Source organism: Manis pentadactyla, chromosome 7, assembly GCF_030020395.1.
Source record: "Manis pentadactyla isolate mManPen7 chromosome 7, mManPen7.hap1, whole genome shotgun sequence".
NCBI lineage: Eukaryota > Metazoa > Chordata > Mammalia > Pholidota > Manidae > Manis > Manis pentadactyla.
This window is the reverse complement of record NC_080025.1, coordinates 2998769-3070857: the sequence shown is the minus strand read 5'-3', so window position 1 is coordinate 3070857 and position 72089 is coordinate 2998769.

The following is a 72089-nucleotide window of genomic DNA, read 5'->3' as shown; positions in this document are numbered from 1 at the left end:
ATGAATGCTTGGAGAGAACTAAGCAAAAGCACACCTCACCTAGTCTTTGCAGGTTGGCTCTGTGCTGAGGCCATCCCTCACCACTCAGCATGACTTGCAATGAGACTAACATCAGCCCAAGGTGGACACTCAAGGACTTCTCAGACCTTTGGGAGCCTGCATCTTGCCCTGGGCATCACGGAACTTTGAGAACCCCTCTTAGTGCATGTTGCTTTTCAAAGTCCTGATTTCCCACAGTAGTTTTTTCTCCCAGGACTTACATTGTCTATAGTGTGTCTCAACTATAATCTTTTAGCTCAGGTGTCTGTAGGTTTGTTCAGCCATTTTATAACATTTTCAATTAATATCCTTTGCTTTCCTGGCCTGCTTGAGTTCTGAGTTAGGCAAAACATATAAGAGCAACTTGCATTAGACCCTTTAGCCCCCAGACAGACCAGAGCAGACCTGCATGCTGATTTGGGAATGAGGTCTGCCTGCTCCGTCTGGAGTCTGGGACTCGGGTCCACACTGGGAACTTGACCTGCCATCTTCAAAGCTTCAGCTCTGCTGTGATGGGGTAGGTCCAGGGCAAGTAGAAATGACACAGAGGTTTTCTGCATTGCATTTTTCTTCATTTAGGGTTTGCTTGGTTGTTTTGAACCTTTGACTATTGTTCGTAGTTCTGACAAAATACGTTCTGATAGTTTCTGCTGTGGAACTGCCTAGCTCACTATTTTGCTGACATTACTCTTCTGTTATAATTCATTTTTAAATTCTGTCTACTTCAATGGCAACTAAAGTTTTTATACTATACATTTTTATGAGATAGAACAAAGGATTTTTAACAAAAAATGACTTTTCTCCTACATTGAAATCAAAATTGAACATATTAGAAATTTATTCAGTGATCCGAAGCAGCATTCTACTCACTTCTGTTATTAGCTTTTGAGTCATTTCTTACAAGTTTATTTCTAAATAGCTTATGTGATATTTTTCATGTCTCATTTCTGGTAAGGAATATAATTCAATACTATAATAATTTTTATTTTATAATTTTAAATATATACCTATGTATTTTAACATGATATATAATTAAAATATTAACTATTAATATTTCTTACTGTTTAAAATTAGTACTTTTTCAATGTGTTTTAGATATACTATTTTTAGTGGTCTTCATTGATCAAAAACTATTAACAAATAACAATATTGGGCATAAGGTAGATACCCTAAAAATGCTCATACTGTAAGTAAATGATAAATTCACCAGAGAGAAGTGCTCCCCCTCTCCCACCTTCCAACCTCGGGCTATTTATTTTACTTTTCTTATAACAAGGTGGTGGCACATTTCTATAAAACTTTGTAAAATATAAAAAAGTACAAAGTAAAACCTCATGTTTTAAAATTGAAGGATAAAGAAATATGAGCACTTTCTCTTTCTTCTCAGGAATTAACCAAAAAGCAAGGGGAAGAGTGGGAACCATCCCTCTCAGGATGGGCTAAGTGTGTGTTTCACAGATACAGTCCCGGAAAGGACACGGCAGAGCACAGGCCGTGACCGGCATACGAGAAGCCAGTCCCCACGCTCCTGGGTAGAATCCAGAGGAATCTAGCACCGGGGGTTTCTGCAAGGGAGGGGATGTGATCTGCAGTGCAGCCTCCCTTCATAGCCGTGCATGGGCACGGAGGCTGGCCGGGAGCGTTCTTGGACTTTGTCTGCCAGCTAGAATAACTGGAAGCTCACGTTTTCAAGGACAGCAGGGGGAGAGAGCTTCTGCTGTGTGAGCTAGCCGGAAGTCCTCCATTTCAGCCATGGGGAAAAGTAAAGGTCAGAATTCCTCATGCTCCTAGAAATTCCAGGTGAAGTAAGATCCCTCTCGCCAGGCACACAGCCCTGACCCGTTCCATCACCCATATCTTTTTTTTGGTAAATAGCTCATTCAAGAACTACTAGGAAACAAACGAGAAAGAAAAAAAGACCCAGCCCCTGATCACTATGTAGAAATCACCTCACAGAATGGGAAAGAAAGAGGAAAAGCAACTTGGCAACAAAGACCACTGCATTTGCAGTTCTTGATGGAAAGCAGATGACAGTTGGGTCTAAATATGTTGCTCTGAATTAAGGGAATAAAAATTTAATGAAGCAATCACTTTCATAAAATAAGAGAAAGATTCCCCCAATGCAAAAGCTTAGGGAAGATACGGTGCAAAAATGAAGCTGAAACATGAACTGGCAGAACTCAGCAGACGTAGAAAGAATAAAACTGTAATTGAAATGGAAGTCGCATTGACAGCTAAAACACAAGCAATGCTGCTGAGAACACAGTGCAAGATAAAGTGGAAAGGACTCAGAAACACCAGGTTAACAAATCAAAAATAAACATGTAGTTAGTAAGTATAGTGAATGAATTACACATAGAGAAGAGAGGCCAAGGATATTCATCCTATACAGGTTTCTTGTATTGAAGCAATGCAAGAAATGCCTGCAATTACAATTTAAAGATCATTTTTTAAAAAAGATGTGATGCTTCCAAGTATGTGTTGCAAAGAGAACAATGCAAAGATATTCTAGTAAAGTTGCTGCATATCAGAGTTAAAAGAAAAAAAGTTCTTTGAGCACCAAATCAAAAAAAATAATCAACCTAGGAGGAAAAAACTACCAGGCAGGCTTCATATTTCTTGGCAGTAACCTTCAGTGTTTGAAGAGTAATGATGCTTATAAAACAGTATCAGTTAAAGTGTCAGTAATTTTATAACCAACCAAATATTCATTCACTTACTAAGATCACCCTACAAGTATGAAAGAATTTGGGGAGTATAGTTGCAAAAACTCTTCTTGTAGAAAATACTAGGGGGGGAACCTTGCTAACAAATAACTGGATACAATTTTGGAGACTAAAAATAATTATAGGGTTAAAACTAATAGAAATGGGCACACATGTCACATGTAGAATACAAATGTAACAAAAGGTAAAAATGTAAAATAAGTAACAAATGTTGAGAGGTGTAAAAGGAGAGAAGTTGGGAGATTGACAGGGTCGTGTAAGTTCATTAATTTTTAGAAAGGAGGTGCTAAGGGAAAACAGTTGACTGAGTGGAGGGAAGGATTAAAAAACAGAAATATGTGATTGTCCTCTTTGCCCACAAAAGTGAATCAGTAGATGCAAAGTGAGAATATAAAGAGCAAGTGTAACGATGTAATGCTAATTTGTAGAAACAATTGTAACAAAAACAGGAATCAAAACTAATATGAAGGCAAAACTAACAGAAGCACAGGTTATACCATGGAAAACTCTTAAAAGAAAAACAACATAAAAATATAAGAAAGAATAAAATTAACACCAAATATGTGTGTCTACTCTGTAGAAGTTAATTGCTTAGATTTAATAGGTAAATAGTAAGAGTTTCTGGATTATATCCCTAAGTAAATTCATCCGTCCACTCTGAAAATTGACTTATAAACATTGAAAATCCAGAGTTAGCAGATTATAAGAAAATGGAAATAGAGACCCATAATCCTGGTAGTGTGAGAGGCTGGATTCCGGAGAAAAGGCGATCAAGCGTCAAGGAAAGACACTTCATGAAGAAATCGACAATCCATATTGAAAGTAAAGACTCAGTATTCTTGGACAGCTGAGTACCAAATAACATGGTATTCACTGTCATCAAGCAAAAACCAGAGGAAATATAAGTAAATACACAGGGAAACAGCTTAAAACAGGGATCGACAAACAGAGCTTACCAGTGTATTCTGCCATCTGCCTTTGTAAAGAAAGTCTTACTGGAACACAACCATGTCCCTTTGCCTATTTGTCAGCAGCCTTTTCCAAGCTACAGGGAAGGGCTGAGTGGTTGTAACGGAGCCTGCAGAGCCCACAGAGACTACGGTGTTTCCCATCTGACCCTTCATGGAAACGGTTCGCTAGCCCCGTCCTAGGAGACTGAGCCCGATAGTTAGAGTAGAGAGGAAACACAAAAATGAAAACAGTGCTAAATAATAATTAATATAATACAGTATTATTATATTATTTATAGGTTTATGCATGAGCATTATAAATTCAGAAAATACACTGTCTTTCAGAGTGCCAGTCACCTTCAGGAAAAAAAAACTGCATATGAGGATACAAAAGTAAATATTTCCTACAAAGTAGAAAAAGACATTTATTTGTCAAGTTCTCTGAATACAATTCAGCAAGCTAAAAATAACAATATTAATATATATAAATACATAAAACAATATATTAATAGATAAACAGAAATGATGCTATGACTTGGGAGTTCAAAATATTTCTCTTAAGTAGTACTTGGGTATCTGGTGCTCTGCGGCAAATCGGAACAAATGAACACGTAGCGGTACTTGGATTCTCTGTCAGGGTGACTTCACCCATGTGGCGGGCCCCTGTTGGACGGTTTAGACGTCATATCCCACATTTAGAACTGCCACATCGATTGCTCCTTCTGGGGGGCAGGTTCCTTGAAAGGTAGGAGCTTTCATCGGGCCCCTAAGGTCCCCGGGTGGTGGTAAGATTGGCTGGCCATCTCCCATCTGGGGCAGGTGGCAGCCGCAGGTGGGTGTGGTGTGGCCTGGTGCCATCCCAGCCAGATGCTCCTGCCGGCTCTGCAGTGTCCTTGGTTTGGGGCACTTCCCAAGTCCTGTCTCCCAGGTCACCGCCAGTCCTGCAAGCCTCCCCGAGCCTTCCACTCAGGTCCCCTCAAGGTAAGACAGGCAGCGTCCATGCCTAGGACACACTGCACCCAGGAGCCCTGAGGATGCCCTGTGCTTGAGAGCTTCAGCCTTGTGTTCTGTTCGGATTTAGGAGAGAACAGAAACAGAATCTGTTGACATCCCGAGTGTCATGGAACGTGTCCTTGACGAGTGATGCTCGTGTTGAAGAGACGTTTGTTAGGTAGAAAAAATTAAGAAAGCCACTTGGGACATGTGAAATAGTCTGTTAGAATTTTCTTGATTGCATTGTCATAAGCTTCTTGAGGACCGATGGCATAGCTAGTGAGGACTGACCTCTTGCAGATGGTGCCGAGTGCACAATGTTTTCTCCCAGAAAAATGAAGGACCAGTGATGCTTAATCAAAATGGAAGCTGGTGATACAGGTGTATTAATTTTGCCTTTGTCATATGTATTTCTTGCACAGTGGATATTTTATTTTTCCTGGCAATAGTTTAACCCCATAGTTCCCATTCCTAACTTGTATTAAAATCAATTACAAAGCTTGAAAAACTATAGGTTTTGGGGATGAACACTTGATATATAAAAATCAAAATTTCAGAGCCAAGATATCTAGGATTCTGTATTTAAAAAGAGCTTCCTGTGGGGTTCTTATTAGTAGACATCTTTGGGGTCCGTTGGGATTTACAATCAATTATAACTGTAATTTTGGCTGCATAATTTGACATCAAATTCAGATAGATAATAGATTAATTAACTTGTACTGGCTGACTTTGGTAATGTTAATGCAATTATCACTAGTAACTTTCTTGTCTCCAGATATTAGCAAAAATGTAATATTTGATAATATTTTCCTTGTTAATTATGTTATTTGAGAAATCTTTTAGTTTTAATGTGAATAGCTTAGTGACTTTACCTGAAATATTTTTGGAGGCATGCCAAAGCCTTTATGTATACTCCCTAAATTACCATATTTATTTCCTATGATTTGTGATATATTGGCAATGAGTGTATGATTTTTACAGGTTTTCTCTTTGAATTATCCATTATCATATTAATGTTAACACTTTAGAGGTATATATTAATATATATGCATATATATCCTAACATACATAGATATATAGATACAGTGTGTGTACATATATATATATATATATGATAGAGATCTGTATCGATATGGCTGAGATACCAGCCTAGGTCCACAGGCCCAGTTATACAGGACCATAAACCAGTAGCTGAATATAAAACATCGAAACAGCTTCCTGAGTTTTGCACTCAGATAGAAACTATTTTTAAAAAGGAAAAAATTGCAAGTGCAAGATTTGAGTGGTTTATCATTCATACTATAGTTGCGCTGTAAAAAAAATGAATCTTGAATTAACACTGTAAACTTGTTCAATATTAATGAGGTATAACACATTTTCATGGTTGGTGTTAAACATTTATAAACCACCATATATCTGTACTAGGCCTGACTTACAACTTCATGTACACACACACACACACGGCGGGACTACAGGATGAGACCGTTGTCTGAATAAGTGGCAAGGTTCATAACTAAATGCATATTTTGAGTTTCATAATTTTGTTATCTAGTTTACAGCCCTTATGTAAAACCCTAAGAAATATTAATATGCCATTTTGTCACCTGATGTAACAAGATAGAAGGATGAACAAGATGTGCTTCTGCTCACCTAAGTTATTTCAGTGTGTGGATCTTGCAAACAGCTATAAAGCTTTTTAGATTGGAGTTTGGTAAAAGATACTTTATTTTGTAACGGGAAACTACAAATTCCCTGCCACAGATGACATAAAGGAATGTCATCCATTGGTTGAAAGGACTCCAGAGAGACTTGCTAATATGAGGGTAAATACTCATTTTTTTCATTTTTCAATCATTTAAAAATGTATTGTCTCCATTTATCTTCCTAACACATTTTGAAGAAAGTAAAGCTTTATTTGCCTCATGAACTTAAATTTGTGAAAAAGAAACCCTGCCTAATTTAAGTGATTCACTCAATTTTATACAGAATATGGAAAATCGTTATCAACTCTAGAGTCTAAGATGCTTGAAATTAAACAAAGTGCTTTTCCAGATAATTTTCTTTTCTGCCTTCGGGAGAAAAGAATAGAACCAAAGCCCATACAAGGATGTCATTCTGACGCTCTTACGTTTGGGCACGTTGGAGATGCGAATTTCTGGAAGTGGGTCAGCCACTAACGGGGACACGTGGAGGCGGAAGCCCGGGCAGTGCGGAGCTTTGTATGTGCCAGACCCCGTGAGAAACAGGCCGGGGACAGAGAGCAGGCCCCGCACCGGCCACGGTGGTTGTTGAATGATGCCAAGGACCCTACGCCTCCCCACCCCACCTTTCCCCACATTTTAAAAATAATTATATTGAAAAGTAAATGCACGTTTTGCAATTTAAATAATGTGGGGAAGAACGTCAGCAAGACGGCTCCCAGGCTTCGGTCCTCTTTCTCCCTCAACTAGTGATTCTCTTCTTTCCCACCTAGGGGACCTCTGGTCCAGGACTGTCTCCCTTGTCTGTCTTCCCAGAGCTGTTCTGTTTTATCTGTACCTCACATAGCATAACAGGCCCCGATAAAGTTACTCTAGAAAATACAAAGGTGATTCAAGGCTGAGAACATTCTGTCCTGTGTGCTGAGGCCAAAAAGCTGAGACTCTAAACCAAATGGACTCTTTTCTATATTGAAGTAAAGGAATAAAAAAAGCAAAATATATTCTCCCTTAGTGAACACAAGTCCTAAATTTTTAGTTATATCCTTTGTATAGGAACAGAATAACCGAGAGCTGTTCATTTCTTCCGCTACTTATGTTTGATGATTGAGTAATTGGTTTCTTTAAGTAGTCTCGTTTAAATATGCCTCGGCTGTGTCTCTGGGTCCCCGCTGATGCTCTGTCCCCAGCTCTCTTTTCTTTTTGCTTTATGGACTCTCTGAAGATCGGCTCATTATTCACAGTACTTAATAATTATTGCCTATTACAGGCTAGGATCTCCCATTGCCCAAAAAATATGTCCATATGGATTCACTCATACAATACCTAAATCAACCTGTTTCTTCCTCCTGAATCTGCTGTTTAGCATTTGTAACAAGTTTCAGGTAATGACACTATATTCTTCATACTTTCAAGACACTAGGAATGTCAGTATTCCTTTCTGTTTCCCGTAACTCAGAGGTGACTCAGTTCTTCCAGTTCTGTAACAATACTTGCAGGGCTTAAAATACAAACGCTTACGATGAAATGGACCTGTTTTTATCTGGGGTGCTAGGAGCAGAAGTAAGCTAGTAAGCGGTGAGTGACCCACTCCTGGTGCTCAGGGATGATAGGGCCAGGTGGGGACTTGAGCAAACTGGAAACCATGCACGCATCTGAGTATTTCCTATGAGGACACGAGAATTTTGTTTTGTCTTACTCGCATGTCTCTGCATCCCCTGTTACTGCCTTAATAAAAAGAATCAAGAAATTCTGGATTCTGTTAAATCTGTGGTGTGGATTTCGACTTCGATGATTCCTTCTGGCAGGACCTTCTTCATCCCTTCTTCCTCTGTCCAGACACCTTCTTCATTCTGCTGCCAATTACTTTCTTAACAGGTTCAGTCATGCCCATCTGCAGACATATCTCTGTGGCTCCCTTCTGCTGGCAAACTAACTCCCAACCGCTTGTCTCACGGTGAACCTCTCTCTGTAGCTGAGCCTCATCTGTGCAGGCCAGGGCCTCTGCCCCAGAGCATCTCCCCTTTGACAACTGCAGTCCGTGGCATGCCCATCTTGGGTCACATCACTCTGTCAGTATGAAATGCTCTTCTGTCTTTCACAACTCAATCTCCACTTACCTGCATGTGCTTCCTCCTCCTCCATGTCCTTCTTGACTGATTGCCTGCACCCAGGAAGGCTCAGAAGTTGGTTAGAGACCCATCTCCTTGTGTCCGTGATGATAATGTGTTTGATAAATCACTCTGCCTTTAGAGTTACTAATTAATTCCACCCTGGACCACCTGAGGGTCTGCAGGGCCTCCCAGACCCTGAGTCCAAGCCCCACGCATGTTTCCCCTCATCCTGTGAGCGTCCACCTCCGTCGCCCCCACTGAGGCCTGCGCCTCTGGCTTCTGATATCCTCACTGTGCTACAGCTCCCCCCACCTCAGAGGCTTGGTGCTCAGAAGGCCCTGCAAAGGGCCCATCACTGATTCACAAATTACAGTAAGAATAGCAATTCCAGCATTTTGCAAAGTTATGCCATCTTATATAAAGTAACTCTGCTTATTTCACATGTGACTTAGTCCTCCGTGGAAAGCCAGAAATGTTCCCTGGTCCCTGCGTCTGGTGGCACCTGGCCTGTGGGGGAAGAGGGTAGGTCCATAAACTCCGAGTTTGGAGGTGCTCATGACACACCATCTGTGATGTGATGCGATGAAGTGATGAGTATTCGAGAGGCTCAGTGATGTGAGCAAAGTCCCTCGGGTGTTACATCATGTAACTGGGATTCAATCTGTATTTATCCATCTGTCCCCCTAACACGTACTTGCGTTGAACCTATTATTACCCCATTTGCTGTGGCTATCTAATAACCATATTCATAGTTATTTTTAATTTTGGGTGTCATATATGTGTTTCATTTATATTTTAATAATCAGTGGATGACTGAGTTTCTATAAATCCTACCAGAAAAAGAGAGTGCGTATTTGATATTCTTGAATCCACTTCTGCTCATTTTATAAATGATAAAAGATTAATCTTTTGAGAAGAACCAATTGAGTAAAATGTACCCTTAAACATAATGATATCTTTGTTGAGTACAGTAGAAAAGAGCTCAAGGAAAGGAAATTAGACTTAAAGTGTAACAGTAATAACCATTCACTGAACAGCTATGAAATTTGAGTGTCTTCTAAATTATACTCACGACCGCTCCATTCTCTTGGCACAGAGAGTGTGTAAACGTTTGATTAATCAGGCCTCCGATCGCTGTTTCCATTGCAAATCATTTGTTCAAATCGAACATACCAATTCCAAAGGATAGTTTTCATAAATACATCTTAAGTTATTGTTAGATTTGCAAATCAAAATCCAGTTGCAGTTGAAAATGATAATTAGAATGTTACATCTCCCACTTAATATTTTTCTTTCCTGTTTAGATGACTTTCATGATTTTTTGAACTCCCGAAGATTTAGTTACCAGAGCCTAATCTTGTCTTAGTCAAATTATAACTTGGTAGTCATTTTCCGCATTATCTCATAAACTAAACATTTCTTAAAAATTGACCTTTAATACTTCTTTCACTGCAGGTAGGTCAGTGTAAAAGTGAGGCATTCTCTGCTGTTATGGTCTCTAAATTTTCATCATTTTTTATTCCCAGTGACAAGGAATTGCATTTGCCTGTTACCATTATGGTATAACATTATAATAAATTACACAACAACATTATGCCAAATGTGAGCATTAATACAGACTATGACTGAAATTCATGTACTTTAACTTGAGTGGATGGCAGAAAAGGCTGACAATGGAAAAGTGTGCATTAATAGATTTTTAGATATACAGAACACATCCGTAGTTTTTTTTAGTCTCATTTGGTGCTTACAATTGCCTTATATAATAATGGCGAATTTTTCATTATATAATTGTTTTGAGCAGGAAGCTGAGACCCCTAGTGTAAAAATGCTGTCCAGGTCATTCATGCAGTGAGCTTCGGAAGTGGGCTCAGGATGAGATGCCGTGCTGCTTAGTTTTAGGTCATTTGGTGAAGCATTTACTCCCCTCTCTTTCTAACAGAACTTTCTGAGATCATTAGAAACCCACGTGGGCATGTTTCACCTCCCTGGGTGGCCTGAGATTCAACGCCTGTGGAAACAAGATGCTGTCATCTATTTTACAGACTATTGTGGGCACTTCCTGTGTTGCACACATGAAATGTTTGGGTGAGCCCTTCGCGCACGGTCAGCCCTCACGAAGGTGAGGCTCTCGTGGTGGCGGCCTGCGTATAAAAACAGCAGCACCTCGGCACGTAGGAAATGAGCTCATTGATGCAGTTACTTCTGTTACAGAGTAACTGGTACACATTCCCTCCTCATTCACTTAACAAAAAAGGACTTCAATTTGGCATAAAGTGGTTTTTCACATTAAGAAAAAACCAACAACTTGAACTTATTGATGGGAATGGCCTTAACCATTTTGAGGAGGACGTGAAGATACTCATGACCTCATTAAACTTAACCCAAAACTGTGGGAAGTGAAGGAGTTCAGCCCCATATAAGAAAGAAGGAAACTGATATGCAGAGGATTGAATAACTTTCCCAGGGTCACATGACTAGTAAGAGGTTGCACAGAATGGAGACATGGTTTTCTTTTTCATTTCTCAAGACTTCTAAGAAGGACAGACAGCCTTGACTGTCTGCTGTGAGTGGATATAGTGTCACGTGACTGTGCATGAGCTTGAAGATGTGGGTGTGCATGAATACACCGACAGCTGGGGAGAAAGCATCCCTTGGATGACGAGTCTGTGGGTTTGTTACCTCTGTTTCATGGCCCAGCAATACTCAGTCTGGACTTAATATCGTGTGCACAGAGAGCGGGGAGAATTTCACGTCACCGCATTCTACTGCGTGAGGTTGTTGATGACCGTGCTTCATATGGGTTGGTACGGACACACACACGGGGTTGTCTGCAAGAGTCATGGTCCTTAGTAAATCTCATTCGGATGAGCTTTGAGTTTGTTCTTTTTTGTCGTCCACATAACTACCCAGTGCCAATTAATTTTGCTTGAACACCATGAGGTTCTGGCAGAGTTTCATGTATTTTGCTCTGGGTAAACCATCATGGCCAGAATGATGAGTGGGACAACAACATACTCTCTCCCTGGGCACCAAGGAAACAGGAAGGGCCGATTTCTGAATAGACTGAATGTTTACTCAGAAGATTAATAAAACAAATCTAAAAACTGACCAAATTTACCTTGAATTGGCAAGATTGTTTTCCACTACCGAGCAGAAATGATGACCCGAGGTTTAAGCTATCTTCAGTTACAGGGAAATACGTGCGTGCTGTTTTTACATCCTCAGATCTGAGCTGAAATTCATTCCTTCTATACAAGCTTTGCATATGTAAATATATACACCCAATATATTGATATTTGTATGAAGGTCTATCTTAAAAGAATGCAGGTAAACAAAGTTTTTATTTTCTAAGTGAGAATAAGTTACATAACAGAAATAGGAGAAGGTGAGAAGCCCTGGATCAGGTTCTGACCTTGTTTCCGGAGACGTGGATACAGTGTCGCCTCCTCTCCTGTAGCACTGCTGCTTCTGCTGGCTCTTCACTGGCCACCTGTATCCCACCCCAGCCACCCACGCCCCCTGACCACCCCCCGAGCCCCAGCACCTCCCTCCTGTTGCTTCCCCCACCCCAGATGTCTGTCGTCACTGCCGCTGTTTCTCCAACCAGGGCCTGTGCTCTCACCAATGAGCACTGAGCTGTCTAGGAGATGATTAGCTGGTCAAACAATGTTCAATATTATATATATGTTCTTGAACACAGACTCACACAGAAGGCTCAGTAAAACGCATTATAAGAGCAATTTAGTTCCAGAAGTTTTCTTAAATGAAGAAAATGAGTTGTTAAGCAGAAGAACTGGCTAACATACTGTCACCTGGCCCCGGCTTCTGTCGTCGGCTTTGATCCTGTTCATCTCAGTGCGGGCAGATTCCGTCCTTGATTTTCTCTGGAGTCTCTCATCCACGACCGTCCTTGTCACCTTGATCAACCTCATGCATGAATTAGCAACCTATTAGGGATCCAGGGTCAGAATGGATATTGTTAGGGAAACTTATCACCACCACTCAGAGAATTACTGCCATTTCAGAAATAAGCATGACATCTTGAACTGGCAGGGAACATCTTCACTGGTGTATTACTGCTTTTTGAACGTGAAATAATTCATCAAGGTGCCTTAAGTCTAGCTTCTGAAATATTGATTTGTGCTCTGAGCAGAAAGTTCTATCTTCTCAGGTAAAGAATGGCTGGACCCAAATTTCTGAAAATTGAAGTAAGGCTTTATGTGAGCCAAGTGAGGGGCAGAAACACAGCCCTGTGACACTCTGCGTTGGCGGCCGGGGTCCCAAAGCACTTCTCCGTCATCCCCCAGGGCCGCTGGGACAGCCCGAAGCTGGCCTCTAGCCTCACCCGCTCCGGCCAGGGTTCCAGACCGTCTTGCCCATTGCTGCCAAGTCCGTCCTGTGTACACGCCGCTGTCTCAGTGTGACAGCACCCCAGGGGCAGGTGTGCTGGATGCTGGGCTCTCTGCCCATCCCTCGCACAGGGCCACGCGTCTGTCGGGATCGCTTGTTATTTGCACGTGCCGTTCCCTCTACTTGCAGCACCTTTCTGGTTCTCAAGGACAAGCTCTGAGTATTCTTCAGGTCTCAGACCATGTCACTTACTCCGAGACCTTCCTCATCTCCCACAAGGGGAGAAGGGAACACGATGCAGTGAGTCTCGTGTCTGTGCTCACAGTACTTACTGCAATTGTCATTCTATAGTTGTATGTGAACATTGCAGTTAATTTGACTAATGAAATCTTCCTGCTGGACTGTAAGTTCCATGGGGACCATGGGCCAAGCCCTTCCTTGCCAATAGAATCTGATAATTCTTGGCATAAAGTAGACCCTCAGTGACAGTTCTGGATAAAGAATGAATGAAGCATTTAAAGGCCATCTGAGGAACAATAGGAGTCTAGGTATGTCCTCTGACTTGAGAAGACACATTTCTACCATGTTGGCATTTAACATGGAGACTGTTAAAGATGACACCTGGCAACCCCCAGCCAAGCTACATCCTTTCCCTGCACCGTGGCTTTGGCATATCTGCACTGTGTGCACGCTTCTGCTGTGTCCATCAGATCCTGTTTCAGTCTGCTCATGTATATCTATTTCCCGTCTTGTTGAGCCTACAAAGAACAGGCATTGAGCATTAGGTTTCTCCAGCTTACCCTCTGCTGCCATATTTCTGGGCAAGCATCATAGACAAATGGACCATGTCTTGGTTGAATAAAGGCGAGGACACATTTCTGACACATGAAGTACGTGCAGGTAGGTTTCCTGAGTCTATTCCTGCAGTGTTGCAGCCCCTTGTGATGCTGTAAGAACCACGGTAACATGCATCTTAGACTGGTATATGTCCTGGCCAGGGACTCTGGGCAAAGAGAAGGTGAAGAGGTCATTCCCTTTTAATTCTGGGAAATGCATTTAAGGGAGAAAATAAGCAAATTTGGCTGGCTCTTTGGCCATGAATGTGTATAAAACATCTTCTCTGTTGTAATTCCTTTACCTAGGAAGTTGACGGCAATGAAAGTGAGATGTATTTTTAAAACCTTAAACTATACAAAGCTTGATGTCTGTCCCCCATTTGCTACCAGTAAATTCGGTGAGTTACTCAGCCTCTGTGAGCGGCAGTGTCCCCTCCTCTGCAGATCCTGATAATACCTAACCTGCAGAGCTCTATATCTCATAATTAATGTATACAAGGGACGTGTCCCTACCCGTGGGCAACAGAGGGGATGGTGTGCCCATATCTCATCAGGATAAAGTGAGGTAATAGGTAATAATAATTAATCAATTGCTTGAGAAACAAAAAGAGTACATTAAAAAATTTCACATACAGTAATGAATGGATCTTCTCCAAGAGCAACCACATTGTTTGATAGAATAAATCTGTTGCCGCTCAGCAGATAGTCACAGAAAATGGAACACTATGGCTTACACATTTGGAAAGAAATTCTGCTGGATCTAATTATCAGTGTGCAAGTGAGCTGTTCACAAGTACACAGTCTCCTGAGACAAAACAGAGGTACCAGGCACCCTGGTTATGGTGGCTCAGTCATGTGTGAAGAAGAAAACAAGCAATTTCTAGCGTTTCTGGAGAGTTCCGTGAGATTAACTATTCAGCTCCCTTTTCCTGCACAAGTCCACAAGCTCTGTAGGTCCTCTTATAAAAGGAAACATCTTTATTAAACAGAATTATTTAAAATAGTTTCAATGTCTTGTTCGCATGTATTGGAGAGAGACATCTCTGTCATATGATGCACATTGACGTAATGGACTAAATTGGGATGGATGGGTCACTTTTTCTCCCAAACACATAGTCATGCTTGATAAAATGTAAAATAGCTGAGTTCAAAAGAAGGGAAGTTAATTTTTTGAGTGTATATTAAAAACTAAAAAAACAAACAAACACAAACAGTATTTGCAGAAAGGGGTTTTGGTCTCCCATGTAGGGATTAGGGGAGTCGGTATTAATACCGAGCTGGGTGTGGGGAATGAGTCTGCAGGACGTGTGCGGTGGGGACTTGGAACAGACGCCTGGTATGAAGCCGCAGCCTCTGCGATCTGCAATGTCCGGGAAGCTGGGAAAAGACAAAAACAAACAGGCTCCGCATCCCAAGGAAGGGGAGGGAAGATGGTGAGCAGATGAGAACCACATCTTGAAACAGACTTAGCGGTAAGAAGAAGAAGTCCTAGATTGCTGTTAGCTCGCAGAGGGGCAGAAGTTAGATCGTTTGCATGGTGTAATCACCTTTTCACAACAGTATAAAAATGTGTGTAGCTCTGGTAAAATCCTTACTGCCTAAGCAGAAACAAGCTACAAATATTTCAGTAGAGTGTTTTCCACCATGAAATCCTGAAGGTAACCTCTGCTGGCGAGGAGGATGTGAGCACGAGAAGGACAGGGAGGGAGTCAGGGGGAAAGTCCAGCTTCCGACAGTGGGAAAATAGCGATTGCAGGATGAAAGCAGGAGACTGTACATTTTCTAGGCTTGATACTAGGATTCTTGGATGAAAAGAATATTCTGGGCATGAGTCCTGAGTTGGGGACTCAAAAACAATCCCGTATCTTAAACTGTAAGACTGACTGTGAAACTTCAAAGACGTTGTGAAAGTTACCAGGACCCATGGACAGTGTGCACGCCTTGCCTTGTCTGGCCCTGGATAACCTGATTCCTTACCTTTCTCTGTTGCTGACCTAGACTTGGAACCCCAGGGTGTGACCCCTACCGGCCGCATGCCCTGGGGCTGCTTGCTCCTGGCTCCTCTGCTTCCTGCCAGTGGGACAACGGACAGGGCTTGCAAGGAGGAGGGCTGGGCAGCACACATGCTTAGCGCTGCCTCCTCTCGCCTCGTGTGGTCTGAGGGAAGCTACATCTCTGGTTGAGACTCAGTGGCTCTGAATCTCCACAGTGGGAACACATTCTCTCAGCTTCTAGACTGAGGCTCATAGGGTTCTCCTCGGGTTTTGAGCCCCAGAGTCCCTTGTCTGTTCCCCAGCCCCACCCCCCATCCTGCCATGGACATACATAGTCCCGTCATCAGACCACTTCCAAACCCCAGTTGAGTTTGTTCCTCCTGCTAAGACCGCGGTCAGTTCCAACAGACTACTTACAGGGACGGGAAAAATAGACAATGTGCTTCTCATCAGAAATAACAGGAACCCACAAAAGGCAAGGACTCTGGGGAAGGGACGGTTATAAAAAAAGCACTCAAAACAATGCAGAATTTCAGGGACGCATCATCTGAGCTGGAAGCAATGCCTGTGAAGAGCGAATAGCAGATGCAGTGTTGCTGCCTAAATTGAAGAGCATTATTTGAAGCTAATAATGTCTACCAGCAACTGAGTTTGTGAGCACTCTTACTGCAATTTTTCAAAAATCTGTGTTGATAAAAAATCAGAGAGAATGCAATGAAATGTGATGGAAGGCGTCAACAAACTAAGTGGACTGTCTAGAATAAGAAGCATAGAATAGAGTATAAACATGCAGAAAATGATTGACTCACTTTGCTAAGACAGAGAACCTGAGACAGCAGCGTCCAGGTGAGGAGGGACTGAATGCCGTCAGAGCTCGATGGGGACGCAGTGATGGTTAGTATGTAAGGAAACAGGAGAGCCCTACAGCCGGCTGTACAGTGGTCCATTTCAGAGGGAGAGGCCAGGCATTTTCACAGAATCTCCTTACCCCCAACCCCCACCAAACCTTAAGCCACCACCTTCCCTGCCTGGTATTGCTCAGAGAGACTCATCAGAAACAGAAATCTCTCTAAGTTTCCAAGAATGGACATCCCGGATGCGATTTCTCTCTCATATAACTGGTGCTCTACCAGACTGGGCCTCTGATCAGGCCTCTGCATTTCATTTCCAGTGAGTCAGCCCTTGTGTAGCTGTGAGTATTCTGACATGTAGGTGTTCCTACACCTTACTCTATGGATACTAGTAACTATCTGTTTATGTTTTTGTAATGCCTGGAAAAGGAAGGAATTTGTGATAATAGAAAAAGACAAACAAGTCTTCATATTTGTGTGTAATTGAATGGAAACCTCAGTACCTCTTTAATTTAGGGAGATTTTTTTTTACTTACCAACACAGACTGGTTTAGTGCCATTCATTTAGCCTTACTGTATGACTTGTTTGAGAGTAAAAGGTGTTCTTAATGCATGAGTAGTTTTCTCTAAAGAGCCCTGAAGGTCAGAATGACCCATGGTAACACTCAGAACTATATGATGGAAAGTTCATTTATTCTCATGAAACATGAATGCCTAAGAAATACAGGTGTATGCTTCAAGTTTTAAGTCTGTACATTTGTTTTTAGTGATAGGTAGATGATACATGACAGGTAGGTAGGTAGGTAAATAGAGATATATATTAAACATGTTTGGTTGATTTATTTATTGAAAATACAGACCAATAAAGCCATTTATTCCCCCACCCAGATCACACAATTGACTCTTCTTCTCTATTTGCTTCAACCAATGATTTACCAAGTAAAAACCTCAAACACAGTATTGAAATATCCTTTGACCCTGAGGTCAGTGTGTATCTTTCCTGCCATCCCGTTGTACTTTCACCACACGTGGACTTCTTTTTAAGCAATGCATTTACTACTTCTTTGTATTCTTTGGAGGCATATGATAAATATCAACTCAATGGACCTACTTTTTGTGAATTTTGCTCTTTGCTTAATCAATACAAAACAAGGCATGAGAGAGATATTTAGATCCAATTTACTTGTCTATGCGTCCTTTGTTCACTTATCTATGAATACTTTGTTGCTTTATGCATTTCAGGTAGGTCCTAATGTGCTTATTTTGTCAAAAACTTGTAAGTTTTAATGGCTAATTTATCCATGTTTCTGTTATTCAATATGTATTTTCTGTTTTACTCAAGGGATTCTTCCATATTCTAAGTGTATTCATATAAAATTATTTTTTCTGTCCTCTTATTTTTTTAAAAGTTTTACATTTATCATGTCATACGTTTAGGAATGTATTTTCTGAGCCGTGTGATGTGGGAATCGAGTTTTATTATTGTCCACGTAGTGAGCCAGCTCACGCGCCCGTGTAATCCAGTCTGTTCCCATGGGTGGGTAATAGAGTACGTCGCATCCATTCCTACCAGCTTGCGTTTAAGAAAGGGTCTAGAGAGGTTTGTCTAATCCGCCTTTTTCAAATATAAATTTGCATGGGGCTTGATACAGTGGTTGCCACCATTGCACGTTTCTAATTTTGCACAAAGGGAACAGTACCTTAAATGCCTCTGAGAAGAAGCAGTGTTATTAGGTCAATTGTTTCCCTTGGGCTTGGTAAATACACGTGCCACAGTGTGTCTCTCGCCAAGTGGCACCTCTCATTTGAGTTTTTCCTGAAGAAATGGCTGATTCTGTCCCTGGGAGAGGACATGTACAAGGTGAGCCCAGAGCATCATGTGGCACCGGAAAGGAAGGGCTGAAACACACACACCCTCATACACATGGTGACGGGGACATGGCAAACAAACATGGAGGAGACTGAAGACGCTGGCCGGTGGTCACACCTGGAATGATTTGGGCAACAAGTACAGTGATAGTAGGCTGGGACCCGAAGTATAAAATAAAGATCCACGAGTCCATCCTGATGTAACTAAATGATTGAACAAATCAGCTAATGGGGGAGGACAGACAAATCTCATGTGCGGAAGAATTCAAAGTTACTCACGTAGGTCCTGTGCGCTAAGGGCGGTGCACCAAAGTGCTCGTTCGGTTTGGGCTGTGCAGAGTGGCTTCTTTCCATGGAAGACGAGGGGGTGTGACTTTACCCTGGGGAGTCCCAACAACACTTAGCCAGCTGTCCAGGTGAGACCCAAGTCACGGCCATCCTTTCTCTACAGGAAACCTGCTCCTTTGTTATAACTTGGTTCTCATTAGCCAGTCGAGTCACACACCAGGGACTCAAGCCCTCTGCTGAATCAGTGTCTTGAAATGATGTGGTAAAAATGGTGCTTCACCTCTGTGGTCTTCCTCTCAAAAACCCGTAAGTCCCATCTAATGATGGGAAACAACAGCAGGTAAATCCCGGCATTCCTCAGTTTACCTGACCATTCTCTTCAAGCCCACCAAAGTCAATTAAATTGAGAATAGTCAACGGCCAAGAGGAAGCTGAGATGGTGACCATGAAATGTGATGTGTGTGTTGAGTGAGATTGTGCCACAGAAAAAGGACACTGAAATGTGAAGATCTAGGGGAAGTACTGGCTTCTGCCAGTAGTAAAAAAAATGATAGTAAACCGCTAGCTGGAGACATCATGCGGACTAGAGCAAAAGGAGAATTAGAAGGAAGGAAGGGGAATAGATCAGTTTGTTTATAATCACCTGACAAGAGATGAAATGAATTTGTAATATTTGTTTTTCCTTTGGAAGGTAAATAATTTAGAAATATTTCAGTAACATTCTCATAATCCCAGTGAGTGTTTTATTTTATATATGAAATGTACGTAAGTTCTTTAGAAAGTAAAAGGCACTCTGTGGAGGAGACTGTGAATGAACAAGGGTATTTGAAGGTTCCATGTACATTTAAGCAACTTTCAGCTCTTTGCCTTCTTCTTGAAACACTGTTCCGGGGGTGTCTGTGGAAGTTCACGTCCTTTCTGGGACTTGGAGGCTGTTGGTGCTTATCGTCAAGCTTGGCAAGATGAATGCTTTCAAATGAAGAAAGCCGCTGTCCACTAAGCGTGCCCTTCCCCTGCCGTCAGGAAGCAGAGCTGACTTACCAAGCAGCGGGCTGCTTCTTTCACAGCCTGAGCTTAATGATGGCATTGATCAAAATGTTAATTTATGTTGATTTATCAAGACAGGATGATTGTAGTGAGAAGCCTTCATGATTGGTACTTCCAAAGTAAATGTACTGAAATGATAAATGTTTGTTTCCCCGGCCACAGAAATGGATTTTGCCTCGCAGTTAATGTTTCATAGAACCCAACTTCATTAGGCAGAACTCAGCTAATGACATCAGGAATTTGTTTCATTTTATCAAATTGCATTAATTAGGGAAATGTGCTGAATGTTGATTGTGAAGAAACATGCTCTTTTTCCTTGGAGTAAGGAAAGAAAAAACAAGGTAATTGGATTAATTTGTCCTTCCTTCCTTTTTTATTTTATTTTTTTTTCTTTTAAACCTCCATTCACTAGCAACTTGAAAATCCTTTCTCAAGATCCTTTCTCAACGTGAAAGCCTGAGCAACTTTGTGTTCCCACGGTTCTCTTTCGCTGCTTTAATTGTAGGAATTTTAAGTGAGAGTTCAGCTGGGCCTCTGCCACCTGAGGGCCACACGCAACGTTGTATCTCCAGGGAGTTGCACCTCATAAAGCCCAAGGTTTCCAATAGTGGCAAAAGAAAAGAAAGAGAGAAAGAAAGAAAGAAGTTTGTCAGTACCTGCAGCTTTATATTAGTGACTTCTGTACATGGAAGGCTCACAAAAATCTCAAAGTTGATGTGTCCGAATGTGTGGCCCTCTCCCCACCACTGACTGAGTTCTCTCTCACCCATCATCAGTGGTAAACTGGAAACTCAGCCTTTCCAGACACACAGGGGAAGGCCTGGGGGCATATTAGACTTCCGTCTCTCTCACACGTGCCTCCAGTCTATCAGGGAGTCCAGAGGACTTGAGCTCCTTTGCTGCCTCATGGCACATCCACCTTCGGCCGTAGCCCAAACCACTGCCTGCTCTTCCAGCCCCTGATTTCCCTGTAAAGGCTGTTTCTTCCCTCGTACTCTCAGACCATCCCCAGAGCAGCCACCAGAGTGGCTTTTCATAACACATGTGAGATAATGTCACTGCTGTGCTCCAGCCACCCAGAGGGCTTCCTCACTGATCTGCGTGAAGAGAAGTGTGTTCCCAGTGGCCTGAGCTCCTGACCACGTGTCCAGTGACGCTCCTCCCACCAAGCCCAGGGCTCTGTTCTGTCCGGGACACATCAGCGGGTCCCCACTGCAGGGTCACTTGCTGCTTCTCTTCCTGGAATGCCTTCCACCAAGAACAGCGCAGTCTGGTCCACGGTTGAGGTCTTGGCTCAAATCTCACACTTTCATTGGGACCTTCCCTGACCATCCTGTTTTAAAATTGCAGCCTGTCTCCCTACCTTCTCTGCTTATCTGCTGTCACAAGAACAAAATGCATGGAAGCAAATTTTTAAAACATGAGTTAACATTCTCAATTTCCAGGAAGCCCAGCCCATGGCTGCTGCCGACAGCTGAACTGTGTTCGGAAGCCAAGTGTGTCCCCGCAGAAGGCATCCGATGGGCAGTGCAGGCTGCCTGGTGCCCATGAGCTGCCTCGGCTGTTGCTGGTCCATGTAGGCAGACTGCTGTCGCCTCCCTGCTGTGCAAAAAAGGCTAATTTTAAAATGAAGCACATTTTGTAGCTGCAGAATGCCCCTGAGCTTATTCCAAAGACTTATGAAAAACACCGATGTAGATTCACTCTGCCCTTATTCTTGTCATCTGGACTGTATGAACATCCTCTTTCTTCTTTAAGTAAAACAGCACAGCCAGCTCTAGAGATAGTAAATGATCTCCAGCTTCACCTTTTACGTATCTTTCACTAGCTCTCTAAGAACGTTGTTCCTCTTCTAATCAAGACCTTTCCGACTCCCTCCCCAGACCTATGAAGGAGGCACCTTCTGCACTGGAAACAGCATGGTTATCAGCCACGTCACCTTGGCATATAGATTCTCATATTCTGCCTCTGCCGGTTAGTGGCAATTGATGACTTCAGAGAATTACAATTTCTCTGAACGTTTTTTTGTAGAATAAATACACCATCATTGCCTTCTTCATTTCTGTAACGGTTTACTGGAATAAATGATGTGAAAGTGCTATACAAACACAAATTATTATCATCAGCATTCATTTGCAAGTGTTAATAGCCCAAAACATTTCCTCTAATTAAAAGGATTTTCATTTTAGGAGAAATCAGGTCTTAGGCTGCAGGGATAAGGCGTAGAAATCGGGGTCTTAGTATCACAGGGTGGAGACATAGAGGTTTCTCGGGCACCTTTCATTTCATACGTATCTGCAGAAAAAGAAGCGGCCTTAGGAGGACTCACATGTATGTCCTGGAAGTGAATAGAATCCAGGAAGCTCAGCTCAGGGACCCAGGAGGGAGCACCCAAGGCCCTCAGGGTTTCGTTGTCTTGTCAAATCATCTTACCCCAGACTTTTCGGACCCGGCATTTTCTAAAAGTTAAAGAGGGACTTGAAGGGCACTGCCAGGGAGCACCCCTTCCTTTCCTGTGTGAGCTCAGCAGGGGCAGGGGGCACGGGTGGTGCCTGTGTCACTGATGCTGGTCAGGGCTGATGCCTGGGAGGAGCTCAGGCCACAAGGGATGAAAAGTAGGTGTCATTGCTTAGTTATAAAATACCGTTTTCCAGAAGCCCTCACATCACCTACCAAGAGGAAATCCTCAGTCTGAGATTCTCAGTGTTTTAGGAAAGCCTATGACTTGTCTTGCTCAGCTACTTGCAAACGGGGGACAAGAGAGCCTTAGGGGGTTGGTGACTTGGGCAGAGGCTGCAGCTCCGGAGAGAGTTCAGGAGAAGCAGGGGGGATGGCTACCCTTCTTCCCTGCATGTGTCTGTGGGGCCTGGAGGGGGTACAGAAACCGTGTCTGTGCTGATGGCCACTGAAATCTGAAGACAGCAATGACCTGCTGAACGTTGCCTAAGCAGTAAATGACCAGGAGGAGAGGGAATAAGTACCATTTCTTCCCAACCGCACAGCTTTGTCATCTCCTTCCACTTTGAAAAACACTAAACCATTTTCCCTGACTTTGAACTTCAGCCTTCATTTACTCATCTACCTAACGGGAAAGTCACGATATCCGCCTCTGACTTGTAGGCGTGTGTGTGGTCCTATGAGCATCCGTGTGAACACATGCTTGGGGGAGGTGAGGATGTCGCGGGATACGCAGTGCACCAGCTCCTCAGGATGCAGCGATGAAGCGGGTGCCGCTTTCCCTGTAGAGCCACCGATGCGGGAACCAGAGTGACGTGGTGACCGTCAGGTCCCTCAGCGTACCTAGGACCTTGGAGCTGGGGCCAGGGACGAGCGGGTTGTAGGTTTCCTCTGGAGCTCTAGAGATGGCCGCTCGATGAAGGAGACGTTCAGCGTCCCCGGGCTCGGGATGGGTCACTGGGGGCAATGAGCTCCATCCGCAGCAGGCCAGGGGAACGTGTGGGTCATGAAGGAAAGGAAGTATATCTGATGCTTTCTGCTTCTGTAAACTTCCCTCCTTCTCTTCTGCTCATCTCCTTCCTTCCTTTCCCTCTTGCCCTCTCCTCTCTCATTTCCCAAACAGTCCACTCAGAGAAAGGTAAGTGTCCATTTCATAGGGAAGACCCACTCAAGTGCTAGAAGTTGTTGGAGCAGATTCTGTCATCTCGAGAAGGTAGAAAGCAGATAATTAAGTAGATTGAACCAATAGCAATAGCTGAACGCTCAGAACTTACGGAACTTGGGAAGTTAGGAAGAGAACTTAGGAAGAGCTGCATTACAAAGGGAAATATAGACACTAAAAACCACCAAGAGTGACAGGTGCTGTGGGGAAGGAATGATGTCATTATGGTCCATGGCATCCGCTGGCCCGGAAGAGTCAGGACGTTCTCTGCAGAAGGGAACTGCAAGCCACGGGGCAGTGCGGCTCCCCGCTAGGAAGACAGTGGCTGGACGGTAAGCGTCAGGAAGGCTAGTGCACAGGTGCTGGGCTGTAAACCCAGGAGGTGGGTGTCCGTGGACGAGGCTGCAAGGTCTCAGCAGCTGTATCTTGCTGATTCAGAACTTTCACATTAAGAATGTTGGACTGCTTTATAGGATAACGTGGGGAAGCCTTTTCTCCTTCAGGGCAACTGCTGTGACTCCCTGTTTGCAGAGTGGAAATCTCTTTCCTCTGTAGCCTCTTTTTTATCTTGGCTTTTCCCCTATATGATCCCTCGTCCCCTACAGGGACCTTCATGGGCGGCCCTGAGGTCCTCTTCTCTGCAGACACTTGGAAAATACCAGTGTGTTAGTGTTCGTGGCTACAGTTCTCATCCGAGTGTCTGTGTGTCTAAGATGTCACCACCCCAGGTCAGGTCTCCCTCACACCAACCTACTTTTACTCCGTAGTGCGTATCATCTTCCAGCACAGTATATGATTTACTTATTTAACATGCTCTGTTTATTTCACCAAGTCATATGTAAAGGCACATCATTTTCTTTTTTCTCCCCACTAATATGTGTGTGTGTACAGGTGTCTACAGAAGTCCTTGTATACAGTAAGTAGGCTTTTGATAAATAGTTTCTGAATGAGTGACTAGATATCAAGAGAATAGTTCCCAGATTCAGTTCCAGTTCACCTCCGTCTTCTGATCGCCAGTCACATGTATTTGGCCATTTACAGGACGTTCCTGTTCCAGTGATGGAATTCCGCAGGTCTGAAGTGCTGCATCCCTAAAACGGCTTCTGTTCCATGTGCAGTGTCTCAGAAGCACCACTACCGTTTGCCAGGTTGTTCTGTCTAGAAATCTTGCAGAACCTCTTGACTCCCCCCTCCCTCTGGCCCAGTGTCTAACCACGCCCGTTCGGCCTCGCTCCCACACGTTTCTGACATCTGCACCCTCACATTCATTCCATCACCACATCTAGTTGGCTACACCAACATTTCTTGACTGACCAACTACATTAACCATCTAAATCACCTTAATCAAGATCCTATAAAGCTTTAAGGTTGAGCAATCTCACCTGACACCCCATCCAGAGCTATTTTTTGAAATTGCAAAGTTGGACAGGGTACTGGAGTGTTCATGCCTTGAGTAAGTCTGTTCATGTTGTTGCGTGAAGTCACTCTTGACTAAGGAAGGGTGGTTTTTGGGGGATGTGGGCACAGAGTTTAGACTACTTGGGTGGAAGTGTAGTGGGTAAAGAAGTGGTTAATAAACAGCATTTCAGGAGCTTTTGCTCAGAAGGGAAGTGCTGAGATAGAGTTGTAGACAAGGACGTGGGTTCAAGCAGGTGAGCCCTCAAAGGCCTGGGAGAGCAATTTGTGTGGTGAGGCCAGCGCACTGCTGAGGGATTAAGTGTGATGAGGACTTTATGGAATAAACAGCACAGAGTTCTTGTTGCTTCTCAAGAACTCGCTGGAGTGATGGGGTCAGGAGGGATATTGGAGTGGTTTGAAGAACAGGGGATTTGGAATTTGTAAAACAGAAGATAAAACTTAAGAAACTTGACTATAAAATGAAAGTATTATATACCATAGTACTCAGAAGGGGATGTTGGTTCAAAGGAAGATGGTGTGTGTGTGTTTAAGAAAAAAGCAGATATATATATATACACCTATAAATCTGGAAGGCCTCACTGCTAATGTAAGATTTTCTCAGACACAGGAGGAAATATGTACTTTAGGTAAGAGAAGTGAAGCCTGCTTTTAATATCAGGAGAAAAAAAAAGAGTGAATGCAGCCACAGGTAAAGAGAGAGGTAGACAGACAGCCAAGCAAGACAGAGAGAGATGACAGATTGGTGGGAGGCAGACAGCATTGATATTTGGGCAAAGAAGTTGACTTCAGTTTTTTTTTACGATAGTGGTAAGTAAGGTCATCACTTAAGAGTAGAGAAGCATTAGGGCTTTTTAAAGAGAGGAAGATCTGTAGTTATGGTTAGTATTTTACTGGTGTTATTTTAGGCACAGTACTTACTTTCTCTGACCTTCAGTATCTCTTATAAAGTGAGAGCATTTGATTACATGTCCTCATGATCCTTTACATTTCTAAAATTAACTTCACGATTTGCATTTAAATGAGAGACACTTGCAATCTCAAAGTAATTCATCTCAATTCATCAAACACGAGATATTTTATTTTATTATGGATGTAAGGAAACTGTTCATCAGACACGGACCCATGAGATGGGTAACGGAGTACTCGTGGGCCAGCTCATCCCCTCATCGGCCCTCTAACTTACACTTGCCCGCAGTGCACGTGTGTGTACCTGTTGGGACGTGAGGGCCATCGACAAGCCTGTATCACTCTAGATTATTGCTGTCATCCCCCATCATGAGCATGTTGAGCCAAAATATAAAAATTCAGTGTATGCACATATACAGACAAAATCAACTCTAGGTATTAGATGGAGTTGAAGCTTATAACAGTCTGAGCTGCACGTGACTCTCCATCACTCACATTTCTTTTAGCCTGTAGCTAACTGGTTTCCATGTTCGCTTCTCTCCCTGCCATGTATACTGTTTCATTAAACATTTATTAAAAATGTAGTCATTTTTAATGTAGAGATTTTTTGGGGTGATATGACTCTGCCCTCGTTTCTGAGGGATTAACTAGTGAGTGTGAACAATGTGGCCAGTTTGGAGGTCTTTCCTCTGTAGCAAAGATGTCAGTCATTGAAGGCTAATGTTGTGGGTTTGCTTGTAATGCATACATTTGAAACAGTATTTAACTAGATATTTCTTCACAAAATAACGGGGGAACATAGAATCCCATGGCAGGTCCTCTGCCAACAGGGAAAGTATTTCTTGTTGCAAAATAAATACGGTAATCTCCCTGAAAAAAAGTCTGTTCATGAGACTGTGTAGTAAAAAGACCCATGTCTCATCCAGCCTGGGGGACGGGGGTCCCTGGGCTCCTCGGCTTCCTGTGGACAGGGCAGCTGCGGGCACCTCAGCCCATCTGTCTGGAGCCTCAGAGTGCCGCTCAAACCAGCCTGGTCGGGCAGGGCGCGTTAGGTGCGGGGGCACCCCGAGCTGACTCTCCACTGGCCCTGGTAGCCCACAGAATCGTGCCTGGAGTACTGGGACAGCAGGTCAGTGACTGCATTTCCAAGCTCTGCATCTCAGAGCTACCTCTGCAGCAGGGAGTGGCTTCACAGAAGCATTTGTCACCGCTGTGCGATTTAGAATCCTTCAGGTGCACGGTCCTGCTCACGGGAGCTTGTCATGGCCGGAGCGCAGCAGCCCTCGCCACAGACGGGCTCTTAGCCCTGACGTTCTCCAAATGCTGGAGCACCTGGCCATACATATTTCACCAGGTTGTCCAGTTAATCCTCGACAAGGCGGCGAGACTGTCAGGCTGGGAGGAAGCCATTCTCTTAGAGGCTATAAAACCGTATGAAGAAGTAGTTGTAAATGGCTTGAGTGTATAAATTATGTACACTGGCAATTAAAAACTACAAAAGGAAAGGACTGGGCTCTGTCTTTGCAATGATGGAGAACCTCAGCTGAGTGAGTACTTTGGAAAACCTCTGGAGCATTTTGGATTTTTTGTGGATTTGATACTAATCATTCTCTGAAGCACAGGTGACACAAATTTTCTTTCTCTTGCAGAAAATAATATGAAAAGGTACAATGAATCACACTGAAATGTGATTTATGGAAACAAATCAGCTTTTAAGTATTATGATGGATTTCAAAGCCACCCCGGCTGTGAATAGGACAGCAGTTATGTACTGTGAATTATTTGTTTTACAGAAGTTAGAGGATTTTTTAAAAAGCCTTTACAAAACTGCCTGAGTTCTTAGTCCTTAAAGAATGTTCTTTGGCCAAACACAGCATGTTTGATATAGCCTGTTAAATATTTTTTTATTAAATAATTGTAAATGTTGGTACCAAAATGTATCATCCATTTGAGAATTAGGACCCATGGATTATAATCAAAATGCTTATATTAAGTACCTGAGTGACCTTGAACATTGTTTTTCACCTCTATAGAAACTGAATGAACAGATCTTAAAAATGCGAGAGCGGGCCATCCACCTACAAGCTCACTGTTGTGTATTCACTTGTTCTCTTACTGTAGCTCACCAACACTCAGACAAAACAAGATGATGTTTATTTTTGGCTGAAGTATATTTCATAGTCAGGGTATTGGAAGCATGTAATGAGACTTCCTTTCAGCTTTATTAAGGGATACTTTTGAAGTTCTACATGTAGTTTGTAGTATGCCTATTGCTTCATTATTACAACACATGATAATATTGATACAAGCCAGCATTTCTCGAGTTCTTACAGTATGCCCCTGATTTTGCATGTGCTATTTCAATTTAATCTTTAAAATGACTATATAATGTAAATCTGTTATTCTGTTCATTTACCACCAACAATACTGGGACTTAGGAGGCACATTTGCAAATCTTAAGAAGTTATTAAGTAAATAACAACAATTTAAAGATTCATCCCAGAATCAGAATGCCCTATTTGTTTAGTGATACCTAATTCTGATATGTACATTTTATAATCTAGATAGGGTTCTATAAACTGACAGTCATTGATAGAAAAGCTTTAAAATAGGGAGTGTATTATGCATACAGGAAAAATGTAGTTTGAGTTTAATACCTTCATAACTCACACAATTGTATTCAAAGCTCGGGTAATTCTTTTTTTGCTAAGACGTTGAATCCTGAATTTTATTTGGAAAATATGAGCACCTTCTTAAGTCCCCATTATGCACTGCATACAATAAAACAGAAAACGATACTCCAGTAGCACAGGCTGCGTCCGGTGTAAGTCACCTAAAATGGACTTGCGCGCACTTTCCTAGATGGATGAGCACGTCAACCCATGGAGGAGCCGTAGCTGGGGGGCCCTGTCACAGCCCTGGGGTGCGGGGCGCAGCATGTGAGGAGACCAGCCTGAGTGCCATGACAGATGGCAGGAAATGCATCAGGCTGATGAGAAGAGCTCACACAATAATCCCCAGACAGGGGAGGAGGCTCTGTGGGGACGAGCTCTCTGGGGTTCTGACAGCAGCAGTGCCGGTGGGAAGAGAACAGGCCCGGTGTGTGTGGGGGCAGATAGTTCCTCATCTCTCCTAATGTTTGTCTGCCATTCAAGAGCCTCCATGGTGTTGGGGGACGTCCTGATACCAAACGCATCTCTCTCCAAATACGAGTTCAGCTCAGGGCTCTTACATGCCTTGTTTATCCTGCACTAACTTTAATTAATTTATTTTTTGGTCCTTTTAAATAGATTAGTAAATAATAATTTTTTACAAGTATGAATAGTCTATTCATGCAGAATTCAGCATGGTACAATAGAAAATGGATTTGAATCCTGGGAGTTGGTTCCCGCCAACTCTAAGATTACAAAGCTGCATAAACCAGAATGAATAGTTTTTTCAAGTGCAAATCATTAGGGAAGTCAGGCTGATTAACTTTTTCCATTTTTTAAAAAATACATTCATAAGACTGTGTTTACAGTTTATTTTATTTTGTGTATATTAGGCAAGTACTGGAAAGAGCATGAATAATATTCAAAAAAGTTTCTAGAACTGCCTTCTACTACTTATTAACTCTGGTTATTGGAGAAGCATTACACTGTATGATAATCTTGCTATAATTGTTTCATATTCAAACTTCTCTTCTGCAATATGAGAGCAAAACCCAAATAGTGTAATCACTTTGCTGTGAAGTTTGAATCATTTTAAGTAATGGAAAAAGGTCTTAGTACAGCATTTGATTACCACTCTATAAAACTTCGTAACATTTTCTCTCTCTTGTGTTAGTCCAATTTTTGTAAGGTTGCTTTCGTTAACTACTGGTTGAGGTTTAAAATGGTCAATTTCATGTATTACAATGAAACTCCAGGAAAATTTAATAACACTTGAAAATAAAAAGCTTTAAAAAAATGACTATTAAGCAAACTAAGCCTAAAGGGCCTTAGCTTAATTAGAGAATCAAGTGAAAAATTATCTGGAATTTCTGTAAACCACACTTACATGTCAATGCCAGTAGGAAAGTGCCATCCTATAAAGATTGTATGCCTATTTTATTTATAAAAGTCTTCAGTTTCACTTGTGATCAAGAGAGATTTTATTTAGACTACAGACAACTGTCACACTGTGCAAACTAGAATCAACTCTATGTCACATGACAGCTAAGGTGTAAAATTAATCAACAGGTGAGGAATTTTGAGGTCATGGAAGATGTGAATGGTCGAGGATAGCTTTATAGTTTTTCTTTTTTTTTCTATTTGCTCAGTTGTCCTAAAATCAGGTTATCTGTGTGTTTTTATTGTACTTTATTAAATCAACCTATTAATTTTCTAAGGCAAATATTACAAAAAATAACCATTTCCAAGACGGAAGCACTGCTTTTCTAATTACATGTCACCCAGTTGTAGGCTAGTATCTGACTTCCAACACTGCATTATTGCTGCATTGTTTCTCTGCTTCAGGAAATGCCAGGAGGGCGTTCATTTGTATCAACCAGTTCCCAGATACAGAACAGAAGCCTGTTTTCCAACTGGGAAAACCCAGAGGGTCCCTTCGGTAGTGGACTGAGCCTAGAGGGAAGGGCAGGCGTCGTGCAGGTAGCCGGCCAGGCAGGAGCTGCCTCCGTCGTGTGAAGCCCAGGGAAGGGAAGGCACCTGGCGGGAGGGGACAGCCAGGAGCGCCGTCTCAAAGGAGCGGTAGCGTCTCGTGAAGGGACGCAGGCAGCCTCCAGGGAAGGAGCGGGCAGGACCAGCAGCCTGCCTTCAGTCCTGCGGCACTTCATCTCCTGGGGGGGCCTCCGTGTGGGGGACACCAGGGAATCCACGGGCCTGCTCTTGAGCCCCACCACAGCAGTTCCCTGGGGCTGCTGGCAGGTGCGGGAAGGACAGTCTGAGGGCAGACAGGAGCGCTCTGGCCCTGTGAGGGGCATCCGCCTGTGCATATTCAGAAAGCCATGAATCATCTAAAGTGTGTGTTCTCTGCAAAGAAAGGAGAAAGGAGGCCTTGGCGAGCATCTGAATGTTAGGAAGGCGAACCAATGAATAAAGAACCAGAAGAAATGACAAGAACAGGGGCAGAAAGCAACCCTGGAGAGAGAGGGCAGGCACAGAGGGTGCATCTGAGAGCTCATGGAGCCTTTAGGTCCCCTGCCCTTGGTTATTTCCACTAAGGTTTACCCTTTTTAAGAACTCTTTTTCTCCTGTCAAAGTAATTTTCCTGTCAAAGTATTTTCTCTGAGCAAGTTTACTCCTAGAAATACACCTCATAGATTTTGACATACTTTTCTTTTAGATCCTGTGGTCCGTGCAAACTTCAGAAACCAGGTTAATATTCTATTTCCACCCAGAAGTGGCTCATGGTAATGTTAATCTGAACAGCTGAGTAACCCGTCTGCATGGACGTCTGGAACCCATTCGATTTTGTCCTCTTGAACACCAACAGATCTACAGGACCTTGGAAGGATCGCTCATAGAATATACACCTGGGGGTTTAGAGTAGCCACCTGTGTTTAAAATGCCCTCGGTTATTTCATATTTGATTAGGAGAGGAGGCACGGAAAGAGATTTCTTCACTTAAGTTGAGGTATATTCCAACCAGTAAACTTATGAGTCTAAAATTTGTTGATTGGGTCCCCCAAATCCTTACATGAATGACTACAGCTGTTTTGCTCATGCCTGTACAAATTGTATGATTTTAAAGATGTTTTTACATTCAGTAGCTGATTCTGAGAGCCGGTCTTCGTGTGAAGCCGCGAGCGGTGTGGTGAGTGGTGCCCTAACACCCACCACTGTACTGGCTGCTGTGGCCTGAGTAGAAACTTCCTTCATCGCTTCAAGGAAAGCCAAGGGGAGAGGCTGAGAGGGGGTGTGGCGCAGGGCGCACTGTCAGGCCATCCTTCCCAGATGCTCCAGAAATTTAAGCTGCCCACCTCCTGTAAACTGACTTACAGAATCACAAGTTTATAGAAAGTTAGGGCTGAAAATAGGAAATACATAGAATTTCAGAGTTGTAAAAAAACAAAAATGGGGATCCAAACAAACTGTAGTTTCCATGTCTTGCTCAGTCTTGATTGAATCTTCATTTCCTTTCAAGAAATGTTTCTCAAGTGAGAACGCTGGAAGGGGGCTCCGGGCTGAGGATGAAGGGCCTGCAAGTCCCCGTCACTGCAGACCCTGTGCTCAGAGCCCACATTCATCAGCAAGGATCTAAAGTACATTTGACGTTTTACCATATAAGAAGGTAAAAAAAAACAACTTTATTTACCTGAAATAAACTACTTCCCATTCCTATATTTTCTACCAGAAATTGAGGAGCCTCTATGCCAGTAAGAAAGGGAATGATGCTAATTAAGAGATTTTGAAATCTTTTTAACGAGGTCTTTTACAGTTATTTCTCCTATATTTTTATTATGTGTCTCACATGTGCTTTATCAAAAAGGGCATGTAAGTGATATAAAACATATTCTTTTTTTTATTAAGGTATCATTGATATATATTCCTATGAAGGTTTCACAAGAAAAACAATGTGGTTACTACATTCACCCCTATTTTAAAGTCCCCCCCCTCACCCCATTGCAGTTACTGTCCAGTGTAGTAGGATGCCACAGAGTCCCTACTTGTCTTCTCTGGTCTACACTGTCTTCCCATGACCCCCCCACACCATGTGAACTAACCATAATACCCCTCAGTCCCCTTCTCCCCCCCTCCCCACCCACCCTCCCCCACCCCTCCCCTTTGGTAACCGCTAGTCCCTTCCTGGAGTCTGTGAGTCTGCTGCTATTCTTTTCCTTCAGTTTTGCTTTGTTCTTATACTCCACAAATGAGGGAAATCATTTGATATTTGTCCTTCTCCACCTGGCTTATTTCACTGAGCATCATGTCCTCCAGCTCCATCCATGTTGTTGCAAATGGCAGGGTTTGTAAAATGTATTCTTGACACCTTTTCATATTCATGGTCCAGCTCTCAGAACATGTCTAGTAGTCCTTAAACTGAGCATCTAATTTGTTTTCTCATGATACCATCCTTTGCTGTATTCATAGTGAGATAAGTGCCCTGCTGTCGACTCACAGGAAGTGGGTGCTTGCATTCACCCTCCTGGGAAGTGTTGATAGAAGATGTCTAGGCAGTCCAATTTTTATATGCCTTCCTAAAATGGTGTCAAATCATTGTGTCCCTCCTTGCTTTCCCAGTCATAGGGCAGGAATAGCAAGTGGCGTCACCCATGGCACACTTGCGTCTGTGTTATTACCACTGCCCACCTGAGGCACAGCACACACTTCAGAGAAATTGATAGAAACTGAAAGAATAAAGGAATACAGCTTACATGGGAGTCAATATGGTAGTTTGATTAACAGAGCTGGTCAAATTCTAAGAATTTCCAGACAAATCAGACATTTTCTGGCAGGACTACATCTTGGATTCAAAAATACTCACTTACATAGTGCTTATCATGGTGGAGCAATATTATAGAATCTTCACCTAGGTTGACCGTATGGCCTAGTTTACCACCATTGTCCTAATACCCAGACACATCTAGAAATTTTTTTTTAGGAATTCTCGATTTGTAATCAAGTTTGTTATTAACAGATACATGAGAATATGTGGGGTGGCTTTAATAAGATTTCATTTTCCATTTCTTCTTTCAGAAGTACATAATTATTTTAAGAAGTCTGGCCCCAAAGATGATTACGTAGCCCACATGCAGCTGCATGAAGCATGTTTACCCAGCACTGTGGAAAGCATGTTTCATTCAGATCAAAAGATTGTTCTAGATGCATGGTGCTCATTTTGGAAATGCTTTCCTGTGTATATGCAAGAAGGCATTGAAGTCGCAGCTGCTGACGTGTCGGCTGCAGGGGCCGAGCAGCGCTCATGGCCCTGTGCAGTGATGGCAGCTTTGTACCCGTTTAATTCCAATAATTTCCTCTCACTCACGCAATCACTGAATAGCATAATGCTTTTGGAGTTCATTCTATCAAATGTAAAAACATTCTAAGTGCTACCATAAATTAAGTTAAAAAGTCTAGCAATGGAAATGAAATTATTTGTTTTTTTTCAGAGATAACAAAAAATACACTCTTTAGTAGAGCAGAGCCCCTGTGGTAAAAACTCTATTCTTGCTAAAATAGGATGTTTATGAAATAGAAATGTGTTCAAATTGGTTGTGAGGCATACACAATTCATAGTTCCAACAAATAACTGAAATATATTTACTGAGAGATTGAGCACTTTGTGTCTAACCATAGTGAAAAAAAAAAGAAAATCTGGCCTAGAATAGAGAAGGACCTACAGGAGGCACGTGGTAGTCTTTGGATGAAATGAGTGTGTTATTGGGCACTTGGCCCCGAAGTCCTGTTGCCTCCGTAAAATAAACTACTTTCCACTCTGGTATTTTCTGCCTGAAACTCCCTCTGTTTCCCTCCCTTTGCGGGCAGTGCTTTCTGAGAGGTTTCCGTTTTGGGGTTCCACGTGCGTTTTCCCACCCCAGGCAGTGAACCTCGGTAAGACTCCAGGTGGGAGGGAGGCGTGGTTTTATTTGGGTGAGTGGAGGTGTGAAGGGGAGGCGGGCAGGCGGAACCTCAAGTGGAAGGTGCCGTCTCAGGACCAGGTAGGACAGGGACTGTGGAAAGCGGGGCTTGGAAACTGATCCCCAGAAGCTCTCCGCAGTCACGTCCCCAGGATGGAGCTGTCCCGGAGGGATCAACACCGTACATCCACGGCTGACCTTTGAAATGAAATAGAGCTCAAGTGGTGGGAGCAGAGCCGGACTTCCACAGGTCCCATTATCTGAATATGGCAGCTACATTCCAAGGACTTTCTGGGGTAGTTTAGGGATTTTCCAAGAAATGTTATCCAGAATTTAGGTTTAAGAATTTAGTAATTTATAATGCCTCTAAATCACCCAGTCCTATAGTTTGATTTGGCATAACCACATAAACAAACTTGGTGCTAATGTGTGAGAGTTGTTCCTTGATTGATACTGACAGTCAGTGTCGAATGTGGACTTCTGCTCACCAGCAGTCGTGTTCTCTCTGTAGAAGCCTCTTAAATAAGGCAAATTATAATGCGTCCTGTGGTCGGTGACCACAGAGTCTATCAGTGCTAGGGTCTGGTCCTGTTAGCCACTGTCACGAAGCCCTAGTACATGAACACAACCCTCTTTGACACAGGCGCATGTGTATCTGTCATACAAAATCACTGTCCCATTCGCCCCTAAATAACCCTAAGGACTCCTTCCCCGTGCTTACATCTCTGACTTCCCTCCCATTCCGTGAGACCACATCCTTCCTGGATGCATTATTTCCTCATGCAGATACTGCAAATACATATGACATTTTCTAGTAAAAGTCACCATCTAATTTCCCTACATTCAGTTTACATATACATACAAAGTACCTGGGGTAATTTTATAGATGCCTGATCTCACCCTTTGCACTTGATTTTGTCTAATTCCATCCAGAGAGATGGTTTAATTTTAGTTCTGGTGATGTTGCTTCCCCTCTGGTTTGAGGAAAAAGCTGCACCACCGTCTGAGTGAGCGAGGCCTGAACCGACCAGTGTGCACCCTGAATGCCGATCCCAGTAAACTGCCGGAGACTTCGTAATGCCCTTGGGGGGTTAGTGACGCTGCCTTCTGTCGCCTGAGGTCAGCACTGGAAACTCCCCCAAGAGAAGGGTATGTGGGTTTGACTTGGGGTCAGCGAGAGAGTGAAGTTGGGGGCCTGGGAGCCTGGCAGTCGGGATCCCCTTTTCACACTGTGAAGAGAAACATTTATGGATTAAGAGCAAAGTCTAGCTGAATTCTTCCATGTCTTACGTGTGTCCTTGGTCAGAATGAATATCTACACTTTTTATTTGAAGTGTATTAGAAATAATGGGCATTCGGTTTTTGTGTTTGGTTAGCAAAATACTGACATTTTGTGTCAATGTTTGTGTCTAATGTTTGTTTCCCCCTCCAAGATGCGTATGCTGAAATCCTAGCCCCGAAGGTGGTCGTGTTAGGAGATGGGGCCTTCCAGGGCCATCAGGTGATGAGAGTGGAGCCCCCAGGAATGGGACTAGTGCCCTAATGAAAAAGCTCTCCCCTCCTCTGAGCTTCCAGCCCCCTGGGCCGTGTGAGGGCACAGCAAGAAATCAGCAACCCCAAAGAAGGACCTCACCAGAACCCAACCAGGCTGGTGGTCCTGATCCCAGATGTCCAACCTTCCAAACTGCAGGCAGTAACTTTCTGGTGTTTTTAAGCCACCCAGTATGTGGCATTTTATACAGCAGTCCCAGTGAACTAAGACACACATGCTTTATGTGACACATTTATGGATGTGAAAATTGCTTTATTTTTACAACAAAATATATTCAGCATCACGCATGTTTAATTATTAGTTTGGATAGCACCAACACTTCCCCTGAATGACATGATTTTAAAAAGAAGTGGTGTCCATAATTAGGTGAATGGATGAAGAAGATGTGGTACATATACACAATGGAATATTATTCAGCCATAGAAGAAAACAAATCCTACCATTTGCAACAACATGGATGGAGCTGGAGGGTATTATGCTCAGTGAAATAAGCCAGGCAGAGAAAGAGAAATACCAAATGATTTCACTCATCTGTGGAGCATAAGAACAAAGGAAAAAACTGAAGGAGCAAAACAGCATCAGAATCACAGAACCCAAGAATGGACTAACAGTTACCAAAGAGAAAGGGACTGGGGAGGATGGGTGGGAAGGGAGGGATAAGGGGGGGTAAGAAAAGGGGCATTATGATTAGCATGTATAATGAGGGGGGCACGGGGAGGGCTGCGCAACACAGAGAAGACAAGTAGTGATTCTACAGCATCTTACTACGCAGATGGACAGTGACTGTGAAGGGGTATGTGGGGGGGACTTGGTGATGGGGGGAGTCTGTTAACCATAATGTTGCTCATGTAATAGTACATTAATGATACCACACAGAAAGAAGTGGTTTTCCAAATTGGACCATACAAAACAGACTATGGGCTATATAAAGCATGTATCTCTGGAGTGATGGAAGTGTTCTAAAGTCAGATCGTGGGGATGGTCCTGCAGCTCTGTAAATCTACTAAAAATCACTGAACTGTACACTGAAAGCAAGATAATTTTATCACAAATTATACCTGAAAAAAAGATGTTAAACATAAGTACACACACACACAAGATACAAGAAAAAAATTTCAGAAATCATTTTGTCCTAAGAAGGAGTAACAGTTGGTGAGATGGTCCAGAAGAATCCCATTGCAACAGGGTCCCTGGGCGGCATGTGGCACCCAGAAGCCACTGCACACATTCTTCCTGAATGTGAGCTCATGAGAGACTCATGATTGATCGGTAAGTTTAACTTCACCATTACCTCAATTTTAATAAATAGAAAATGATAAGGTTTCAATAATTACATGTTCCGATGCTACAGAAGCAATATATTACTTCATTGTAATTAATTTCAGAAATGCTCCATGTACATCTGAAATATCAGCCAGTGTTTCCAAAGTAGATGGAAATCCTCTTTTCTTCTGCTTTTCCCCACATCCCTCCTCACACATACACGGGGGCACATCTTCTGTTTTACAGCTGCAGAAAATGGCACATTTGCCTTTGTCGGTACATTTGCACATTTCCGGCTATTCACTTTAAGGGTAGGATTTGCAAAATTAAAACAAAATGATTTGCTCTTAATAAGCAATAAAGTAAAGCAAAACCACTTCTGTGATGTCTCACATGCTACTGCAGAAGCATATTGTTTAAAAAATTCAGCAGTAAGTGTTAGACTTCAAAGGAATACGGGCAAAGGAGAAAATGAGAGCTCTTTGTGGACGTTCCTGTCACCTCTGCCCTTTCTGTGTCGTGCAGTGTAGAGCCTGTGGCTCTCTGTCATTCATGGTGGCACTGAGGGAGGCTGGCAAGGGAAGACGCAGGGTAACGACCGAGAGGGGCTGTGGGTGTGGAGGTGGAGGGCTGGCGTTCATGTCTGCTCAGAGACTGCAAGGCGGAGATTGGCTTGAATGGCCTCAGGGGGAATTTAGATGAGACGGGAAAAAGAACATTCTTCTGTCCAGACCCAGCCACCATGCTGCATTGCTAAGAGCGCTAATAAACTGCATGGTTTATATGAAAGCTGGGATGTGTCGTGAATGATGAGACGCATTGTAGCGCTTGAGATTCTAAGATCTGCTCTTTCCATACACTCGTGCATTATTTCAACAGGACTTTTATTTTCTTTTTTCACTTGCCATCCTTACTGTACGCTGATAGCTTTGACTGGTGCTAATTTGCCAGTCATTTCTGATTGTGTGGATTGCATTCTAATGCAAGTTAAGTGCAATTTATTTCTAGTAAACCGCTCATTAGCATTAGCAAGATCAACATTTACAACTTAATTACCTTTTCCTTGAGGCACAAGCTACAGCTCTATTTGGGGTTTCAGTATTTTAAACCCACTAGAGAAAAAGAAAAGTATGTTTGGCATGGTGTCAGATATCATTTAAATATCTGTATTTGGTAAATCACAATTGAAATACCAAAAATCTTTCCCCAGTGTTTACTCATAATGATACTGCAGTGAGATTTTATGAAGCAATAATACACCTCCCTAGTGAATTAGCTGTGAGGTGGATGGCTGGTGTTCACCACCAGGAAGCCAGATTATTGTCCCGTAAAGCAGTTCCACAGGACTGTCACTGGCCATGTGCCGGGTCTGTGGAATCCATTTTAACGTGAGCTTTTAAAACTAAGGCTAAGTGAAAGCGATTACATGCCTGAAAAAAGACATGTGCAGAAATACTGCGCTCAGTGTGTCCTGAAGTGGGGTGGGCGTTCTTGAAATTTGAAGCTGGCATTTGCCATTTTAAACTTGCCTGATTTCCTAAGAATCCAAAGGTACTAAGCCCAGAGAAGGTTCAACTAGAAAATTTCCGTACCATGTATGCATCCATCCACTCTCTTCACACACACGCACTCGCACTCATGACTGACTGTAAGCTCCCTCCGCTTTGGCGGTGCCTGCCTGCCAGGGAACACGGTTGGTCACAAAGCCCTGTCCTTCCCTCGCCTCTGCTTGGTGTCGTCGTGCCCTGGGCTGTTCAGGTGTCCATGGCCCGTCCCTGGGGCCTCTCCCCGGCAGGGGGCAGGGGGCAGCGTGGGCGTGAGTGGCACTTGCTGAGCACCTTCCAGGAGGCAGGCAGTGTGTCAGGTCCTTGGCTGGAATCGCCCTATTGATGCTCACTGCCGCCCCGGGGAGAGGTGGCCCGTCTCTAGGAGGGCGGCAGTGATCAGGGACCTGCTGCAGTGCCACCTCTACTGAGTGTCATTGCAGGGCTTGGGTGCCATCAGGATGCAGACATCAGGTGTCAGGTGCCTCCAGGGGGGTCACGTCGGTTCCCCAGGACTTGGTCCAGACCTGCCCATGCTGGCTGGTCCTGCTGTTCCCTCCACTGGGCTGGCTAGGCACCCCGAGAGAGGCTGCAGCCTGGTCCTGGTGCCCAGTGCCCTCGGGATGCCACCCAGGCCCAAAGCCCATGGCAGGGCTTCTCCCGGGGCGGTGGCACTGCAGGCTCACTACCTGCCGGTCGAGGGGTTCCCATCACGACTCTCCCTTGTCACATCCTTCAGACACCTTCCTTTGTATTTTTGCAGTTCATGTTTATCCGCTGTTTGGGCCATTTTGACACAGTGTGACATTCATACCATGTAAGGACTGTAAATACCTATTACTTTGTAGGTTTATGGAGCTGACAGTGGGCGCAGGCCCCGAGCTGAGCAGCCAGGTGCTGTATGTGTCATTTTCTCCAGCCCCCCGCCCCCGGGTGCACCTGTGCGTGTGGTGGCTCGGGGTCAGCAGGTGGGGGGAGTGGAGCTCTCCCGCGGCCCTCCGACTTCCCTCTGCCCCTATTTCACAGGGAAGATGTGCCTCTTAAGGAACCTCCCCCAGGCTAGATGGCAGCAAGAAGGGCATGATCTCCCCAGATGCGGTATACGTGATCTGTTGCCATCATCTGTCATGGCTCCTGGATCAAAATTCACCAGTTTCCTCCCCAAAGAGAAAGTGGCCCGAAACATTTCACCACCCCCTTGGGGACAGCTACTGGAAAATGCAAATGGGGAGTCCTTTTGTTTTCATAATTTAGCCCAAACTTTTAGTGTGAATCCTCCAGGGTAAGATCTCAGATGCAAATGCCGATCCTCAGCCCACTTGCTTTATGAGCCATGGACTGTTGGAAAGCTGCATGATAACGCGCAAACAAGAGCTGTGTTTAGGGAAATATTGGTAAATAGTATCAGTTAAAGACTGTGTTCAGTTGCATGGAAATAGAGCTGTCCACACTCTTTAGAGAGAGTTCTTTGTGCAATCTCATCACTTGCCTGGAGGGTCTGAGGCAGCGGCCCTCCCGTGCCACCAGTGCCACTGAACGCTGGGCCGTGCCCCTTTTCTCCCGCCCTGTGCCCCCGGGGGCTCCTTGGGTCTTCACGGCCACCTGCTGGCTGCCCCCTCCAGCGCACCCACACACTCCTGGCGGGAGGAAGGATGCTCCACGGAGGACGGGGCCGCCACACCGCCCCGCAGATACCCAGCGGGCTCCTCTTACGTGTCCTTCGCTGGAACAGGACCACGTGGCCACAGCCAGCGTGCAGACCCTGCACAGTGTGGCTCTCCAGTTGTGTATGTTCCTGGCCTCCCGTCTCCCCACAAACATGGGAATTTTGAAGGCACCATAGGTGTGGGTCCCCAGGAGGAAACGCTGACACAGAGATTCTGTGCAAGTGAGTTATTAGGAAGGATTCCCAGGAAAGACCAGTGAGGACCCGATGGGCCAGGGAGGAGAGGATTGCCAAAACAATGCCTCACCCACGGTGCGTGGGGCCCGCTCAGCGCAGTCCCAGCATGGCCTCTGCTGGCGGTGCAGGCACCTCCCCGCTGTCCTGACCGTTAGGAAGGAGAACACATACTCGCCCCTCTGCATCTGCACCTCAAAGGCCACCAGGGGGCGGCAGAGGCTCCAGGCACCTCGGCTCGCCTGTGTGCAGGAGGCCGATTCCAGCAGCCTGGGTCAGTGCCCAGCAAAGGCCCCCTCCACGTCTGCCACACGCTGGCCATGCTCCTTCCCTCCAGAAGACACCGTAAAGTTCAAGAAATCGACACAGAGGCCCCATGACATCTTCCCTAGTATTTGTTTTCACTCCTTTTGCACGTGTGTCTTGCCTCTCCAGGTAGAGGCGGCTCCCCTCGAAGGCGGGAGTTGTGTGTGCATGTCAGTGTGCTGGCGACACCATGCTTCCCCTCGCTCGGTCTGATTCTGGTCACAGTTGCTGAAATATTTGAACAGTAAACTCATTCACAAGTCTCAGCGGGTGCAAGCAGGCCCTCTCCAATTGCTGCATGGTTTATTTATTTGTGTGTGTACGTTTCTAAACTTGAAGTATTTCTGTTTTACCTTGAAGTGGTCTATAGTCTCTAGAATGGTTCCATACAGGTGGTCTCCCCACAAGATTCTCTCCCTATCAAATGCATTTCTGTGGGTAACCCTGTGAGTGTGGTTTCTTCATGGCGCCATAGCACATTCATCCCGTCTCTCTTCTGGCCACGCACGCGCAGCCAAAGTGAGGCAAACTGTGTCCTTACTGTGATTAACCTATTTCTGTCTGTGTCTGTCTGTCTGCCTTGGTTTTTCCAACTACAGTTTCTAATTGGCTAAGTAAGATAACTCACATTCCAAACTACCTGCTTTAACTATAAACATTCTGGCATTCGTGTGGCTGTTACACATTCTAACTGTGCTTCTCTGATACCTCCCGACCTCATATTAAATGTGAAAAACTTAGTGTTGTAAGAGGCTGTTCAGGCCTTTAATCCCCGCTTTTTAAGTAGGGAATTAACACGAGGAAAGGGCTTGAGCAATGTTATGAAACTAGGGAATGAGGTGCCAGGCTGACCCCAGCGTGTGTCTCTCTCTAGAGCAGCCGCGTGCTGTGGAGTTTGACGATCCCGTCGCTGTTTCCTCCGGAAGGTCTCCAGGCGTTTGATTTGTGTGGCCTTTGCTGTGTCCGGCTGGCACTCTCCATAGCTCATCACATTGGTTTTTGCTGAAAACCAGCCCCAGTGCCCTAATCTTTTTCCCTTATAAACCCTCTCACGCATTTTCTCATTTCTTCTGACCAGTTAAGCCATCGATTATAGTGCACAGAGTGGAGGTTATGTTCCAAATGGAGTTTTGATGGCAGTCATATTAGAAGGGCAAGCTTTGTGCCGGCTCCTTCAGCAGCACCTCATCTCATTGCCGCCCTCTGCTCCTGCCTCAGTGGGTCTGCCAGCTGCGGCCCCTGAGGCCCTTCCTTCTCTTAGTGCTCGGAAATCAACGGTTTTAGAATTCAGCCTCCCCTGCCTCTTCTCCGTAGGTCTCAGGCCCTTTTATCTCCGTGTACTTGGAACAGGTCCGTACTGTCCTGCGTACGCGCACTAGCAGTGAGTTAGGGACTTATCACCGAGGGCAGTATTACATGTGTGTGCATAACATGCATGGTCGGAAGGTAAGTGCCCCAAATAGTGGATAAATGTAACTTCTTGTTTTCTTGACAGTTTGATATGTCCACAGTTAAGGATGTTATTAAAAATGTGAAATTTGAAAGTTAAAAAAAGTAACTTATAACTTTTGTCATATGATGATGAAAATGTATTATTATTTTCCTTCTAAAATAATTTTTCTTTATTTCATGAGCTTGTTTTTATTTATTAAAAAAGTAACTGTTGTTTCATATATATCTTGAAATTCACAATAAGGTTTAACAAAGACCTTTACACATAATAACAGGTAAACATATTTATATTTAACATTAAAATGGAACCTAATGATCTTTTTGTTACTCCTTTAAAGAAAACAGAAATTATTCATACGGAAGTCAGCACCCCCAAGCTTCCTAATTTGCCAGTTCTGTATTGTTTTACAGTTTAGTAGAAATATGTTGGACCAAACACAAGTTTTGATCTGTCACAGTTTTGAAAACACTTCATTTACAAACAACAAAAGCATACTGAAAGGAATTTTGTTGTATTGTTCTAAGAGTATTTATTCATATTCTGTTTTAAACATTTGAAGAGGCCAAACCCCACATTCAGATCTGATTCGCGAACAGATTGCTTCATGTAATTCCTTATGAATAATCCCGTCCTCGAAATGCTGTGGGAGGAGATCTGTCAGATCTCGTATTCCCGACAAATGAGTGAAATATTTCTGTCTCTCTCTGTGTTGTGATATGTGAATGTGCTTCCCAGGAAAATCAGTTGTTTCTCGCCAACCCTCACGGTGACGCAAGAAATACATTTAGTCAAGAACCTCCTCCCTGTCACCTTGTTTTAAACAACAAGTGACCAGGAAGCAGTTGTCGTGGTGGAGCCACGTGCCTCCACACTCCAGCCTGGGCATCCCTCTGCTTCCTGCTGGGGAGGTGCCCCTAGTGCCAACTTTGCTCTAGCCTCCATTCCGTTTAGAGAGAGACACTCCACCTGGTAATTCTTGCAGATGCTGTGAAATCTGAGGTATGTCCAACATACAGAACAAGGAGAAAGATAAGGATAAAATTATGTTTAAGCATAACTTATAATGGCACAAAATGACAAGTGCTAAAATTTTGAAGCTATAGTGTCCTTACTACAAGGCCATGACCTCTCCCACGCCTCATTCACTCATTCAGGGAGTCAGTAGGTCAGTCACAAACCTGAAAGTTAATGGGCTCTAGTGGAAGATACAGCTCTGAAGCCTGTGTGAACCTGCTTTTACCATTTCTTAGTAAATATGTAACCTTAGGCTACATATTTGATAATTCTGGGTCCCAGTGTTCTCTTCACTGTAGGAATAATGACACATTTTGTCATATTAAAAAAGTAAAGTATGCTACATAGCAGGTCTGTCATGTTGTAAGCACTGATACATTTGATGAAATTTGTTTTGGAAAACTTAAAATTCTAGACAAATTGTACATTAGACCATTTTAGTAGGATGTTTTGAGTATCTTCTCTCATCTTTACTAACTTATATTTGCTCATGTCCTTGAAAATAAACACACACACACACACACACACACACACACACACACACCCCTAACAATGATTAGAGCTAATTTGATACGGAGTGCTCATGATCATCAAGTTCAGTCATCCGACATGTGGGCATATTAAACATGCAGTGTTTCCTTTTCCTAATGTCTGTGCTCCCTGACTGATTCAGGGCGGTGTGGACTGGTGTGTCAGACTGCGTCAGTAGGGGAGGGGGCTGACCCTGCTCTGTGGCTCCATAGTGGTACCTGAATAGATGCGCAGGCGCCTGCATCTCTCCCCATTGGCCGCCTGCATTTCTAGGCTGCAGTGTCAAACTTAGGTATTCCTCCCCATCAGCTGTTTTCCTCATTTATGCAGATTGTAGGTGGTGGGAAATTTTCCTCTGTTTACAGTTTTTAAGAAATCTAGTCACTGCAGAAGAAAATAAAACATTCATATACAAACATCCAGCTGTTTTCAAAATGAGACACCTCCTAATGTTTTAAACCTTTTGGGAGAAAGCCATAGGGTAAGAGAGCAAACAGCCACCATACTCTTCTTTGCCACCAAACAAAGATTATTTGATACTTTTGTATAGGCACACAGACTTGTATATCTATTTATAGATATACATATTTGCTAAAATATTATTTAAAGTTGTAGCCCATTTAAGTAATAAATTATTCATTCACAAGCATCAATTAAACTATGATAATTAGGGACATAGGTCATCTATTTGGTGTAAAATTTTATGTGTGCATCAACAATATATTATCACATTTATCCTCATAAATCTTACCTTAACGTTATAAAGAAAGGATGCATTTAGGGGAAATATGTCTGGGCGTTCATATAAAGAGTGAAAATGTGTTTTGTAGACCACATTGTTAAAAGAATGTTTCTTTGAGTAGATAAAAAGGGACAAAGAAGGTTTTTGGCTTCTTCCTGCTTTGTGCTCCTGTACTTGTTAATGACATATAATTAAATACACACACAGACACACACACATGTGCACACACATACCTATACCCACACATGTGAAATGTATGTATCTGTGGAAATGCAGTACATAGGGAGACGTTCATACATTGTGAGTGTATGTTTAATGACTTTTCATGGAATGAGCACACTCACAGCTAGCACCCAGATCGTGAAATAAACGACCAAATCCTTGCCTGCAACACCAGTTCTATCTCCTCCCTGCCGTCACTCACAGAGGATCACCACAGAATTGACTTCAAACACTATTGATTTGTTTTTTAATGTGTGTGTGTGTGTGTGTTTCTTTTTTAATTCTGGCTGTTTCTAATGGTATATTTGAGAGAGCCATCACATTTTTAGATGGATATGTCACAATTCCGTTTCCAGTGTGATGAACATTTGATTTGCTTATAGTTTATGGTCACTTGAACGGAGCCGCCACGAGCATAACGTGAATGCCTTTGGGTGTGTGTGTCCACATCCTTCAGCCGAATGAGGAGACACTGTCTGACATTTGTGTGACTTCTCCTGAGGCTGCAGATCATTACCAAATTTGGGTGTCCTCATTTTTAAAAGTTCACAATCCTGGTGAGTTTATAGTGATATCTTAATTTGGATTTTAATTACATGCCCCAGATGACTAATTATTTTAAATAGTTTTTCACATCTTGATCATCTGAATATCACGCGTGTGTGTGTGTGTGTGTGTGTCCGCAGATGCATACATGTGATATCTGTGTAAGTCTTAACCCATTTTCCTATTAGTTTGGCTATTCTGGTTTTGCAAGAGAACTGGGCATATTCTGACACTGTCTCCTCCTGATGTGTGTCATAAGAATCTTCTAGTCAGTCGCCTTTTCATTTTCTCAGGTGTGTCTTCTGTACTGGAAACCACCTGGTGGAAGGGAGCCCTTTCTTATGTGTGGCTGAAATGTTCGGTGATATTTTGTGTATGCCTTTCTCACCTGCATGCAGCAGGAGACTTGGCCGATAATTTTCATTTCCATGATTATTAGATTTTGGCAACAGGCTTAAGCTGGTCTCATAAAAGTAGCTGAAAGTGATTGCTCCTCTTCTACGTTCTAGAGAAATTTGTGTAAGAGGACTCAACCATTCCTACTTAATCCTTTCAAATTCTTCTAAAGTGACACATTTTGTGTGATTGTTTTTCTGTTAGGCAGATCTAAAATGCTTTTGAGCAAGCTATTCTTTGGTTCCCTCATAAATTTCATTTCAAAATCAGTTCTGAATTCTTTGGAGTCTTTATCCTTTACACAGACTCCCAGCTACCCAGCTGTCCTCTGTTCTTTCTGTTCCTCTCTCTTATCTCCACTGTACAACGAGGGTGTTGTGTCTGCCATTACTTTGTTTTCCTTAGGCTGCTGTTATCTGTACAGACATTCCTGATAATTGTGTCCAGTAATCATTTCAATGCCTGATCAGTTAGACTGATTTTTCTGCCTGTGCACAGATGTCCCGTCCACCACACATAGGTGCCCCTTCAGTTCATCACTGGTTCTTTTCAGAAGCACTGGGGCACATGAATACTCAAGTTATATAAATATTTTCTCTCTCTCTTTTTTTAAATGTCACCATTTAAAAAATGGTATTTTTCTGTAAAAACATTTTTAAAATATGGAATATTTGGGACAATGAATAGGCATTCAGATACAGAAGTATATGGCTTTCCATAGGCTTCAAATGAGTTCTTACCTAAGAGTAATTTCTCTGTTTTGCTGAAATTCAGGGACCTTGAGGACAAACTGTCCAGACTTACCCTCACATAAACATTGAAAAGGGACAAACTGCGGACTGACCTTGTTTAATTACCTATTAACATAAGAATCTATCAGATGCCCAGAACATGCCGGAAACAGTAATGCCTTTTATGAGTGACCAAAGAGGAGTATCAGAAGGTGCCAGCCAATGAAGGTCGCCCTTCTCTGGGCAGGCAAGTTAAACAATTAATTATAATATAAAGGTCTCTAATTGCACACAAACTGGCTGAAGAATCAGAGAAGTCTTTACTGGTTGGTTCTGCGTGGAAGACATAGGATATGAAATGCCGTAGTTCCCAATTTTAGGTTGACTATTTAGCCATCTACACTCTCACTACGTCTCAATCCTGCTAATGTGTTTTTTTCATAATAATCTTTAAAAATACAGTATTTTAGTTAGATTGAGGGAAATTCCTGTAAATAGCTTTTGGGGCCACAATCTTGAATTGAGCTGTGTCACTTACTTTATTTGTCATTGTTTCCCTAAAAGTGCTCCCTGCCTCAGTTGCACAATCTCCTTCATATCTGCAGGCACATTGGTCACTCTGATACCCACGTTTTCCTGGAGTCCTTCTATTTCTCAGATGTCTTCCTTATTCCATCTTTAGATACATATCCAGCTTCCTTCAAAGCCCCATCCCACCACCAGCTAGCCGTCACAGCAGGTGGCACTGGTTGGGTGCGATGCCAGATTAATAGGCAGCACCATAGAACATGGTGCGGCACCATACAGTACTTCTCTTTGGTTATATACTATCTGAAACCTTTGTGCATTAGAAAGGGTGCCTCCTGGTTCACTTAGGCTCATGAAGGGCAGAGAGCCCTTCTTTGTGCCCATGCATTACTCCAAGAAACAAGATCTTAAGATGACCTTTCTTTTTAATAATAAAGATGACCTAATATTTTTAAGTGATGAATAGTGAAGAAAATCAAAGTCTCTACAACTCTGGGACTATGTGGAGTCTGATACTTTAGCATTCTGAGAAGGTAGTGACTTAGTCTGCCTGAGTTCTATTGATCTTGGAGGAGGCATGAGACCTCAGAATCCGGATCCAAGAGCTGTTCATCGTGGGCAGCCCTAGCAGTGAGCACGTGTGTCCTACAGACATTATGGCCCAGTGGTATTTCTTCTCTCTCACTTCTCTGTTGCTGTGCCCATTATCAGAGTCTTCCCATATCTCTCAGCCATGTTGTCAACATTTGCTTCCTTGTAAACAAAAACCAAAAAAAGAAAAAAAGTTCCTGTTTTTATTACTTGTGAGCAAATATCACACAAGCCCCCCTCACCACCACAGCTGACATCTCTGAATTATGTCCTTTTTTTATTCTGTGTAACACCTGACTAAAGTACAGATATGACAGAGCAACTCTCTCATTAAGGCTTTAAAAGAAAACACAGTCCCTACAAGTGGGTGAAATTGACCTACATTGCTACGTGCGATGTGATTTCCCCCTGACCCCTGGGAGGCCTCCGCGCCCCGTCACACGGGGCCCCAGTGCTCCTGGCCACATGGGGCACACGCCTCCTTTCGTCCCTCCCCCCTGCTCTACCCTCCACCCCAGCTAAATTTTCTAAATGAATGTTTGATCAACTAGACTGAACACTACTAATCTTCCAGGCTCCATTCTCTTCCATATAAAATTTATTACCACTACTGGTGTTTCATTAATCATTCAGAGCATTGTTTAGATGTGTGACTTTTGCTAAAAAAGACCTTTCATTTTCTGATAAAGTCCAACTTCCTGACAGTGGCTTTTAAGGCCTTCTGTATACTGGTGCAGTTAAACCTTGTGGTTTAACCCAGGAATGGCTTCACTTTCCTGCATAGCTGCCTCTACTCATTCATGGCTGTTCTTAATCTGTCCCCTCAAACCCGAAAAACCCAGTCTCCACTATTTGTCAGTGCAGAGCACCAACCACCATTGGCTATTCCGAGCACCTGCCTTTTGTCCCCCACTGGAAGCTGTCCTGAGCACATCTCATGCTCCGTATGTCTTTACTATTCATTGGTTATGAACCCACTTTGCTTATTTGAGTTATAGTTGGTAATATTTGATTTTCTTAGATAAATGTCCAGACATGGAATTCCTCGGTCATATGGTATTTCTATTTTTAATTTTTTGAGGAATCTCCACACTGTTTTCCATAGTGGCTGCAGCAGTTTACATTCCCACCAACAGTGCACAGGGTTCCCTTTTCTCTACATCCTTTCCAACACTTGTTTTTTTTTTTTTTCTCTTTTTGATAATAGCTGGTCTCACTGCTGTGAGATGATATCTCACTGTGGTTTTGATTTCCATTTCTGTGATGATTAGTGATGTGGAGCATCTTTTCATGTGCCTGTTGGTCATGCATATTCCTTCTCTGGAAAAAATGTCTATTCAAGTCATCTGACCATTTTTTTAAGTCAAGGTTTTTTTAAATATTAAATTATGTAAGTTATTTGTATATTTTGGGTATTAATGGGTTTACAGGTGACTTCTATAAAATAGTTAAAGAATAGTCATTTCCTATTTTTCTCAAATTATTCCAAAAATTTGAAGAAGGACTGTTTCCAAACTCATTTTATGAGACCAGTATTACCTTGATACCAAAACCAGACAAAGACAGCACAAAGAAAAAAAATTACAAGGTGGTATATCTGATGAAAATTGATGCAAAAATCCTCAACATAATGTTAGCAAAGCAAATTCAACAATCCATTAAAGGTACCATTTACCATGATCAAGGGGGATTTATTCCAGGAATGCAAGGGTGGTTCAATATCTGCAAATGAATGTGATACAATGCATTGACAAAAGAAAGGGTAATATCATATTATTTTCTCAATAAATGCAGGAAAAAATGTGACAAAATTCAATATCCATTTATGATTAAAAACTCTCAACAAAGTGTGTATAGAAGTAATGTACTGCAAAATAATAGAGGCCATATTTAACAAACACAGCTAACATCGTACTGTGTAGTGAGAAGCTGAGAACTTCTTTCCTCTAAGGTCAGGCACGAGACAAGGATGCCTGCTTCTACTGCTTTCATTCAATATAGTACTGGGAAGTCCTAGCCTGAGCGATCAGGCGAGAAAAAGAAAGAAAAGGCATCAAATTGGAAAGGAAAATGGTCACTACTTGCAGATGAGCTGATACTATATATAGGTAAACCCTAAAGGCTGCACTAAAAAGCTACTTGAACTCATAAATACTTTCAGTAAATTTGCAGAGTATGAAGTTAACATACAGGATCATTTGCATTTTGTACACTAATAATGAGAAATCAGAAAAAGAAATTAAGAAAAAGTCCCATTTAAAACTGCATCAAAAACTTGTTTTTTCATTATGAGTGTGTTTTTCTTTATATTTATGATTAAAGTAATAATAGCTACTCAAAAATCCTTTTCTGCTTATTCCGGTGTCTGAATTATCTTGGGGTTGGTTTGAATATGGATAAGATTTTCCTACTAATTTCTATGTTGTGAAATTTTGGATTGTATTCTTCATATTTTGAATGGTATATTATAAAGACTTTTAATTATGTTATATGTTTCTTTGAAGTACTAATATATATGTTAACTCCCAGTTAACTTGGTTAAACTCAAACAGCCAATTATGAGTCTTCTGTGCTGGATGGCAGCTGAAATTTCAATCAAGTTACTTTACTTTAGCAGAGTGCTCATATATGTATGTGTGTCTGTTTTATCAATTGCTGTGCAGCTCCTCTGTGAAGCATATACCAATAGTGCCATCTGATTTGGGAGAGAAGGGGTCACATTGGTTAACTGTACCGAAGCACCCACCTGCAGTAGTTGATCTGGTTACTTGCCATTTTCGCATTCCTAGCTTCCTCTGCTCTTTGCTGTCCTGCCCTGGGTCCCCTGATTCAGGGAATGAGGCTGGGTCACATGATCTGCATTGCTCGGCTCCTTTGCCCTCAGATAGTCTGGTGACGTCAGCCAGTGGGAAGCAATACCAGGAAGTCAGAGAGTCAGGAAGAGGGGAGTTGGGAGCATTCCTGTCCTCTCTCTTTCCTCGATTACTGCCTTCATTCTGCGCAGTCTCCTTCCAGCCTCCCAGCTGGCTGTGGGCCACAGTGCAACTGTTCAGCCCACTGGACCCTGTGACATAGGGCAGTGCTGTAGCCCCACTGCGGCTGGGGCCTGGGAACCTAAACTAACAACCTGTTATGATTCCCTTTACCATGCCCACCTCTGCAAGCTGCCTCTTCATGAAATACTCTTTAAAATGCTAATCGGGGACGTCTTCTGTTTCCTAATAGGACCCTGAGTGATAAGCTTTTCTTTCCTTTCTCTTTGCTTTTCCACTTAACAATATCCTGGGATGACATACTATACACACACACACTCTCATATACACATATCCACACACAAACGTGTGTACCTATATGTGTGCATGTGTATTTGTGTGCACACATGTATAAGTGTGTAGACTTCCAGAAAGCTCTCAGTAAAGGAGAATTAAACACATGGAATGTCTTAATGTAAATGCATTTCAAGCCTTCACAGTGAAGGGCAGCTAGGGACAGGCTGTGGCTAGAAGCTGCTTTATTTGCAGCTGAGCACAGCCATTCCTGTATCAAGAATCGTTTTCTCATTTCTTGTTATTTTCTGATGTTAAAACAGTCCTCAAGATGCCATAGGTACAGGTGCCACTCACGTCTTGGCATAGGTGACTATTTTTAAAAGCCCAAAGACAGAGAAGTGAAAGACTTATCGTAGATCCCTCATGTGAGACCAGCGTCTCTGATAAGAAAAGAAAGGACTTCTCTTTTAAGGAAGGAGTGTGCCTGCACCGGTCCCCTGTGATGCGCAGAATTCCAGAATCACTCCCATGAACCTGGTGTCACAAACAGCTGTTCGCATACAGTTTTTTCCTTCGGCTCTTTGTGGGTGGAATTTTGATGAGCTAGTCCAGGTAGGGTATTCAGAAGACCGAGACACCCTCTCCTGTGCAGGAGTGCCTGTTGCACCCACTTTCGGCTAGTTTATTACTGGCTAGCTGAAGCAATAAATAAAGGGGAGCAGAGAGGGAGGGTTTTCATTTCAAGCTGGCTTTTCAACCATGAGGGGTACTTCTCACACCCGTCGTCCTCTTTTCTTAATTGGTTCCATTAGGATGCAGCAGTGCTGACCCAGTAACCTCCTTAATCTCTTGGAAACTCATTTTATTCTCTGCAACTTGATGGCCTTGAGAAGTGTGATAAATAAAAGGCAGTTCAGAGGAAAACAGTTTGGACTTCCTTCACGCACATTCTTTGGAGAAATAATTCCTCTCTCAGGGTTAATATAAAGACTGAATGAGATGGCAGATATAATATGGCTAGATAAGGGATAGATAAAATATGCTAGTTTACATTTTGCAATTTAATGGTGCAATAGGCCATAATTTGTTTAGCCCTAGGCTAGGAGCTGGAGAGAAGACTAGGATATATATATATATATTTTCTGTTAAAGAATTGCTATATTAATATAAAACATACACACAAACTATAAAGTTCTATCTCTCTCTATATATATATATCTATATCTATATATACACACGCACATATCTCTCTCTCTCTCTCTCTCTCTCTCTCTCTCTCTATATATATATATATATATATATATATATATATATATATACACACACACACACATCCCCCATATATATAAGCTTATGTAAATGTAGGTATGTAAGAATGTTGAATGGGTTTTCCTGTTTTTCTGGTGTTGACTCTAAGACCCCAAAACTAAAAGCAACAAGAATTTAAAATATCCATTTCCTAAAGGAAAAATCTGCAAACTGCCAAACCATTCCCTGAGGAATAGCTATGAGTTGGCCAAACAGCCACCATTCCTGTCCCTTCCCCGTGTGTAAGGAGATGGTAGCAGAGAGGTGAGAGAGAGCCATCTGGTGGGGTGTGCCCTGTTCTTTGGAAAGATGCGCCCACCATACAAACTCGAGGGCCAAAGAGACTCCTCGGTGGGGTTGGGCATCTGCAGGGGTGACCGGGATCTTCTCAGGAGCTTTGTCATGCAGATGACACCCATGCTTCCCACCTGGTACTGTTCCCATGGTAGCAAGTATCAGAGAGCTCTGGGGAGAGCCCAACATAGTCTCCTGCAGAAGGGGTATGTGTGTGCCCAAGAGATGGGTGCCCACTCCAGTCTGGAGAGATCAGAAGATGCACAGTCCACCAGTAAGGCCTCAAAGGGTCTTGGTAAAATAACGAGATACCCTACACTCTTGCTAGGATGGCCAAAATCCAGACACTGGCACCCCGTAGCCTGGTGGAGCCACAGGGACTCTTGCTCACTGCTGGTGGGGTGCGGATGGAGCAGCCACTTTGGAAGGCAGTTGTCTGGTTTCTTACAAAACTGAGCCCACTTGTACCGTAGGCTTCCACAGTCATTGTCCTTGGCTTTTACCTGAGGGAGGGGACATTTATGTCCACACAGAATTGTGTATGTGGATATTCAGTGCAGCTTCATTCATAATTTTCAAAGCCTGGACTCTTCCAAGATGTCCTTCAGTAGGTGACAGGTAAACAAGCGGTGTTACATGCAGATAATGAAATAGTGCCCAGCACTAAAAAGTCATGAGCTATCAGGCTATGCAGTTAGAGAGGAACCCAGTGACATGTACTCAGTGAGAGAAACACTCTGAGAAGGCTGCACGCTGTGTGACTGCGACTGTGTGACACTCTGGGACAGGCAGGACCGCAGAGGCAGATCAGTGGTTGTCAGGGATTAAGGAGAAAAGAAGGATAAAGAGGTGGAGAACAGAGACTTTAGGTGGTGAAATGCTCTGTGTGATGCCATAATGATGGACACACATCATTACGCATTTGTCCAAACCCATAGAACGTGCAGCACGAAAAGTGACCCTAATGTAAACTGTGGTGTCTGGCTGATGATAAGGTGTCCATGTAGCTCCATCAGTTGTAACAAACGTCCCATCTGATCGGGGACATTGATAATGGGTGAGGCAGTGTGTGTGTGCAGCAGGTAATATGTGAAAAATATCCCCTCACTTTTGCTGTTAAACTAAACTTCTCCATAATAATAGTCTTTTTAAAAAAGAGTCTTGGTATAGCAAGCATGGAGTAGAGATTGGGGCAAGAATTATCTCTACTGTGCTGGCCCCCACATGGAATAGAAAATGCAGCCATTTCAGCGACTCCAAGTAAAGTGTGGGGGTGTAAATCCAGGCAGGCCCTGATGGTCTCTCCAGGTGTCCTGAGCCACATAGAGTCACACAAAGAGGACTGGGGTGTATGTAGTGAGGGTTTTTACTGCTGAAGGAATCCACAGAGATGAGGCTGTCTTGAGTGGTGACTCAGTGACTGACGCTAACAGAGCAGGGCTGGGGTTGAATATTAACCCAGGTCCAGTACCTATCACCCTCTAGCTGCTCATATTACCTGAGACCTGTTATTTAATTTCTGAGTCAGATTCCAGAGCTCTAAAATGGTTCTCTAAAATAACAGCCACCTTAAAGAGCTGCATGGGTATGTATGTGTTCTAGAAGCTATTAGGTACTGCACATGTGTTCTGCATGCGTCCAAGACCCAAACTTATGCTGCCACATCTTGAATGCCCCCCTGCAAGCCAGCTGCATGGTTTCACTAGGCTCACAAAACTCTCAGAATTATTGGAGAACTGAAATGATTTTGCGGAAGTCACACAGCTGTCCAAATAGAGACAGTATCAGGACCCAGATATAATCCTCAACCGTTATCTGTAGCTGGGCCCCACAGGAAGGAGCAGTTAATTGCTGAAAAATGCCAAGCCCAAGATCCAGCTGATGAAAGGAAATGTGTGCTTTGTATATGCAGTTTCTCAGCCATAACTGGGAATGATGGCTACATACATTCACTGTGCATCATTGGTGCCTGTCACCCTGCTGATGGGTTTTTGAGTGTGTGTCCCACTGGAGATTTGCTCGTTAAATCTCTGCGCCTTGCTTGTGATGAATTTCCCACTGCCACTGAGATGTATGTGATGTTAAAGAAGGGGTTATCAGGTGGAAAAACTTTTCCCAGGATCCTAAACCTGAGATTCCAAGAAACCACGTGCAATTTAAATAGCTGAGTAAGAAACCTCCACGGATCGTGGCTCCATCTTTTTGTATTGGACTGCAAAGCTGTTAACACCCTCAGCTTCGACGGAGAGATTTGGAATGCTACAGAAACCACTCCTTTTGCTTTTCAGTTAAGTTCAGACACCCAGAAGCCAGGCTCAGGGGTGATAGTTCACTTAGTATGTACTTGGGAGGGGAAAATGAATGCAGCATTTTTAAGGAGTAATTTTGTACCCCACACAGCAGTAGGCAGTTCACATATTGTTATATGATTTCACAATCTCCAGAACCCTTTAAGGTGAATATTATTTTCATTTTGTAGATTAAGGAACTGAGAATCAGCCAGTGCCCAATGTCACACTGCTAGATGTGGATATTGTCATGTTTGACAAGTGTTCTGTGATAAATTGGTCATTATTTCTGAAAGCCAGGAAGAAAAACACATTTTTTTGAAATGTGTTAGATAATTCTCAGTTATATGTACCTGGGTGAGAGAATGAGCCATCTCAGATGTCTGAACAGAAATGTAGATATTTAAATTGGTGTCCTGATTTGAGTCGAATGGAATATAGCCAGATACAATTAATGTTCATCCTTTGATGTCATTTTAGTGCAGTGACACAATGAGTATCTGGTGTGTAGTGTCGTGTGCGACTTCCTTACTGTATTAGCACAGCTTAGGGGGACCTCCCACGTGCAGTGATGTATGACGCAATAATGGCACTGCAGTAATGGGCGGTGTTTTCATTAGCTAAAACTGACACGTGGCTAATACATGTACAAAATAATATATGTAAATGATGTGCACATGAACAAAAAGGGGAAGTATATGGGGGGGGGTGGGAAAAGGCTGTTAACAATCAGTTGGCACAAGTCGAGACCCAAAAAACCTGTTAATGAAATTCAAAATCATTTGTTATGAGATGAAGGTGGAATAAAATTACTATCATACTGCATCTCCTGAATTGGCAGAAAGCACAAAGCTGGAGAGTGTCAGGTACCGGAGAGGATTCAGAGGTGCCAAGCCGTCCATGTGGCTGTCGGCAGTGGGCAGGGCGCCTGCTCGCCTGCTCCTGGAATGACCTGTCCTGAGATCTCCATCCCACGGAGTCTGTGAGAGACACTGCCCGAGTGCCCGTGGCAGAATCCCGGGTGGGTCCTGGGGGGCTGGGACCCGTCACTGGGAGGAGGGAGAATACGCTCTGCTCTCGTGAGCATGATAGCTGTGGTGGTTAGGTTGTCAGCCTGCCTGGCCACAGGCGCCCTGGTGACACGTGTCCGGGTGTGTCGGAGGGTCTCCCGGATGGGATGAGCAGTGAGTCCAAGGACTCAGGAAGGAGCATCATTCGCGCTGTTGGGGGCCTGAACAGGACGAATGGCAGAAGGAAGAGGAAGTCTTCCTGCCCGCAGCTGAGCTGGGAGAGCCCCCTGGCCCCAGGCGTTGGACTTGGACGGGGCTGCACCGACAGCTCTCGGGGTGTGTGCAACTTTCAGACGGCAGCCTCCATAATTACACGAGCAGTTCTTTGTAACAAGCCTCATATACATGCATATATATCTCATCTTACTGGTTCTGTTTCTCTGGAGACGCTGATACAGTGGTCTGTGATGGGAGAGAGAGGAATTACACTGCAGAGTGTGGAAAAAGGCAAATAAAGAAATGACATAAGAGAGGTACCCGGTGTGGATAAATGTAACGTGCAGTGAATTCGGAACTATGATTAACTCAGATCTTAGCATGTGGGGGAATCGCCATTCTTCATCCCAATTGAAATTAATTTTAAGATGGTTTCATTTGCAGTGCTGACCGATAAGCTCAAGTGCACAGGAATAAACATGCACATGTATTCCCGTGATAACACAACCTAATGCGCATGTTGGGTGTTACTGCAAACACAAATCTCAACCGGAATTTGTAAACTTTTTTCCTTTTGTATCTCAAATTTTGATCCTAAAATCCAAATTAGACACTGAAGGATTAATAATACCAAAGATAGCTTTAAATAAAAATAAATTTGGAAACTTACTGTAACGGATTCTAGAACTCAGGTACCCTCAGATCCAGTGCTGAGGAAAAATTGACCAGTGGAAAAGAGTCTGAGAGCAAGAATAAATCTGTGCATATTCGGAAACAGAGGCGTGGTTTCCAATCACTGTGGAGAGGATGGTCAGTGGTTCTGGACAATTGACTGTCCACATGGAGAAATGTGAGTTATTACTACATCCTGGGGCTTGGTGAAGTTCATAGCCTAGAGCCATCCTTCATGGCTTTGTAGCCCACCCCTCTCTCTAAGACATGCAGGCTTCAGAGAGTTATTTCACCTTAGTTTTCTTAGCTGCAAAATGGAAAGCGTATGTGCTACCACATTAAGAATGCATGGTAAGCGGTAGGTATGTGTTAGCTAGTGTGATCATTGTCGATCTGACTGACCCTACACAATGAGGATTATTTTCCTCCTGATTAATTAATCTACTTATTTATCCATTTAAAATTATTTACTGTGAAACTACCATGTAGCAGGTACAATGTCAGATAGTAGATGTAAGAGTGCAGGAAGAAGAAATGAATCCCACCCGCATTGGAGCTGTGAGTCTTGGGGAAGAGGACTAATTGACACAGGATAAATAATAAAGTGCATAGAATATTACCTGGTGATGAGAACTATGGGAAAAATGGTCTAGGAATAGAAAAGGGTGGAGTACGTCAGGGTGGTGTGAGGTTAAAGTGTGGCCAGTGGAGGCATATATGAAAAGGTGGCATTTGAGTGAAGTCTGGGTGGGGGGAATGGAGCAAGCCACAGAGAGAGCTTGGCACAAAGTACCCCTTGCCTGCCCCCCATTCCCACCAAAATATAGGATGGGGTCAATCTGTTTTCACTAGCAGATGCCCTCTGATACTTTGGTAAATATTTGTTTTAGCATATCTGTTTCTCAGTATTGCCATAGTTACACGAAAAGCACTTTTAGTGATTGACAAATCTTTTACCATCCTGTCTTTTCAAACTTTCTAGTTCTTAAGTTTTAGATATGTCTTTGTAACCAACAGTTTTTCTAACCAATGAATTATGGCTTTAAACTGGAACATGTAGTGCATTTATATTTACAGTATTTTAGGGTTGTGTGTATGTGTGTGGAAAATATCGCATGGAAACGTATGTGCTTGGTATGGGAAAAAATATTTAAAATTACCATCTCATTTTGTGTGATAAGTTTAGAGATTTATTTATATCCATTTTTTTAAACATTTTTCTTTTCTTTCTTTGGACTTTCTTCTGCTGTAAACATGAGACGTGTTTTTCTCCACTCATTTGTCACCTCTTTACCCTCTCTTTGAAGAGTAATCAGAAATAAGGCACTTACTCCACGCTGGCTTCATTTTCCACATTCTGACTCTTAAAATATGCCTGCCTTTTTCAACATCTAACACCCTTAGGTTTTTGTTATTGTTGTTGTTTATGCCCAATACTTACAGCTGTTATTTGCAGGAGAACCAGTTTGTTAGGGTCTCATTATCCATGCAGAAGAGAAAATGTATCCCTTTGTATCTAATATCATTGACTAGAAATATGTTCATTTACAGAGGTAGCATTACCATTTTTATTTCAAAATTTTCCAAAATTACGTTCTCCTGTTCATGTTTTTCAATTATTTGATTTTTAAGACATATAAAGGAGAGTTGTTTTATAATTTATGCATATCATCCATCATTTGAAATCTTTGGGCATCTAGTTATATTCTATGTGTACCTTTATTCCTATCTCTGGTGCTGTGTGTGTGGGCATGCACACACACTTTCTCGGGGCACTAACATTTGTATGAACTTCATTTGTGCAATTCTTTGAATCCTGGATTGCAGGTATATTCTGCCGAGAGGATTTATATTTGCTCCTGTGAGGAACAGTTAAATTCATAACCTCAGGTTTTCCTTTTCCACTGGTAGTATGTGTTTTTTCTGCAGACCCATATGGGATAGTCCTGTGAGCACAAATTCTCAGGGGAAAACAGTTATGGCTTCACAACTTGGCAAGTTCAACATTTTTCTGGTTTCTCCTTTGTATGTAGTTTACTTCGGGTTTACCATTACGTAACATTTACAGTCCCAGCCACAGGTGGGGACTCTAACTAGAATCACTGTATTTCTCAAGGCCTGGACTTTGTCTTTGGAGGCCCCCCCATCCCATCCGGTGTTCCAGAATGTTACACAGTCAGAATCATATAGTTTGTAGCCTTCTCAGATGGGCTTCTTTCACTTAATAACATGCATTTAAGGTTCCTCCATGTCTTTTCATAGATACAGAGCCTATTTCTTTTTAGTGCTGAATAAGGCCCCACAGTTTATCTGCCCATTCACCTACTGATGGAAGTGTTGGTTGCTTGCAAGTTTTGGCAATGATGACTAAAACTGCTGTAAACATGCATGTGCAGGTTTCTGTGCAGATGGAAGTTTTGCTGTAAGTAAAAACCAACAAACATGACTGATGGATCATATGGTGAGAGTAGGTGTACTTCTTAAAGAAAAACAGCCAAGTTATATTCCAAACTAACTGTGCTATTTTGCATCCCACTAGCAACAAATGAGAGTTCCTGTTGCTCTAAGTCCTAGTCTGCATTTGGTGTTGTCAGTGTTCCAGATTTTGGCCATGCTAATAAGTTTATTATGGTATTTCGTTGTTTTAATTTGGATTTTCTTGATGACATGTTGTGGAATATCTCTTCATGTGCTTATTTGCCTTCTTTATCTCTTCCTTGGTAAAGTTTCTGTTAAAGTCATTGGCCCAGCTTTTTTAATTGAGGTGATTTCCTTTTGTTCAGTTTTGAAAATTCTTTGTATATTTTGGAAAACAGTCTTTTATCAGATGTGTCTTTTGTATATCCTTTCTTCCAGGCTCTGACTAGTCTCATTTTCTTCATATTGTCTTTCTCAGAGCAGAAGTTTTAATTGTCATGAAACTTAGCTTATCAATTATTTGTTTCATGGATCATGCCTTTGATGTTATATCTAAAGGTCATCACTATATGCAAGGTTCTGTCTTGGTTTTCTTTCATGTCATCTTGTAAGAATTTTATACTTTTGTATTTACATTATGGCTCTGGTTAATTTCAAATTAAGTTTTGTGAAGGCTGTGGGTTTGGGTTTGTGCCTACATTTTTTGTGGGGGATGTGAATGTGCAGTTGTTCCTGCACCATTTTTTGAAAATACTGTCTTTGCCTTTGCTCTTTTATCACAGTTGATTATTTTTACAGGGGTCTATTTCTGGGGTCTCTTTAGTGTTTCTTTTATCTGTCTATTCTTTCCTCAATATCACACTGTCTTGATTACTGTAATTTTAATACGTCTTGTAGTTATATACTAGAAATCATCCGCTTTTTATCCTTCGATATTTTGGTGGTTATGCTGGATTTTTTTGCCTCTCTATGTAAACTTTAGAATCAGTTTCTCAGTATTCACAAAATAACCTGTTGAGGTTATTATTATTTTGATTTGGATTGTGTTGAATCCAAAGGCCAATTTGGTAAGAACTGACATCTTGATGAATTGAATCTTCCTATCCATGAACATGGAGTATCTCCCCATTTATTGTTTCTGACTGATTTTGTCATCAAAGTTTTGTGGCTTTCTTCAGAGCTTGTATGGTTACATTTATATCTAAGAGTTTCAAATTTTTGATGCTAATGTAAATGGTATTAAGTTTCTAATAATCAAATTCCATCTACTCATTTCTAGTATATTGGAAAAAGATTAATTTTTATATATTAACCTTGTATCCTGTAATCTTGCAGTAGTAACTTATTAATTCCAGAAGTTTTTTTGTTGATTCAGATTTTCTGCATATGTGATCATGTCATCTATGAATTAAAAGTTTTATTTCTTCCTCCCCATTCTATATTCATTTTCTGTTCTTGTCTTATTACATTAGCTAGTACTTCCAAAACAGTGTTGAAAAGGAATGTTGTAAGGAGACATCCTTGCTTTGTGCCTGATCGTAGTGGGAAAGACTTAAGTTTTTCCCTATAGAGTATGATGTTAGCTCTATCAGATTTTGTAATAAACTATCAAATTGAGAGCATTCCCCTCTACTCTGAGTGTTTAAGTATTTTAACTAGGAAGTCATTAGACTGGGGTGGCTTTAATGTCTTGGTAGCCTAGGAGAACAAGTCAAAACATAAGCCAGAGTCAACATGCTAAAATCTAAGAAAATGAAATTTAAGAATGATCAATTACAAACAGCCAATGGCTTTGCCAAATAAGGCAATCACGTAAGCAATCAAATCATTTAACAAGTCAAAAAATTTTTTTTGCTCTGTTTTAGTGTCTTCTCTATAAAAACCTTGTCCCTAGCTCCTGTCATTGGAGCACTCCTGCCTTTGATTTGGCATTGTCCAATTTGAATCAATGTATTCTCAAATAAACTCTTGAAAAATTTTAATGTACCTCAGTTTACCTTTGAATGCTACTTTATTAAGAATTTTTATCATGAACAAGTGTTAGATTTTGTCAAATGGTTTTTTAGCATCTGTTGATGTGCTCATATTATTTTTTATTATAGCCTATTTATGTGATAGATTACATTAATTGATTTTTTAATGTTGAACCAGCCTTGCATACCCAGATAAATTCTACATGGTTATAGTGTGTATAATTCCTTATATACATTGTTAGACTCAATTTTCAAACATTTTTTTAAAGGATTTTACATTTATCTTCATAAGTGATATTGATCTTTTCTTTTCTTTTTTTATAATGTCTTTGCCTGGTTTTGGTATTAGGGTGCTGATGGCCACATAGGATGAGTTAGGAAGTATTCCCTCTGCTTCTATCCCCTGAAAGAGGTTGTATAGAATTGCTATTAATTCTTCCCTAAATGTTTGGTAGAATTCACCAGTGAACCCATCTGGACTTGGTTCTTTCTGTTGTGAAAGGTCATTAATTATTGATTCAGTTTTTAAATTGACATTGACCTATTCATATTGTCTGTTTCATCTTTTGTATGTTATGGAAGATTGTATTTTTTGAGGAAGCAGTACATTTCATCTAGGTTATCAAATTTGTGGTCACAAGTGTTGTTCATAGTATTCTTTTATGTATTATCATTTTAATGTACATGGCATCTATAGTGGTGTCCCATATTTCATTTCTGTTATTAGTAATTTGTGCCCTCTCTCTCTTTTTTCCTTAGATAGCCTGGGTAGCTTTTATTGATTTAATTTTATTGATCTTTAAAAAAAACAGCTTTTGATTTCAGTGATTTTCTCTGTTGATTTTGTGTTGGCAATGCCATTGATTTCTGCTTTAATTTTTATTATTTTCTTCTTCCTTCGGATTAACTTGCTTTTCTTTTCCTAGTTTCATAAGGTGGAAATTTTAATTATTGATTTTATACCTTTTTTCTAATACAGGTTTCCCTTGCAATGCAAAAGTAGAGCAGTCCTCTGAAACCTTTTGTATGCCACAATGACATAAAATGAAGAAGTGATTCCCAGTAATTTCTATGAAAACATTTTTACTATCCTCAGACCCCAAAAACAACCCTTCATAGACTTCTCTAATATCTCAGGACACATCTTGCTAACAGATGCACAAAATAAATCAAAATAGTGTGCAGATGCTCACAGACACAGTTCAAAGCTGTGGCGTCTTGATGCTGAAATGCTGATGGTGGTTCGAAGGAAGGAGGTTGGTGGGGCCACTCTTGCTGCTTGGGGTGTGCTCTTCCTCTAACAGCTTGCTGCAAAATGATGAATGCTATTTTCTCTTTTCCCCTGTTTTTGTAAAAGAAAAAAAAATCCTCTTACTTTCAAGTGGTGAAAACAGGTACTAGGGTAGACCTCTTGTAAAAGTGAAGTGGCATAAGGCCAACTTTTGAAAAGCATTTGAAATGCAATCAATTTCTCACTAAGCACTGCTCTCACTGCCGCCTACCAATTTTGATAAGTTGTGTCTTCATTTTCATTTATTTCAACATATTGTGTAATTTCACTTAAGATTTCTCCTTTAACCCATGCGTTTTTTAGGTGTTTGTTGTCTAATCTCCATGTATTTTGATATGTTCCAGTTATTTTTCTTATACTGATTTCTAGTTAAGTTTCACTGTGTTCCAAGAGCAGCTATTGTATAATATCTATATTTTTAGATTTGTTAAGATGTATTTTATTACACAGAAGGTGGTATGTCTTAAGGAATGTTCCATGTGAGCTTGAGAAAAATGTGTATTCTGTTGTTCTGGACGAGCTAGTCTATAGGTACCAATTATATCCAGTTGATTGATGGCTCGTTCAGTTCATCTCTGCCCTCACTGATTTTCTGCTTGCCAGATCTGTCAATTTCTGGTAGATGGGTGTTGAAGCCTCCGACTCTGATAATGGATTCTTCTATTTCTCTTTGTAATTCTATTAGTTTTTGCCTCACATAACTTGATGATCTGCTGGTAGGCACCTGCGCATTAAGGATTGTTATGCCTTCCTGAGATCAACCACTTTATCATTGTGTAATCCCTCTTTCATCACTCATTTTCCTTGCTTTGAAGTCTGCTCTGTTTAAAATTAATGTAGCTAATTTTCCTTTCTTTTGATTAGCATTATTATCATATATTTTTCAACATTCATTTTTAAAATATATGTGTGTCTTAATATCTAAAGAGGATTTCTTCTAGACCACATATATTTGGTCTTTGTTTTTAATCCACTCTGACAATCAGTCTTTTAATTGGCATTCAGACCATTCATATGCATGGTGATGACTGATGTAGTTCCTTTAATATCTACCACACATATTACTGTTTTCTAGTTAGATGCAGCTAACTCAGATGGCCAGTTTCCTTTTCATGTTTAAACCATAGGGATTTTTAAAAATTTTTATTTCAAACTTAGTTCTTTATTTAAAAGCACATATGTTGATTAAACTCATATTTCAAGAATTAAGCCTCCTAACTGTTCTCACTTTTATATTGCTAGAAACATGTTCCAACCATTTCTTTTAACAATGGTGTTAGAAGTTTCATTCACCTACACTCTATTTTCTGACTTCATGAGTCAGATGTAAGTGGTAAATATTTTAATTGATCACAGGTACAAATAACATAGTTGCCTTTACTCTCAACCAAAAAATAAAAATAAAATAGTATACTAACTATCATTTTCCATTTCAGAAAGTGCTCTTACACCATAGACTGTCTCAGAGAAAGGGTGGATATCACACATTAAGAGCACAGAGGGACTTTCCTTTGACTTCCATGCAGGGAAGGTCTTCTGTTTTCCCTATAAATAAAAGTTGGACTTATTTAAGTTTACAATTTCAGAACCAACCTTAAATATCAAGAGATGGTACCACAAGTTTAAGACAGAGTTCTGAAATAACAAGCGAACTGTTATTTTATAACTACTATGATTTTAAAAATATTCATGGGCTATTTCCATTGGTGTTTTGACCGTTCAGTGGTAGCCAGAAAATCTGATGGATTTTCTTTGTTTGCTATCTTGTTTTAGATTGCACAGTTTGGGATCAAATCTTCGTTTATCTAAAGATCTAGTTAGCTGCTCTAAGTAGTGATGGATAATTGTGCTAAAGAGGAGATAGTCGACTTTTCATTGTTTAACTTGGGACAGATTGAAAGATCACTACATTGTTTTTAATGCATAACCTACTCAGGAGATTATAATTTTCTTTGCATCAACAGCTCTTCTAGATAAAAACTGACATTTTCAAATAAATACATCTATTATTATTTCTAGCTTTGGTACGGTTTTATGTTTTCCATGTCTTGCCAGTCATGAGCGTCCATTTTTAAACAAAGTTTTCTCTGTGACCATCTCTACTTGATAAAAACTGATGTTTTCTAAAATAAGCCACAATATATTTGCTATTTTAAGATGTTGCCCAGTTTGATATTTTCATTTCTAACAGGTCTGTCTTTATATAAATTTATTAACTTTAGAACACTGTCTAGAATTGGAGGGTACTTTTATTTTTAATAAATTAATAAATGCACTTCTGCAAATTCAAATATAGTTGTGGAAAATCTAAAAAAATATATAAGAAATCAAACTGACATCACTCCTGTTATAACAATTAAAACTTACAGAATTATTTAAAATATTTTAGGACATTTTAATGTATAAACATGCATGGGAATAATTTAACGGAGCTTACATAAGAGTTCAAGTTTATTAAATTTAATGCAAAATGATGTCTGCAGACAAAGTTGGCATGGGGTCATTTCATATGTCTTTCATAAATATTATGTGGCTGTGTTCTATTTTCAGCACATGTGTTAGCCTCTGTAACTCCTTTCTGTTCATCTGCATTGATGGAAAATTGTCTGTTCTCCGTTCTTGTCCCTGCCTGTCTCACATACACCTCACTGTTGCCTATATTCTGCTACAGTGAAAGTCAGAAGGCAGAACACATGCATTTAAAATCACTATGTTCACTCTGATAGATGTCAGATCAGATGACCCTGAAGGAAAGTGAGTCAGTGTGTGACAGTCCTCACAGTAGAAAGCGCCTGCCCAGACCTGCTGCCTCCACAGTAGCAGAGGGGAAAAAATGCCCCCCCCAGAAGCTGGTCCACAGGGCGGCTTTCTCAGCTATTAAGGATTTCTCAAGACTGCCCTGGGTCTTACCCTCACTGCCTTCATTGGAATTTGGCTAGTTATGATTTCTCTAAACCATAACCTTAATTCCTTTTTTCTTTCCTATGTTGTCTCGTAAATAATTTATTTATTATTTATCAGTTTATTTATATCTTGTCAAAAATAAGTAAGTGGATTTTAAAAATTAGCTTAGATATGTTCATTTATGCTATAGGCTAAAAATAATCGTGGAATTTGAGGGACTTAGAAGATTAGACTTGAGAGGGTGAAGTTTAAGCTAGTAGGACGGGAAGATCCGGAAGTCATCTCATCGCAAGGACACACCAAATGTATGTCTGTGTATAGAACAAGTCCCTCTAAGAAAAAGCTGAAAACTAGCTGTACAGTAACTCTACAACAAAATAGATAAGACAATGATTTTTTTCTCTATTAACTTTAAGCTTGAAAGTAGTTTAGATAACTAGATTTATTATTTGATAATGATACTGATTGAGGATAAAATAGTGAGATTCCTAGTTGCATTAATGAGTGTCTGTGGAATGGTATTTTAATTTTATAAAATACTTTAAAGAGTTTCACAGAGGATCACTTTGAGACACAAATGATTTGTCCATTTTAAGCAGATATATCTTATTACATTAAAAATCCCCTGATGAATGCTGAAACATTAATTAGGAAAAATCAGATCTAGTGACCAAGATAAGTTATCTATGTCCTAGGAGTTTAAGTAGTTTAATATTCTAGAAATAGCAAAATGTTCATGCTATAATACTGATTTTGCCTCCTTTAATTTTGTCTATCATACTGATTCCTTTGTATTTTAAGGCTTCCTAATTATGTATGTACAGTTTCATACCTGTTAATAGATTACTTACTTGCAGATAAAAAGAGAATTTTAATTCCTGTAGTAAATCTCAGGGAGTTGAATTTTAAATATTTAAAGTGGTCTTTGAGTATATTTCCTATTTAGTTCAACCAGTTTGTAAATACTGCAAAATTATATTTAGTTTTTATATGCAGGTAGATGATAATTCAGCATTGCCACTCCCTATAACTAATTTGAAAGAAAACTAATTCATACAGCTGACTCCCTAGAATATATATTTATTCTACTTATTCTCAGAGGTTATGCTGCATTAGAGATGCTTTTTCCACAAAGTTTATATTATGAATTATTACACACTAGCATCTACTTAAGCCATTTCTCACATGTTAAGATTAAGATTTTGTGAAGCTAATTTAATGATAAAACTGTAGGAAAAATAATTTTTCTCAATACTTTATGTATTGATACTTTATATATCAATAGTAAAGTCATTTTGACCAAAGTGAATATTCTCTGGATTTGTTTTCACCTTCCTTAGCCTTCAAAAGTACAGCCCAGTGAATTGAGATCATATTATTTTGCTTACCATTTCAGTTTACTTATTTTGAATGTTTTCAGTATTTTTCAGGGGTGCATATCTTTATAACAGTTGAACATAAAAGCTAAATGAAATCATCAATAGTTTCCTCTTTGCAAGAATTTTATCCTTTAGATCCTGCACACGCCGTCCTGTGAGGCTTTGTGGGCAAACATGTATGTTGCAGTGCTAAATGGAACTTATTCTAAATAAGCTCCATTTTTATTAAGCAAGTGGTGTCACATTTCTGGTGGTGGGTGACTGGTGCTCCCACAGAGTGCATTTGGGGAAATCCACACTACAGGGGCTCTTTGGCTCCCCCTTTCCTAAAGTCTTTCCTCACATTTTTTTCATTCATGTTATTCTGCAATATTAGAGTAAAGCTGATGTATATAATGTAAAATCTCATCATTTCTGAGTGTCTCAGAGCTTCTCCAGTTCCAGAGGATGTGACGATTCCTAGGGATTCTAAGCACAGCGGGTCCCAGGCATAGGTCTCTGAAGACGTCTCTCCCCTAAGGTGCAGCTTTTATGGTTTTTGTTTTTGTCTGTTAGTATTTTATGCTGTCTTGAGACTAGTCATTTCTCCATTTCAATTATTGGTTGATGTGGAGAGCTGGGCCTTCCAATCTGGAGAAATTTTGCAACAGGGGGAAAATGGGGGGAAAACTGCAAGAAGTCTTATACATCAAAATACTAAAAGCAAAAATCTGGAGCACACTGTGGCCACAGGAAGATTAGAAATAACACTGGAGAGAGAAACGTAAAGGAGCACTTTGAGTTAGCCTGATACCTTTCCAAATATTGAACTATTTTTGAATTTATGGAGGTAATTATTAAATATACTGGATTCTATCTAATATTAATTTCCTAGAGTTTTGTACCTAATAGGTCAGATATATTCTTAAATGTCTTCATTATACCCATCACTCAAATTTTTGTATTAGAGTTACACTTATTTCACTTTATTGCAGATAGGATCATATTCTTTTAAGATTTGTAACAACTTAAATAGCATGAAAGTGTCTATTATTTTGAAGAAATTAAGGAATGTGCAGATCACGATCTCCTGGCATTTTGAGGGAATGAACACCCTTCTCAACCCAGGAGATTAAATCCGAGGTCTGGCATCTTGTTTTTTACATCCTCCTAAAAGAATAGTAAAAATTCTACTCTATTCTTTTAAGAGAAACCAAAAGACAATTTATTACAATTGACAAAGATAATAAAAGAAGAAAATAGTAACTGTATCTATATTAAAGAAAAATTCTGCCTACTTAGCCTTATAGCCAAGATTGTATAGAGCACTGGAGAGACCCTTTTCATAAAAACATGTCTTCAAAATTGTATTTTTTAATTTAAGTTTACTACCTGGCATGGAACTTGTGAAGGCTACTTTCCCTGAAATTGTAAACAGTGTTGGAAGCAAACGTGAGTTCTGGACTGGCTGTCTCTTGATGATGGCTATGGTGTCAGACATTCATTAGACACCGTTTTTTGTTATTTAAATATAACTAAAATGTTATTTTTTAGAGCAGTATTAGATTTATATAAATATTGCAGTGATCATACAGTTTCTACATACACCACATCCAATAGCCTCTATTATTAGCATAATGCATCAAGGTGGCACATTTGTTATAATTAATGAAACGGTATTGATAACTGGTTTTAATTAAAATACACACCTTTTCATATTACCTTTGTTTTATATAATGCCATTTTCTACTCCAGGATTTCATTCAAAATGCCACATTTAATTAACTCATGATTTCTTGGGTACCTCTTGGCTGTGACAGTTTCTTAAACTTAACTTGCTTTTCATGATGACCTTGACAGTTGTGAGATCTGGTCAGGTATTTTGTTGAAAGTGACTCAGTTGGGATTTGTCTGGGGTTTTTCTCGTGATTAAACTGGAGTTAACATTTTGGGGAGAAAGAGCACAGAAGTAAAGTGTTATTTCATAACGCCACATTGAGTGCATGCTGTCAACGTGACTTATCACTATGGATGTTGACCTTGATCACCCGCTAAGACAGTGTCTGTCAGGCTTCTCCATCTTCTTCTGTTTCTGTGCTGTACTCCTTGAAAGTCACAATGTGCAGCCCGCACTCAAGGAGTGAGAAGTTATGTTGATCTCTTTGAGAGAGAGTAGGAATTGTTTGACATCTACTCTATGCACATGTGTCCTTTCTCCCTCATTTTTTTATTTATTCAGTTACTGATATATATATATTAATGGAGTCATGATTTTTTTTTTTTCTTCGGGCTATAAACCAATACTATTCTATTAATTTTCTTGCTTAAATTATTCCACCTTTGCTCACTGGGAGCTTTTCCATTTGGATCCTGTGTTCTTTCGATATAGCCGCATCATTGAAAACTAAGAGATTCCACACCGGGAAACCACTCTAGAGAAAAAGCTGACGGTGTGGATGAACCGTACTCTGCTAGTTCCTCAGAAAGATCTGAAGGCCACAGCATCCAGCCACACAAAGACCTTTTGAATAGCTGCAGCATTTGACTCACGGACCCCTCAGTATTTTCAGCAGCAGCCAAAATGGAGATGTGAGCATCTAGGAAAGAAGGAATCTCTGATCTAGCAGAGTAACTCTCCGTGAGATACACAGGAGACCCGAAAGGCCTTGATGATTTAATTTCAGCAGAAACATGGCCAGTTTGTACTGAAAGGGGCAGAGGGGACAGAATGAAACAAGCCTATTGGACACACAGAAATTTTATAGGCTGATAGAACTACCCACTTCAATCATATAAAGCCTTTCAGGAAAAAGGAAGGACGGCTGTGAGGGCATCACGCATGGCAGAGAACCTGACCCGCCGATGGGATGGACCCAAAGACCTTGACAAGGGGAGAAAAGCGCAGTCTGGGGAGAAAAAGACCACATGATAATTTTTCTAATTACCAGTTGTGGTATTGTTCAGAAGTCTTGTTTTAAGTAAAATGTTATGAAAATAATATCAAGTGACACACTGAATATGGAAAAATGGTACTCCAGTTCAGCATACTAAAAATCTCTCTGTATTTTAAACTGAATCGCTGTAATTTAAAAATATGCATAATTAACAATGAAATTGTATTTCTTATTTAAGGTAAAGTCTTATATTTCAGAAGCATTTTTCCAAATTTTAAAATCTGATTAATAGTCAAATTATATTTTCATAATATGCCAATACATGTTTAAATAAGGCATTTTAAATCTATCACATCTTTACATCTGCTTTTAAATATTTTTTAGTTCGCATATCAAATGTCATCAAACAAAACAAACATACTTGTTTAAAGTCACAAAGAGTGTATGTTTTTTCCTAATTCAAATACATCAATGCCACTAGAACGTTTAAATAGTATATGTTCTATATGTAGTGCATATGTAATTAATATGAGTTAATATTTTATTCATATAAAATACATCATTTTATATCTCAAAATAAAACCAGGATTCTTTCTTATTTAATTTCAGAGGAATCTGTAGCTAAAATTTTATCTAAAATCTTAGTCTTAAGTGTAAAGGAGTGTGAAATCTCTAAAGTCAAGTGACATAGTCAAGTGACATAAAGTCAAGTTAACAAAGCTATCTAGACACAGAGCAATTAATAGTCTACTTTTAAAATAAAAGTATGTGGAAGAAAGGAAACAAGGGAACCAAGGTTTGGTTTTAAAACCTGTGTAATGCCATAAAAACACAGCACATAGCAAAAAACTTTTAATGTGCTCTTGAAAAGAACACAATTTGAAAGCAACAAGAAATGAAGCTAATGGGAAAAAAATCAGATAAATGTTATTTTAAGGATAGGTATGGGTGCAATTTGTAACCAAGATGAAAATTTTCAGAGTATAGATCAATGCACATGCATTTTTCAGCAATGAAGTTATTGTAAAGCTATTTACATATGTAGGAAAATAAAAATGCTTTCCAAATGAAATGGATGGAAAAGATACTATGAAAGATGTCCTTTTTCCGATGTTAAATTCTTCAGAAGGTATTGATGCAAAGTTAACCTCTCAGTAGTTAAAATATTTTAAGTAAATTAAGTAGGAAATATCTATATATCCACATTCTTTCCAATTACTGCTCTTACTGCAGTAATAGCCTAATGTAGTCACTGTTTCAACTTGATATCAATAAAACCCCATCTTACCATATTTTAACACACCTTTGCTTGTCATTAAAATATATTTTAAATTAAACCTTTTATATTTCCTGACCTGAAAACTTTATGATTTCAGACTAAAATTGTTCTTTCTTTATAAAAACTAAAATGTATTTTTAGAGCTCCATAACCTTGAGGCTCCTTCATAGGTGTGTGCTTTCTTCTTAGTCTGACGGCGATCCAGGAAAGGTTACAAAGTCTTAGTCTATGTTCTCACGGCCTGTGGTCCAGTAGGGGAAATCTGAGCAAGTCTGATTTGGTTACAATGGAGAAATATGCAGTATTAGTAAAGCAAGAATGAAACGGATCTCGCGACATCTGAAGAGCCAGCAAAGGCTGCAGGGAAGGACGGCCTCAGCTGACACTTGAAGTGGCAGTTAGGTTTGGGTCTCTCTCCAGGGCCTTGGCTGGAGAACAGCCCGTTAAAGGGACCTCAGGTTCCAGAGAGGATGGGGCCTCCAAGAACTGAAAGATGACTCTTAGTATCCATGCACAAAGACAGCAAGCGCAGAGTGGCCAGAAATGGGGCTGGGGGGTTCCAAAGAGAGACATCATGTAGGGATTCGTAAACCATGGTTGGGACTGTAGATTTAATTTTCAGCTGTGTCATGACACAGTGAGATCTGTACTCAGAAGCACAGAAATAGTCACTTAAGCTATTGGAGTGAGAAAAAAATCCATGAAAAACCTAGGCAAAGAAATAGGAAAGAGACATTTGTATGAGGTCGGGTTCACAGTTCCTTCCTGTAACCCAACAATTATTTTATTCATAACTATTTAGATTTCTAATTTTTAGTGTATTCAAAGGCATCAGCCTCTACATTTATGCCCCTGTGTATTTTTCCATGAGTATAAATGTTATTTCTGATTCAGTTATAAATGTTGAATTCCTCATGTGAAATAGATACCCAGTTGACATTTTGGTGAACAGTACAAAAAAAAAGAAAGAAAAAAAGCCCTTTAAAATACTGTGCCAATTTACTGTCCTACCATTTATTTTATTCTGGTGGTTTCCACGTGGAGGCATCTCCCCCGACCCTGCAGGGACATTTGGCAATGTGTGGAGACATTTCAGGTTGTCACTCCTTGGGGAGGGGGTCCCTCCTGTAGCGCCCGGGTGGTCCCGGCTCCCTGTAGATGAGGGATTACGCAGGCCCCGTGTCAATGCTGCCTGGCTTCGTCTCAGTTTGTTGTTTACTACATTCCATGGGTATTTTGATTCTAGGCTTCCAACCGTGTAAATCTGGTTTTGTGATTATAAATTCCTAAGGAGCCATGTCATGTTGGGGTTCACTCAGAAGCAAAAAGGCCAGC